Source organism: Semicossyphus pulcher, unplaced genomic scaffold (genome assembly GCF_022749685.1).
Source record: "Semicossyphus pulcher isolate SPU_LCO1_2020_fin unplaced genomic scaffold, fSemPul1.0.p SCAF_5, whole genome shotgun sequence".
In the NCBI taxonomy this organism is placed as follows: domain Eukaryota; kingdom Metazoa; phylum Chordata; class Actinopteri; order Labriformes; family Labridae; genus Semicossyphus; species Semicossyphus pulcher.
Genome location: NW_027211726.1, coordinates 3,243,493 through 3,315,581, shown reverse-complemented (window position 1 = coordinate 3,315,581; position 72,089 = coordinate 3,243,493). Strand labels below are relative to the sequence as shown.

At 42.5% G+C, this 72,089-nt stretch overlaps 2 gene segments (V, D, J or C); both read right to left on the bottom strand.

The window, feature by feature from the left end:
* Window positions 1–20,193: 20,193 nt before the first annotated feature.
* Window positions 20,194–23,057, bottom strand: LOC138608638 (Ig kappa-b4 chain C region-like). The segment is given in 3 exon segments: window positions 20,194–20,519; window positions 21,334–21,411; window positions 22,838–23,057. Coding segments are annotated over 3 exon segments (624 nt in total).
* Window positions 23,058–37,837: 14,780 nt separating this feature from the next.
* LOC138608424 (Ig kappa chain V-III region MOPC 63-like) lies at window positions 37,838–55,151 on the bottom strand. The segment is given in 4 exon segments: window positions 37,838–38,213; window positions 39,027–39,072; window positions 54,694–54,992; window positions 55,100–55,151. Coding segments are annotated over 4 exon segments (723 nt in total).
* Between the last annotated feature and the right edge of the window lie 16,938 nt (window positions 55,152–72,089).

The following is a 72,089-nucleotide window of genomic DNA, read 5'->3' as shown; positions in this document are numbered from 1 at the left end:
GTGGAGTCCAGGCTGAAGATGCAGCAGTTTACTACTGTCAGAGTCTTCACGAGATCAACAGTCAGTATGTGTTCACACAGTGAAAAAGCGTCGTACAAAAACCTCCAACAGTCAGACTGAACAGAAACTGAACTGACTGCTGCAGCTGGAAGCTACTGCAGAGACTGATACACTTCACTGAGGACACACACACACACACACACACACACACACACACACACAGAAGTTTGTCAAGTTGAAAGAACAGCTTTTATCTATTTGATACAATTATAATCATATTATCTTATCCTGTTCTGTCAGAAAATCAGTGTAGGACGAGACAATGTTGGTCATGACCTTTGACCTTACACCTGTTTAAAGATATTTCAACTACATTTGGCTGAAAGAAAATATGAACATAAATAAATAAAATTCAACAAATTAATCAGAACCTAGAATAGACAGTGGAAAGGCTGTCCGGAGAGCCAGGTCTCCTCTGATCCTGTGAAAAAGGGGCACACAGTTAGAGAGGGAGTGGGGGATACGTAAACCCAAGTCCATAAAAGCTGACACGCACCTAAAATGTTAATGGAGACCAAGAGAAAATAGAGGTCCAGGGCATTGCCCACACACACACACACACACACACACGCGCGCGCACGCACGCACGCACGCACGCACGCACGCACACACACACACACACACACACACACACATACACACTACAAAAATAAAGGCAAACTGGGACAGTTAATGAGAAAAGTCGTGGTAATGACCTTTGACCCCCCCCTGCACACTGACTCACTACTATTTCAACCTTCCAGGTAAAAGAAAATACAAAGACAAAAAACACCAAGCACTCCTCACTCACACTAAAAACTCTGAAAGTCATCAAGAAACGCTTACAGGCACACAGATGTCATGGAGGAGGGACTGGGACAAAGACATAGATGAGCATCTGAAAACGTATATATCAAAGGTCCAAACAAATCTTTACATCCATTAAATTATATGTTTTCTACATTAGCTCACATATATTTGGCTCCTCATTAAAGTTAAATGTTCAAAGGTAAAAAAACAGTTGCAATTACCTTCCTTTAGTAGTTCAGACACTAGTTCTTTAAAGGCATCATATGGTACCAAAGAGGGCAGCTGAGCTGTCATTTGAAAAGTATTCCACTTGATTGGTGCAGCAGCTCTAAAAGCAATGTTCCCCCATTCTGTTCTATACCTTGGCTTTTTTAAAGTGACCCTATTTTGGGATCTGGTTGTATGGCTTGAAATGTTTGTAGACAAAAGATCAATCAGGTAAGGAGGGAGTTTACCCATGAGTGCCCCATAAATAAACACAATGCTGTGTTGCTTTGCCCGCTGACCCACGGAGAGCCAGCCAACAGACCGATCTCACAATGGTGAGTTCAAAATCTTTGACCTGTGCTAAAACGAAGAGCGCTGTGAAAAATGGCATCCAACTGCTTCAGGACATAAGCAGTCGCATTTGTATACAGCGTGTCTCCAAAACTGGCAGTACTGTAACCTGCACAATCTGTTTCCTATGTCTTATTGTTCGGCAGGACTTATTTCTATCAAGAAAAGCAAGCCTTAGTTTTCTAGTTAAGTTAAAAATGTGTGATCTAAAAGATAGATCCTGATCAAGCCAGATACCCAAGTACTTGTAGACATGTTCAATGTCTATGTCAATGTAGATAGAAGTGGCCCCAGGATAGATCCCTGGGGTACTCCTTTTCTGACTGCCGTGAACGGTGACATCACATTAACTGCAACTATAGCTTGAGTTCTGTTAGTTAAATAGTTGTGGAACCAGTTACATGCCATCTCATGGAGACCATTGAAGACAACCTACTTAATGAAATGGAGTTGTCGACCATATCAAAAGCCTTTGATTGGTCAATAAAAAAGGCAACACATTGTTTTTTTTACCTTTATTAAGTGAATTAACAATGTCACTAGGGATGCTGCAGAGACTGAAACGTGGCAATGTCTGAACCCTGACTGATGGAGTGAAAGAATGCTATCTGAGGATGAGAAACTGCACAATTGCACATGTACGTGTGAATTCAACACTTTTGCCAGACAGGAAAGTTTTAGAAAGCTTTAGATGTTTTTTATTTCCTTTGCTGTGATTTATATATTTCTAAAAATTAAGGAGATAAAACTCTCAGAATGGAGTTACAGCTGTTAGTTTTTTATATGAACAATTGTTTTCCCTTTTTTATTACAGGACACAAATAACTCACAAACACCAAAAGTTATTTATAGATTTGATGAAACATAACAAACAAATATTTACAAAAACACTGTCAAAAAAATCCATAATGTATTGCTAAAATGTCGACAAATCACCAGATCAGTGTACTATAAGATTATTTATGTTTATCAATATGTCAATTTGTAGTGACAGTTTTTGAGCTCTGAGGGGGAAACAGCATGATATGTTGATGTCAGCTACAGTTCACTGACTGTTTGTTTGCATATGTGTCCTGCCTCTCTGCTCCCAGACGTTAAGAGGCCGCTGTTGATCAGTGGCTGTCCAGGTCTTTCAGAGACACTGACACGCCGGCAGCACAATGATGATGTCACTGATTCTACTTGTGACCACCCTGGGGCTCCTTGTTCAGGGTGAGACTCTCTGCTGAAAACTTTGCTTCAGGATGAAGCCAGGTTCACCTCAACGATGTTCTGCTGTGATGAAACAACAATGAAACAAGCAGCATCTACTGTCTTACATCTATTCTCCATGTTAAAGAAAGTTCACTTCTTTGTTCAAATGTTAATCATCTTTCTCCAAGCTGGATTTGTCTCAATAACTCTTCTCCTGTTTTTCATGTTTTCCAGGTTCTTCAGGTGATATCATCCTGACTCAGTCTCCTGGAGCTCAGTCTGTTGTTCCAGGACAGACTGTTTCTATCAGATGTAAAGCCAGTTCAGGCATCGGTACCAACCTTCACTGGTATCTTCAGAAACCTGGAGAATCTCCCAAACTCTTGATTAGCTTTGCTGAAACTCGTCAATCTGGAGTTTCAGATCGTTTCAGTGGGAGTGGATCTGGAACTGACTTCACTTTAACCATCAGAGGAGTCCAGACTGAAGATGCAGGAGATTATTACTGTCAGCAGGGTAACAGCTTCCCGCTCACACAGTGATACAACGTCGTACAAAAACCTCCCTCAGCTTAGAGGAACTGATCTGAGTCAACAGCTGCACAGAGACTGAAAGACAACAACAGAACTAAACAAACCTCATTATAAACATGTCATTCAAACAATTTACACTAATAACACTAACTTTATTCAATCAGGAGAGACTTCATTAAGATTGAACAATTATTTATTTACAAGTTTGGAAAGAATGAAGATGTCGAGAGGCCGAGAGCAGGATAGGATACCCCCCAAACAATAATGTGAAGAAAAGACAGGAGAGCCATACGACCACTCTCAGTGATGCAGGCCTTACCTTACAGGCAGCAACAGGATTCTAACAAGAGTTAAAAGAACATAACACAGTAACATGAATAATTGATTGCCTTATTAAAACAATTAGACATTCACATTCACCTTGATAGCCAGCGATTGACCGTGCATGAGTGAGGTCAGGATAGACCTTTGACCAGCGATTGCTGAATGAGGTACGATGACCTTCACTAGCTTGAAGAGGTCGTGATGACTAAATGTAAAAATGCTATTGATCTTTACAAGAGTGTGGGATTACACATTCCATAAATAATAACCTTAGATTGATGAAGCTACCGTGAGAACTTCATACAGAGTAGGATCTGTATTTAACATGAGAACGAGGCAAACAGAATTAGATGACAGCCCGTGCTGGATTGTTTAGGGACCAGGCAACTTGAGAAGTGGCCGTGTGTTCAGATAAAATGAAGCGAATTTCACACCAGATATATCAGCGAAATAAACTGTGTCATTCTTGGTTCATAACATCCCCTTGTATCTGTAGTCATTGAACTTTTATTTACTCGGCCGTAGTAGATTACTGTTTACTCGAGACACTTGCAGAGATGGAAAAGCAGCCACTAGCTCCGCCTACCCTCTCTGGCAGACCAACCACTGCTGGGTGATGGAAGACGCGTTACAAACACCCAGTCCATAATAATACTATATACTGCGGAAAGGAAGGCTTTCATCAGTGGGCCATAGGCTCAAACACATTGTGTCACCTCATTCGGCATTTGCAGACTTAAAGGACATTTATTTACATGAGAATCTTTGAGAATGTTACTTTAACTTAGCTGAATAATACCATCATGATGCAGATTAGTAAAATTAACACGTTAAGTCCATTCTTACATCAAGAGAAGAACAGCTTTTAAGGTGCTCGTTTGTTGAAGAGGTCGGATCCATCATTCTGATGCCTTCGAGAAAGTTGGAAATCTAAGCACTGAACGGCTTGGGCGACATGGTCATCAGAGATGTCTCATATTCTAGATGAATTGTTTGCTTACTGACATGCAGGTGTATGTTGATAGCGATAAATGAGAGCTCAATCTGAAGCGAATTGTCAGATGATCACAGATGGGAGCTGGATGCAATAGGCGGATTGCGATCTGCTGCTTTTGCATTCGCACAGAGGGCATTCCTGCAGACGAACCCGCTGATAGGTGATTGTTCAAGGAACTCGGACTACAAACAAACCATGACGAGATAAGACCATGCCCTACTAAAATCATGCTGGAAAGAAACTAGCCTGATGACATATTGTTACGCATCTTCCTGCAGCACAAACTTCTAGTAATGCCTGACCCAAGGTATGAGTTAAACTGCTGACACAATATGATATTAATGTGACTTGTGCATATATTTCTCTGATCGTATAGAGACATGCATGCAAAATACTGCTTGCCATTTTATGAATGTAGAATCTAAAAAGATGAGATGATGATTAAACCAATGAACATGAAGGTGATGAATGCATAGATGAATTAATATACCATATACATGTGAATAGTCATGCTGATATTTTTTAATTCTTTATTTTTATATAACTAAGGAATGCACATTTACTTTATTAGTTAATGCACGCGTATTTATATCACTGTCAGACTTGTACTCGAGACAGATTTTATGTACTGAGTATTACCACTCAGTTTGACAGTGCTTCTCACTCCTCTGCTTAAATAAATTCTTATAGCTTACTTAAACAGAACTGACCAAATACAGAGGCTATTTGATTGTTATATGTTTCCCCGTCAGACAGGGGAACGCTGTGTGATGACACCCTAAATGAGCACCTCTGACTAAAACTGTGATAAATACACGCCCGAATGCATGAAATGAGTTTTTAACACTGAGCCAGGTGATACGACTGTTGATGGAACTTTTAAAGAGAAAGGCCACAGGAAATAACCGCGTCAATTTAATGCTGTGAAATTTAGTGCCTGAAACTTGCGCTGAGCGGCTGGAGCTCTTGTGACCGGGATTAACCTCGCAGGCGGAGGACGTGTGGATCCGATGCACGCCACACTCGCGCCTGCCCAGCCTCACTGTCACATTGGCGTTAACTGGAGACTTATAATTAAACCACGGCGACCCCCACGAGTTCATTTCACCTACTAAATAATGAATCCTGTAATTAAATAATGACGAGAAAGCTGATAGAAAGTGTCGCTGCATGCAACACTGAATGAGGCAGATAAAGAGAAAAACGATAGAATGATTATCCGATTATTTTTCCTGAAGCACAAAGTCCCTGAATTATTATAAGGGAACCAGTCAATGGCAAAAACATACATAAATAAATATATTGTTACCTTTCTGGATGTGAGCGATCATAACACATCAGATGAGAAGGTTAGCAGGACGTTTCCTGTTACCTGAGTAGAGCAGAATCTGCTGCCAACAAACTTGCCCACCTGTGAGAGGCTGAAGCGACAGAAGCCAGTGTTGCTCGTGCTGTATGGCGTGGCTGTGAAACGGACGTGAAGGCATGCTGCGGCCGGCCTGCAGCCATGAAGACGCTGGAGATGACACAGATATTTTACGTGACAGATGCTTGCCACAGATGAATTACCAGACACAGCATTATTTGTGATCGGGCGTTTTCTGCAGCGCAGAGCCGTGGAATACACGAGGTTGAGAGCAAACATAGGCTAGCCTACTACCGCTTCCGATATGAACTTAAAAGGTGAGCGTTCGCAATGATCGAGCTGAAACGACAAACTGTCTGAGGAAGAGAGGAGAACAGATTTAAAATTTGACAGCATGGGGATGATTGGTCGACAGACGTTGAGACTGAATCTGGTTGGTTTAGTACTTTAATAGTATACGCCCATAATCAGCTGATCACCAGACAGGAAGGACAAGAGAGAGAGAACGTGACGTGAATGAATGATGCTAATGAATGAATGAGTAGGAACAGTCTTCCTGGTTGAACTTACGCGCAGCTACATTAAAACACGTTTATACTGTTTTGACCAATTCTCTCTCTGATAAATCTATCATCATCAGTTTTATGTAAACTCTTTCGACAAGCAGGTTAATACAGATGATCATATATAATTTCACTTAATAATGTTTTCTTAAAGTTATGTAAGATTATTTCTCTAATTAATCTGAATCTATCAACATTTGTTGAACATGATGATTAAATTAATATTCAATGTAAATAATTAAAAAAATTAAGAAATAAGATTGTGATATTTTCTTGAAGCATGTTGAGAGTCTTCCTCTTTATGTAAATAAATTCAAACTCATTCCAAGTCTGACTTCACAATATGAACTAGTTATTCTTTGAATCACACACAGGGACACTGTGTTTTTATTCTTTTATCTTTCTGTGATTAAACTCTCTTTATTTAAATATTCATCACACCTAAATGTCAGATCTCAGTCATTTTGTATCACTTGATGCTGATGATATCCTGCTTTATATTTCTAATACATTTTCTGACCTGTTTAAATTTATTCAAAGAATTCATTATTTCTTCTTACAAGTTAAGGACTTACAACATCTGAAGCATCAACAGCAGACTTCAGTGATGTGACTCGTTGGTTTTCTGTTGCTATGATTTTATCATTATGAGGAGATTATATACCAAATATGACCAATTTTAATCGTAACAGACAAACATGCAAAACAGAGAGAGACAGCTCAACACAGTGCAGACTGAGAGCAGCAGCAGGGTGAAACCAGAAGCAGAGTCCCTGTTGGAGTCGGTCAGAGCATTTCCATAGAGAGCCACTTTGCATCAGCAGCACCATGCTCCAGTGCTCTGGGAGAGTTTATAGTCCTGACAGTTGAACACTGGATGACTGACAGCTGTCCTTCATGACAACAGAAGCCACAGAAATCCTCCTCATCAAAAACATGACTTTGACCTCCGTCCTCATCTGGACTCTCCTCTGCTGCTGCTTCACAGGTAAAGTCCAGAGAATCAAACTCCTCTCCTCTATGAACATCCGTCCCTCTGAAATGAAGCTGACAAAACCATGACGCTGCTTTATGTGTTTGTCTCTGTATCCTCAGAGTCCAGAGGCCAGGTCACAGTGACTCAGCCTGCAGCAGTGAGCTCTGCTCTGGGAGGCTCCGTCAGGATCACGTGTAGGACCAGTCAGAATGTTTATACTTGGGGCAGCAGCCCTATTAAACATGCCTTACACTGGTACCAACAGAAAAATGGAGGAACTCCTAAACTGCTCATTTATATTACTAGCAGTCGAGCATCAGGGATTCCAGGTCGTTTTACAGGCAGTGGATCAAACTCTGACTTCACTCTGACCATCAGTGGAGTCCAGGCTGAAGATGCAGCAGTTTACTACTGTCAGAGTTTTCACAGCATCAACAGTCAGAATGTGTTCACACAGTGAAAAAGCGTCGTACAAAAACCTCCCTCAGTCAGACTGAACAGAAACTGAACTGACTGCTGCAGCTGGAAGCTACTGCAGAGACTGATACACTTCACTGAGGACACACACACGCACGCACGCACGCACGCACGCACGCACGCACGCACGCACGCACGCACGCACACACACACACACACACACACACACACACAGTTTTTTAAAGTACAAACAACAGCTTTCATCTATTTTATTCAGTTATAATCATATTATCTTATCTGTTTTGTCAAACAAACAGTGTAGGATGAGAAAGGGTTGGTCATGACCTTTGACCTCAAACCTTCCTGCACACTGACTCAGTACCATTTCAACCTCATAATTCAAAGAAAACACAAAGACAGATGATCATCTGAGATCTTATAAGGTCCAAACAAAGCTTTACATCCTTTAAATGATATGTTTTTATATGTTAGCTCACATATATTTGGCTCCTCACTGAAGTTAAATGTCCAAAGATGAAGCTGTGAGAACTCTGTTATCACTTCAGCCAGTTGGTAACATCTGTCAGTCGTCTGTTTCTGCAGTAAAACCATCAAACAAGATAAAACAGTGGAGCTAAAGGGCTAATTGTTGTGCACAAAGTACATCAAACTGAAACTCTATTATTCCACAAGGAGACTGGACACGTTCCAAGATGATCCATTATTCCAATGAAAGTGTGATTAATGGATCAGGTACTTTGACTCAGGTGATGAGTGAAAGAACAAAGAGTCTCATTCATTTCTAGGTCCATGCTCAACACAAAGTTACTACCATCTTATTCTGTGAAGCGTCTCCCTCGTACCTACTGTGGCACACAGTTAATGTTGTTATTATGAGTTGATCAGAGTCTCTTCAGAAAACATGAAGCGTTTGATTTCTTAAAATGCTTTTTCTTTGCTGTGATTTTTATATGACTAAAAATGAAGGAGATAAAGGTCTCAGACTGGAGTCACAGTTTTTATATGAAGAGTTGTTCCCTTTTTTATTACAGGACACAAATAACTCACAAACACCTGTTTATTGAAAATTCATCTCAGTTATACATTTTATGAAAACATGAAAAAGAACCAACACAGAAAAAATACCAAACATGTGACTAACATGTCCACAAATCAGCAGGGGCCTCATGTACAAAGGGTGCATACGCACAAAAACGTGGCGTACGCTCTCTTTCACGGCAAAGTTCAGATGTATCGAGAGTGAAATGATCGTGGAAATGTGCGGTGCCTCACACCAACTTCATGGCTGGCGTATGCACATTTCTACAGTTGTTGATCCTTTGGCGACATTTAGAGGTGATGCTGGGAAATGTGAAAACAAGTAGTCCTCAGACTGAGTGATGTGCACATCAGAGACATATGAACAATTAACATTGATGAACAATTAACACCCCCACGTGTCTGCAATTACATGAGCGGATATAAAAGCGTGCGCAAAGTGGTGCAAAAAATACCGTTAAAAACAACGGCTGCTTTAGCAGTATTAGAAGACATTGTAAATGGTGCAATACGAAGAGAGCGTGTGTTCAGAGACAGAGGGGATTTACTGGCACATGATGACAACTGGCTCACAGAGCTGCGGCCAGCCTTGGAGCGCAACACAGCGGGGAGCCATGCGCTGCCTGTGCCCATACAGGTGCTGACCACACTGGGGTTCCTAGCAACCGGGACATTCCAGAGGGAGCTGGCTGACCAATCGGGACTGTGCCAGTCGACCCTGAGTGGAGCCATGCCGGCCGTGTGGGACGGAATTATCCGCATGTCAGCCAGGTATATCAAACTCCCATACAATGCAGCTGAACAGGCCAACATTAAAGCGCAATTTGCAGCGAGAGCCGGTTTTCCAAATGCAATCGGAGCAATCGACTGCACACACATTGCTATAGAAGCGCCATCACATGATGAATTTGTATATGTCAACAGGAAACATTTTCATTCGATCAATGTAAAGATCATATGTGATGCGCAAATGCAATTAACCAACATTGTGGCGAGGTGGCCTGGTTCAACGCACGACTCATACATTCTGAGTAACAGCATGGTTGGGAACAGACTACAAGCTGGCACTGTGCGCGATGGGTGGCTTCTTGGTGAGTACATTTATTCATGTAATTGTCCTCATATTAATCCCTGTGATGCGCATTGAGCATGTGCCCCCAAATTCTATCCCGTCTTCACAGCATCATTACTAGTCAGTGGTTAAAGTTAGTGACTTGTTGTTTTTTGCTGGTTAAACTACAGCTTAAGATCTTTCTAACAAACCCTGATTGTCTCTGTGTGCAAAGTACTCATGTCAATAACCCTGTGCGTGAAGTGTGCAATGTCTTAATCAGCCTCACCTTTTCCGCATTTTCCGCATGAACCTCTATCTCATAGGGCTGTGAGCAGGCTACTGTATGAACACATTTGTTGTGAGTTACACAAATACATAGGTATTTACCTTGGGGGTAATCAGAGTCACCCACATGTGCTCCCACCACCCCTGAGAGAGCAGTGTCACCCACAATTGCGGCGACTCTCTGTTCAAACGGGGTGGGCCCCTCTTCTCCTGTCCCCCCACCTGTTTTGGCCACACTTTGGCGGTGGGCAGCCATCCTCGCTTCACATCCACCTTGATGTCGGACCACTTCTTTTTCACTTCTGCTTGTGTGCGCTTCTCTTACCCCACAGCATTGACAGCCTCACACACACTCTCCCACTCACTCCTCTTGCGTTTGTTGCTTAAGCCGGAGGACAGCGTGCCAAAGAGCACATTTTTGCGCGCCTCCACTTCAGCGAGTAGCGCTTCCAGTTCGCTTTCCGTGAAATTCCTTTTTTCCCCGTCTTACTCATTCTTTTTTAATTTTCTGATTTGTGCAGAGAGGGGAATCTCAGGGGCAGGGCTAATTTAAATATGATTTGCGTATTTAAATGGGGGCGTGAACAGGTTTTATATTTTCTGCACTTCAAGCTTCAAGTTGAACTTTCAGTCTGACACTAATTTGTAAAGAACTGTTTAGTGAACTGTCCTGAGTGAACCTCCATGGTAAAGGAGGACAAATAAAAACATTCATAGTTAAAGTGTCACATTTAAATTTTTCTGCATCAAACATGAACAAACTGAATTGAAACATTACTTTACACATTAGATTTAGTATTTGTGCAGAAACTTACTTCCAACATGCAGTCTGGTTCCTCCACCGAACGTGTCCCACAGTGATACAAACTCATTGAGCCGCCGTACAAAAACCTCTCACTGTAGAGAGACACGGCTCTCTGACTTTGACACAAACAAACTCACCAAAATGAGTCTCTGTGTGCAACATTTTTACACATTCAATCAAAACTGACAATAATACAATGCTACAAAGTTTAAGACAGCAAGTTTTTATTGATCATGTTTTAATGTTGGAACTATTTTGTTTCTGTAGTGTTTAATTTGTTAGAACCAAAGACATTTTTTCTACATCAATTTGTCCAGAAGCATGAACCTAAAATCAGATTGGATTGGTGTTAAAAGATGTTTAATCAATAGTCAGATTCATTGATTGATCCATTATTAAACAGCATCATCAGGGTAATAAAAGTCCCTGTTGGAGTGGGTCAGAGCATTTCCATAGAGAGCCACTTTGCATCAGCAGCACCATGCTCCAGTGCTCTGGGAGAGTTTATAGTCCTGACAGTTGAACACTGGATGACTGACAGCTGTCCTTCATGACAACAGAAGCCACAGAAATCCTCCTCATCAAAAACATGACTTTGACCTCCGTCCTCATCTGGACTCTCCTCTGCTGCTGCTTCACAGGTAAAGTCCAGAGAATCAAACTCCTCTCCTCTATGAACATCCGTCCCTCTGAAATGAAGCCGACAAAACCATGACGCTGCTTTATGTGTTTGTCTCTGTATCCTCAGAGTCCAGAGGCCAGGTCACAGTGACTCAGCCTGCAGCAGTGAGCTCCGCTCTGGGAGGCTCCGTCACCATCACATGTAGGACCAGTCAGGATGTTGCTAGTTCGGGCAGCAGCCACTATTTAAACTGGTACCAACAGAAAGATGGAGGAACTCCTAAACTGCTCATATATGTTGCTAGCTATGGAGCATCAGGGATTCCAGGTCGTTTTACAGGCAGTGGATCAAACTCTGACTTCACTCTGACCATCAGTGGAGTCCAGGCTGAAGATGCAGCAGTTTACTACTGTCAGAGTTTTCACGTCATCAACAGTCAGAATGTGTTCACACAGTGAAAAAGCATCGTACAAAAACCTCCCTCAGTCAGACTGAACAGAAACTGAACTGACTGCTGCAGCTGGAAGCTACTGCAGAGACTGATACACTTCACTGAGGAAACACACACACACACACACACACACACACACACACACACACACACACACACACACACACACACACACACACACACAGACGTCTGTCAAGTAGAAAGAACAGCTTTTATCTGTTTGATACAATTATAATCATATTATCTTATCCTGTTCTGTCAGAAAATCAGTGTAGGACGAGAAAATGTTGGTCATGACCTTTGACCTTACACCTGTTTAAAGATATTTCAACTACATTTGGCTGAAAGAAAATATGAACATAAATAAATAAAATTCAACAAATTAATCAGAACCTAGAATAGACAGTGGAAAGGCTGTCCGGAGAGCCAGGTCTCCTCTGATCCTGTGAAAAAGGGGCACACAGTTAGAGAGGGAGTGGGGGATACGTAAACCCAAGTCCATAAAAGCTGACACGCACCTAAAATGTTAATGGAGACCAAGAGAAAATAGAGGTCCAGGGCATTGCCTTGGAGTAATTAATATGGTATGATCATAATTTCGACCCAGTTGACCACAACATACGTCTCCAAAAACTGGAAAGGTGGTTTCCTGGCGCTGTGCTGAGTTGGTTCTAATCATACTTAGATGACAGGGACTATTTTATGTCATATATATAGTATACTATTATGAATCTGAGCCTATAAATATGTGGCGTCCCACAAGGATCCATTTCCTTCTAAACAAGACACAGAGAAACTTGTTCATGCTTTTATTTTCAGCAGGCTACATTACTGTAACGGTGTCTTTACAGGTCTGACTAAAGAAATTGATCAGACAGCTGCAGCTCATCCAGAATGCTGCTGCCAGAGTCCTCACCAACACCAGGAAAGTAGAACACATTACACCAGCCCTCAGATCCCTACACTGGCTTCCTGTGTGTCAGAATTTAAAATCCTACTCCTCACATGTATAAAGCACTAAATGGTCTGGGCCCAAATACCTATCAGACCTGCTAGTTCACTACGAGGCCTCCAGACCCCTCAGGCCCTCTGGGACAGGTTTACTCATTGTCCCCAGAATCAGAACCAAGCAGGGTGAGGCAGCTTTAGTTTCTACTCTCCTCGACTGTGGAACAAGCTACCAGAGCACCTGAGGCTTCCTCCATCTGTTAGCTCTTTTAAAACAGGTCTGAAACACTTTTATTCACTGCTGCCTTCACATAAGTTCAATCACTTCTGATCTACGTTCGCTTAATTCTTTTAATTTATTTGATATTTAATTCCTTTTAATTGATCTTATATTTCAATCTATTTTGTATTGGAAGCATTTTAAAATAAAAAGGGAGATTGAACATTGCAGCATTAGGAGTCTGGGACTCTAACGTCTGGGACTCAAGAGACAAAGAATGATATGAATTCTGAACTTGCCTTACCAAATGATCTAATCATCTTGACTGCTCTTCCATCAGAACCTTCAGGTTTGACTCAAAATAGCAGAACATCATCTGCGTATGGACAGATTTTATGCAGCATGAGACCCTCCTCTATACCTGTTACTAATGGATCACTTCTTATGGGCCTGCCAAGGGGTCTATGGTGAGGGCAAACAGAAGGAGGGAGGCCTGACAACCCTGTCTGGTGCCACGCTCCACATTGAATGTGAAAACTTAACCATGTTACCAAACTGTCAACTAATTAATCAATAACTTCTCTACATGTAAACATGTAAATGTGTAGGATCATTCTGTCAGCTCTGAGGGGGAAACAGCATGATATGTTGATGTCAGCTACAGTTCACTGACTCTGTGTGTTTGCATATGTGTCCTGCCTCTCTGCTCCCAGACGTTAAGAGGCCGCTGTTGATCAGTGGCTGTCCAGGTCTTTCAGAGACACTGACACGCCGGCAGCACAATGATGATGTCACTGATTCTACTTGTGACCACCCTGGGGCTCCTTGTTCAGGGTGAGACTCTCTTCTGAAAACTGTTTTGAAATCTTCTATGAACTGTTCCATGTTAAAGGAATGATTCTTCTTCTTCTGTTTAGTTGATGATCATCTTTCTCCAAGCTGGATTTGTCTCAATAACTCTTCTCCTGTTCTTAATGTTTTCCAGGTTCTTCAGGTGATATCATCCTGACTCAGTCTCCTGGAGCTCAGTCTGTTGTTCCAGGACAGACTGTTTCTATCAGGTGTAAAGCCAGTACAAGCATCAGTAGCTACCTTCATTGGTATCTTCAGAAACCTGGAGAATCTCCCAAACTCTTGATTAGATATGCTACAACTCGTCAGTCTGGAGTTTCAGATCGTTTCAGTGGGAGTGGATCTGGAACTGACTTCACTTTAACCATCAGAGGAGTCCAGACTGAAGATGCAGGAGATTATTACTGTCAGCAGGGTAACAGCTTCCCGCTCACACAGTGAACGTCGTACAAAAACCTCCCTCAGCTTAGAGGAACTGATCTGAGTCAACAGCTGCACAGAGACTGAAAGACAACAACAGAACTAAACAAACCTCATTACAAACATGTCATTCAAACAATTTACACTAATAACACTAACTTTATTAGAACATTTTTATCATCATCAGTTTTATGTAAACTCTTTCAACAAGCAGGTTAATACAGATGATCATATATAATTTCACTTAATAATGTTTTCTAAAGTTCATGCTGACTAGGATTTTCATGATGATGATGACTATACTCATCTTGTTGATGTTGCTGATGATGATTATTATTAAAAGAAAAAAAAAAACTTCCTCTACACTGCCTGTTGGCACCAGTGTCCGATCGCACTTGAAGCTGTTTGTTGGCTCTTACTGACTTTGTTCCCTCCTGTCTTGATCGTTGCTTGTGTTGGATTAACTCTCAGATGTACGTCGCTTTGGACAAAAGCCTCTGTTAACTGAAATTGTAACATTGTAACGTTGTAATTGAAACATAATTAATGTAGGAATTCTTGAGTTATAACCAGAAACATGTTTGCGCAGATCCCAGTGACCTTGACCTTTGACCACCAAAATGTCATCAGTTTATCATTTACTCCAAGTGAACAGTTGTGCAAAACTTTCCCTCAAGGCGTTCCTAAGATATAGCATTCACAAGAATAGAATGGACATGAGGTCACAGTGACCTTGACCTTTGACCATTGACCACCAAAAACTAATCAGATCACTCTTTAGTCCAAGACGACGTTTGTGCCAAATTTGAAGAAATTCCCTCAAGGTGTTTCTGTGAAATCCTGTTCACAAAAATGGGACAGACGTATGTACGGACTCCTGGAAAACATAATGTCTCCAGCCACGGCTGTCGACGGTGTGAAGGCATAACAAGCTTGAAGCGGTTTGAATATCAGTATGCAGAAATGTGTGAAGACGTGTTTAATGAAATGGCTCTGAACCAAGATATTATGACTTTAAAAAAAGACAACTTCAAACAGAGTGCTCGACTTAAAAATGCCTTTACACATTAAATTTAGTATTTGTGCAGAAACTCATGTCCAACATGCCGTCTGGTTCCTCCACCAAAAGTCCACCACAGTGACACAAACTCATCGAGCCGCCGTACAAAAAACTCTCACTGCAGAAACACGGCTCTCTGACTTTGGGAATGTGTTTGTGTCAGTTTGCTCAGTATATGTAATATTAGTTACATAACCAAAACATACATAAGCCAATCAGGGGTCCCTGTTGGAGTCGGTCAGAGCATTTCCATAGAGACTTTGCATCAGCAGCACCATGCTCCAGTGCTCTGGGAGAGTTTATAGTCCTGACAGTTGAACACTGGATGACTGACAGCTGTCCTTCATGACAACAGAAGCCACAGAAATCCTCCTCATCAAAAACATGACTTTGACCTCCGTCCTCATCTGGACTCTCCTCTGCTGCTGCTTCACAGGTAAAGTCCAGAGAATCAAACTCCTCTCCTCTATGAACATCCGTCCCTCTGAAATGAAGCCGACAAAACCATGACGCTGCTTTATGTGTTTGTCTCTGTATCCTCAGAGTCCAGAGGCCAGGTCACAGTGACTCAGCCTGCAGCAGTGAGCTCTGCTCTGGGAGGCTCCGTCACCATCACATGTAGGACCAGTCAGAATGTTTATTATACGGGCATCTACCTTACTTACCATGCCTTACACTGGTACCAACAGAAAGATGGAGAATCTCCGAAACTGCTCATATATGTTGCTAGCAGTCGAGAATCAGGGATTCCAGATCGTTTTACAGGCAGTGGATCAAACTCTGACTTCACTCTGACCATCAGTGGAGTCCAGGCTGAAGATGCAGCAGTTTACTACTGTCAGAGTCTTCACTACATCAACAGTCAGTATGTGTTCACACAGTGAAAAAGCGTCGTACAAAAACCTCCAACAGTCAGACTGAACAGAAACTGAACTGACTGCTGCAGCTGGAAGCTACTGCAGAGACTGATACACTTCACTGAGGACACACACACACACACACACACACACACACACACACACACACACACACTTTCATTAAGCAGAATGAACCCTCCAACAGTTGCTTTACCTACTCACCAACATGTATTCAAAGTTTCGTAATAAAACTTTCTTGTCTTATAATTATAATCATATCATCAGGGACGCTGCACTTTGTTGGTTTCTTTCTTACCTTTTAGAACGAACCTTTGCGGTCACCACAGGTAATTATCCCTCCTCTACCACTAACATTACCTGTGGCGTACCGCAAGGTTCAGTGTTAGGTCCATTTTTTATTCTCGATTTACTTGCTTCCACTCGGCCAAATAATCCAGCGACACACAGATATACCTTCCACTGAGACCTGGGGACTCTAGAAGCCGAGCTGCTGTCAAAGACTGTCTCAGTGACATCAACTGTTGGATGGCTGAAAACTTTCTTCAACTTAATAACTCAAGAACAGAAATAAGACTGATCAATCCACATAACTCCACCCATCATATCGAGAGTGGCCTTGGTGCCTTATCTGCCAACGTGCCAGAAATCTTGGTGTAATATTTGACCTTGACCTGACATTTGAAACCCACATAAAGAAAGTCGTACCATCCTGCTTCCACCAATTACGTACCATCTCCAGAACCAAACTAATACTTTCTCAACCGGACCTCTAAGAAGTAATTCAGTCACTCATCTTCTCCAGATTGGACGACTGTAACTCCCTCCTCTCCAGAATCAACCACAAATCACTCTCTCGCCTCCAACTAGTCCAGAATGCAGCAGCTCGGCTTCTTACTGGTTTTAACAGACGGCATCACATGATCCCAGTCCTGGCTTCACTACATTGGCTTCCTGTTACTTTTAGACTTGATTAAAGAATTTACTGATCACTGTTATAGCACATATGGGTCTGGCTCCAAGCTACAATTTTTGACACCCCATGAGCCAGCCCACAGCCTTAGATCCTCAGGTGGGGGCCTTCAGGTCGTTCCAAAGTCGTGGCTTAAAACAAAGTGATCGTGCTTCTGCCATCACAGCACAATGACTTTGGAACGGACGACAAGCGGAGATAAGACAGAATCAGTGACATCTTTTAAACCGCTTCTTAAAACTCACTTTTACAGACTTGCTGTTATGTGATGTCGTCTTCTTATTTGCTTACAGTTCACTGACTCTGTGTGTTTGCATATGTGTCCTGCCTCTCTGCTCCCAGACGTTAAGAGGCCGCTGTTGATCAGTGGCTGTCCAGGTCTTTCAGAGACACCGACACGCCAGCAGCACAATGATGATGTCCCTGATTCTACTTCTGACCACCCTGGGGCTCCTTGTTCAGGGTGAGACTCTCTTCTGAAAACTTTGCTTCAGGATGAAGCCAGGTTCACCTCAATGATGTTCTGCTGTGATGAAAGAACAATGAAACGAGCAGCATCTACTGTCTTACATCTATTCTCCATGTTAAAGAAAGTTCACTTCTTTGTTCAAATGTTAATCATCTCTCTCCAAGCTGGATTTGTCTCAATAACTCTTCTCCTGTTCTTAATGTTTTCCAGGTTCTTCAGGTGATATCATCCTGACTCAACAAAACAATAAAGTTCAGTGTTTGATGCTTTGTAATAGAAATTTGCATCATCATGACAAAGTGTGCGTGACACTGCAAAAGAATGCTCCACATAAAGATGTTTTATCCCATTTCAAAACAAGGGTCTGTAGAAATCTGATATTAAGAATGGTTGTTATTATTACGGCCTCACCTGCCTCCATCGTGTTAAAGAAATGAACAGTAACAATGTGTTTGTCTCACTTTATGCAGATGATACTCTGCTTTTTATTTCTAATCCTGAAAATGCTTCAAAACTTCTGAACAGTTTCATGTAGTAATTAGAAACACAAAGCTAAAAGATGGATCTTCTAAACACGAGGCATGAGGGATGACATGAGACCTTTGTGACTTACAGGTGAAATGGTCTTCCCTTGTGTACTGTGACTTCTGTTCATTCATACAGATAGAAGTGGAAAGACAGAGAAGAATATCTACAGTCTTAAAACCATTAAAATTAGTACTGTGGAAAAAATGGTCTCGTAACTGTTGTTAGTTTTGTGCATTTATGTGACTAAGGTTTCTGATATGTGGATGGACAATGGACAATTAATGGATGGACAATCGATGACCTCACCAACAGACCACAGTATGTGAGGCTTCAGGACTGTGTGTCTGACATGGTGGTCTGCAGCACAGGGGCTCCACAGGGTACAGTGCTCTCCCCCTTTGTCTTCACCCTGTACACTTCAGACTACAGTAACGACTCTGGGAGCTGTCACCTCCAGAAGCTCTGCGATGATACAGCCATCATCGGATGTGTATCTGAGGGGAATGAACAGGAGTACAGGGAGGTCATCACGGAGTTTGTCGAGTGGTGTGAGCTCAACCATCTTCAGCTCAACGCCAGCAAGACGAAGGAGGTGGTGATTGACTTCTGCAGGAGGACACCCCGGACTGCACCGGTGAACATCCAGGGATTGGATATTGAGAGGGTGGAGACCTACAAGTACCTGGGAGTTCACCTCAGTAACAAACTGGACTGGTCACACAACACAGACGTCTTGCACCTGCTGAGGAGACTGAGGTCCTCTGGAGTATGCAGGGCTCTGTTACGGACATTTTACGGCACTGTGGTGACGTCTGCACTTTTCTATGCAGTGGTCTGCTGGGGAGGAGGGAGCACAGAGAGGGACAGGAAGAGACTAAACAGACTGGTCAGGAGGGCCGGTTCTGTCCTGGACTGTCCTCTGGACTCCATAGAGGAGGTGGGTGAGAGGAGGATGTTAGCAAAGCTGACATCTATCATGGACAACCCCTCCCACCCCCTGCATGAGACTGTGGGGACCTTAAGCAGCTCCTTCAGCAGCAGACTGAGACACCCACCCTGCAAAAAAGAGCGCTACCGCAGATCCTTCAGCCCATCTGCAGTCAGACTTTATAACATCAGCATCACTGTCTGATCACAATACTCTGTCACTCATCCACCAGTCACTACATGGCAGCTGCTTTGCACTGTTTTTCTATGTGTGCATATCTACTGTAACATATTATTAAAGTATACTTTGGTACATGTACTGATGCATTTTTATTACCTCATCCATACCGTGCAATTATGTCTGTGCTAATACCTCTCATGTGCAATTGTTATTTATTCTGCAATATTTCACTTTACTTATCATCAACCATATCACCATGATACACACCGTGTGTGTTTTTGGTGCAGTTTTTTTGCACAAAAACGTAACCATCCACAATAAGTGAAAGGTGTACATAGTGTATATATTTATGATTATTTTTATATTATTGTATTTTATTGTCTTTTTGTCTTGCCTCTTTTATCCATCACTTGTTTTACCCTGTCCTTTACTTTGAGCTGATCAATAAAGTGTATCTTATCTAATCTTATCTTTAATGATACAGTCTGTATCAAAGAAAGAAAGTCTCAGGACAATTCACTGTTAGAATATACATGATCAAATCTTTATTGTTTGAAATGGTGAAACCATTAACACAAGCAGAAACACGTTCATGTTGAAACAGAGAGAAAAAGAGTTTAAGAGACAGGGGGTCGGACTGAGAGCAGGAGCAGAGGAAAACCAGGAGCAGAGTCCCAGTGAGTCAGATCAGTACTGGGAACACTGGTCTCTCCTCAGAGTCTCTGAGAGAGGAGTCTGGGAGCCCTGGGAGGCCTCACAGGTCACAGAGCCCACCTTCCTCCACTGGTCTGCAGTGAGCCTCAGGGTGCTGCTCCAGCTGTAGCGGCCGTCCTTCTCCAGCACCGCAGGGCTGCTGCTGTCCTCCCAGATGCTGCTGCTGCCGCCGTCCACCTTCCAGGCCAGACTCCAGTCTGAGGGGAAGCCCTTGTTGGCCAGGCACATGAGCGTGGCCTTCCCCTGATCCAGCTCCTCACTGGAGGGGGGCAGCACCATCAGGGTGGGACGGACATCACCTAGGAGACACCATTCAGGTTAGAGGAGAGGGAGCACACAGCTGTCAATCAAACAGCAGACACTTGGACACCTTTACTGTGTGAGAGTTGATTTTGTGCTTTAAGGAGTTTCTGTCAGATGTTTTTTCTGCTCCATCAGTCACTCACTCACACATTGTTTCACTTCCCTTTAAGAAGCCTCTCATGCACATCAGCACAGAGACAATCATCACACAGAATGACCTGAAATACACAGAACTAAGCTTGAATTGAAATATGAAATTTGGCCTGATTTTAAAACTTCTTCTGCATAATTATAACAAGCGTTAACAAACAGTATTATAAACTTTTGAGTCAAAACAGAAGCAAAGTGAAAATATGAAGTAACAATCAAATGACCATCCTAATCAAACAGGTCAATAGATTTTCAAAATGTCAAACAGTTTTTGAAAATATCTGAGATAGTGTTCATTTTTAAATGGAATGATTTATCTTTACATCGTTCATTTGACTTCAATCAATGACACTTAATTCATGTCCAAACGGTTATCATTGATTTGTAAAATGAAATGTAATATTGACAAAACATTTGAAAAACAGGTTTTATATTTTCTGCACTTCAAGCTTCAAGTTGAACTTTCAGTCTGACACTAATTTGTAAAGAACTGTTTAGTGAACTGTCCTGAGTGAACCTCCATGGTAAAGGAGGACAAATAAAAACATTCATAGTTAAAGTGTCACATTTAAAAAAGACATATTTTCTGCATCAAACATGAACAACCTGAATTGAAACATTACTTTACACATTAGATTTAGTATTTGTGCAGAAACTTACTTCCAACATGCAGTCTGGTTCCTCCACCAAAAGTCCACCACAGTGATACAAACTCATTGAGCCGCCGTACAAAAACCTCTCACTGTAGAGAGACACGGCTCTCTGACTTTGACACAAACAAACTCACCAAAATGAGTCTCTGTGTGCAACATTTTTACACATTCAATCAAAACTGACAATAATACAATGCTACAAAGTTTAAGACAGCATGTTTTTATTGATCATGTTTTAATGTTGGAACTATTTTGTTTCTGTAGTGTTTAATTTGTTAGAACCAAAGACATTTTTTCTCCATCAATTTGTCCAGAAGCATGAACCTAAAATCAGATTGGATTGGTGTTAAAAGATGTTTAATCAATAGTCAGATTCATTGATTGATCCATTATTAAACAGTATCATCAGGGTAATAAAAGGACACACACACACACACACACACACACACACACACACACACACACACACACACACAGACACACACACACACAGACACACACACACAGACACACACTACAAACATATAGTATCGCAGATTCAACTTCACATCATTGTTGCTGTAACCTCCAATGAACATGAATTACAAAAATCTTAAATATGAAAAGAATAATTTAGTTGACATTAAATGACCATAATCATCACAGCTTCTTTTATCAATCTGTCTCCATTATAACCTCCTCCCCGAGGGACACGATCATAGGCCTTCTCCAAGTCTACAAAACACATGTAGGCTGGATGAGCAAACTCCCATACCCCCACAAGCAGCCCTGCAGGGGTAAAGAGTTGGTCCACTGTTCCATGTCCAGGAAGAAATCTGCATTGTTCCTCCTGTACCTGAGGATCGACGATCAGCCGAGGTCTCCTTTCCAGCATCCTTGAATAAACTTTATTTGGGAGGCTGAGAAGTGTGTTACCCCGACACACCCTCTGGTGCCCCTTTTTGAAAATGGGAACCACCACCCTGGTCTGCCTTTCCACAGGCACCGTCCCAGACCTCAACTGGACATTGAAGAGGCGTGTCAGCCATGTCAAGAGCCTTTAGCATCTCACGGTGAATCTCACCTACACCTGTTGCCCTGCCACTGAGGAGCTTCTTGACCACCTCAGTGACTTCTGCCAAGGATATAGATCAGGCTTCCCAAGGATCTTCAGACTCTGCCTCCTCATCAGAGACGTTTTGGTTGGGATCAAGAGTTCCTCAAAGTGTTCTTTCCACCGTCTGACGATATCCCCAGTCTGGTTCAGCAGTACTCCACGTCTGCTGAAGACAGCCTGAGCAATCCCTTTTTCCCCCTCCTGAGTCATCTGATAGTTTGCCAGTACTTCCTTGAGGCCAACCGTAAGTCCTTCTCTATAGCCACTCTGAACGTCTTCCACAGCCGGGTTTTGCTTCCGCAACCACTGAAGCCACAGCCCTTCTGGCCACCCGGTACATGTCTGCTGCTTCTGTAGACCCCTGGGCTAACCAAGCCCGAAAGGCCTCCTCATTAAGCCTGATGACTTCCTTCACCTCTGCTGTCCACCAGTGGATTCTTTGGTTCCCGCCACGACAGGCCCCGATGGCCTTGTGGCGACAACTCCCGCAACAGCCGCTTCCACATGGAAGCTTTGAACATAACCCACGAACATTTCATGTCCTCAACATCCCCCAGGATGCACCAGATATTCTTCTGGAGGAGAGAGTTGAAGACCTCGTGCAGAAGGTCCTCCGTCAAATATTCCCGGTTCATCCTCACTACATGTTTAGGTTTACTAAGTCTGTGTGGCAGCCCCTCCTCCGCTATCTGATCCAACTCACCACCAATTATTCTTTTTGATTCATCAAATATCAAGACAAGGCAAACTAAACAATTTCAAAAATCTAAAGTCTTTGTGAAGACCTTTGACCCCTGACAATCAAAGACTCACATAATTCTTGATTTAGATGAGCATTTTTAATCATCTCTGTGTGTAATAAACATTTTCTTATTATAAGTTGTGTTCTTCAATATGAATAACAGAGAAGGATTAAAGGACAAGAGAAGAGTCACTGTGAACGTGTCTTTAGAGTTCATCCTGATTTTTCATATCCATGAACTCAAAGGTCCTTTAACCTTCACTTTGTAGCCTGTAGTCATGTTAAAGCAACATGTTACATTGCTATGATTTTATCATTATGGCTAAATTACACATAAATATTACCAATTTGAATAGCAACAGACAAACATGCAAAACAGATAGAGACAGCACCACAAAGCTGTGTGGTGACAGGAGGTCTGCACAAGACTGGCTGCTGCTCTGGCTTAAATACATGAGGCACACCGGGCCCAGGTGTGTCCCATTCTCCTGATTAGCCTGCCACCAGGTCTGCAGCCCTGGAGACAGAGAGCAACACAACAGAAGAGTGAACCAACTAGAGAGGCCGTGACAACAGTGCAGACTGAGAGCAGCAGCAGGGTGAAACCAGAAGCAGAGTCCCTGTTGGAGTCGGTCAGAGCATTTCCATAGAGAGCCACTTTGCATCAGCAGCACCATGCTCCAGTGCTCTGGGAGAGTTTATAGTCCTGACAGTTGAACACTGGATGACTGACAGCTGTCCTTCATGACAACAGAAGCCACAGAAATCCTCCTCATCAAAAACATGACTTTGACCTCCGTCCTCATCTGGACTCTCCTCTGCTGCTGCTTCACAGGTAAAGTCCAGAGAATCAAACTCCTCTCCTCTATGAACATCCGTCCCTCTGAAATGAAGCCGACAAAACCATGACGCTGCTTTATGTGTTTGTCTCTGTATCCTCAGAGTCCAGAGGCCAGGTCACAGTGACTCAGCCTGCAGCAGTGAGCTCTGCTGTGGGAGGCTCCGTCAGGATCACATGTAGGACCAGTCAGAATATTCACTCTGATGATTTAGCCTGGTACCAACAGAAAGATGGAGGAACTCCTAAACTTCTCATTCACGATACTAGCAGTCGAGAATCAGGGATTCCAGATCGTTTTACAGGCAGTGGATCAAACTCTGACTTCACTCTGACCATCAGTGGAGTCCAGGCTGAAGATGCAGCAGTTTACTACTGTCAGAGTGGACACTACATCAACAGTCAGTGGGTGTTCACACAGTGAAAAAGCGTCGTACAAAAACCTCCCTCAGTCAGACTGAACAGAAACTGAACTAACTGCTGCAGCTGGAAGCTACTGCAGAGACTGATACACTTCACTGAGGACACACACACACACACACACACACACACACACACACACACACACACACACGCACACACAGACGTCTGTCAAGTAGAAAGAACAGCTTTTATCTGTTTGATACAATTATAATCATATTATCTTATCCTGTTCTGTCAGAAAATCAGTGTAGGACGAGAAAATGTTGGTCATTACCTTTGACCTTACACCTGTTTAAAGATATTTCAAATACATTTGGCTGAAAGAAAATATGAACATAAATAAATAAAATTCAACAAATTAATCAGAACCTAGAATAGACAGTGGAAAGGCTGTCCGGAGAGCCAGGTCTCCTCTGATCCTGTGAAAAAGGGGCACACAGTTAGAGAGGGAGTGGGGGATACGTAAACCCAAGTCCATAAAAGCTGACACGCACCTAAAATGTTAATGGAGACCAAGAGAAAATAGAGGTCCAGGGCATTGCCTTGGAGTAATTAATATGGTATAATCATAATTTCGACCCAGTTGACCACAACATTACACACAACACAACTTAGCTGACAGGGACTATTTTATGTCATATATATAGTATACTATTATGAATCTGAGCCTATAAATATGTGGCGTCCCACAAGGATCCATTTCCGTCTAAACAAGACACAGAGAAACTTGTTCATGCTTTTATTTTCAGCAGGCTACATTACTGTAACGGTGTCTTTACAGGTCTGACTAAAGAAATCGATCAGACAGCTGCAGCTCATCCAGAATGCTGCTGCCAGAGTCCTCATCAACACCAGGAAAGTAGAACACATTACACCAGCCCTCAGATCCCTACACTGGCTTCCTGTGTGTCAGAATTTAAAATCCTACTCCTCACATATATAAAGCACTAAATGGTCTGGGCCCAAATACCTATCAGACCTGCTAGTTCACTACGAAGCCTCCAGACCCCTCAGGTCCTCTGGGACAGGTTTACTCATTGTCCCCAGAATCAGAACCAAGCAGGGTGAGGCAGCTTTAGTTTCTACTCTCCTCGACTGTGGAACAAGCTACCAGAGCACCTGAGGCTTCCTCCATCTGTTAGCTCTTTTAAAACAGGTCTGAAACACTTTTATTCACTGCTGCCTTCACATAAGTTCAATCACTTCTGATCTACGTTCGCTTAATTCTTTTAATTTATTTGATATTTAATTCATTTTAATTGATCTTATATTTCAATCTATTTTGTATTGGAAGCATTTTAAAATAAAAAGGGAGATTGAACATTGCAGCATTAGGAGTCTGGGACTCCAACGTCTGGGACTCAAGAGACAAAGAATGATGTGAATTCTAAAAACTGAGGAAAATTATAACTACGAGTTATAATGTAAGAGGAAGTAGACTTAAGCCTACGCATATACTGTTGCATTGTTTGGCCCAGACCTGATCTTATATCTAGTTTAATTTGAACTGCTCTATGCATGAATGGTGCTTCATAAATGAACTTGCCTTACCAAATGATCTAATCATCTTGACTGCTATTTTATCAGAACCTTCAGGTTTGTCTGAAAATAGCAGAACATCATCTGCGTATGGACAGATTTTATGCTGCATGAGACCCTCCTCTATACCTGCTACTAATGGATCACTTCTTATGGGCCTGCCAAGGGGTCTATGTTGAGGGCAAACAGAAGGAGGGAGGCCTGACAACCCTGTCTGGTGCCACGCTCCACACTGAACGTGAAAACTTAACCATGTTATCAAACTGTCCACTAATTAGTCGAGTAACTTCTTTGAAATTCTCTACATGTAAATATATGAATGTGTAGGATCATTCTGTCAGCTCTGAGGGGGAAACAGCATGATATGTTGATGTCAGCTACAATTCACTGACTCTGTGTGTTTGCATATGTGTCCTGCCTCTCTGCTCCCAGACGTTAAGAGGCCGCTGTTGATCAGTGGCTGTCCAGGGCTGCTTCCCAAGTCTCTTATTTGATAGCTCCTCGCTCCTCGCTCCTCGCCCGAACCGGAAGTAGTTCCGGAGCCGCCATATTGAGGACCTTCTCAAAGCTCTTATCGCTGCTCGGAGGAGCAAGGAGCGAGGAGCGAGGAGGGAGTTCCGAGGAGCGATAAGCGAGGATACACGACAGCAGCCTCCACGGAAGTCTGTCGGCTGAACGGTATAAAAGCTCCGCCCCCACATCTGGCACGTTTGAACGAGATGGTGGAAAAGCTGTTCAAGTGTAAGTGGCTGTTTTTTGTTCTTTGCAGTGACTCTATTTAATAAACATGTCCACATTTGACTCCAAACAGCAAAGTTAGGTAATGGAAGAAGGGGGTCCCTGAACATTGTATTTTATTTTGTACCAAACATCTTTTGTTATGTCATTAATGTCACTTACAACACATATCTTGTGTAAAGTGAACCTTTGAGTTTTTATAATTGTAAAGCATTGTTTTCTTCACACTGTCACGCTGCACTGTCCCGTTTCTCAAATGTATCTTAAATCTTGTCTGTGATACTGTGGTGACTTGACGACGGTAACACTAAAGCCTTCAAGTGGCTGCTACACTTTATGTGTAGCTGCGTATTTGTAAACCAAAATGTAATTGTTGTAAAACACACACACTCGGGTCTTTCATGGATTTTTCTGCATGTTATGAGAGTGAAATAATGTGTTTGTTGGCTTGTACGGTGTCGTATACTGTTACATTGAACTAAGTCTTCTTTAACAGGGCAAGATTCGGATACGAAGATGCTCATAAAGCTTCGTTCCGAAAATGACAATCTGTTTACTGGCAGAAGAAATACTGCTAAGAAAGCGTGGGGGTGAGTTCATTTTCACATCAGTTTTGTCGTGTTATTCTGCTGTCCAGAGCACCCAACCTCCCTCTGTGATCACGCTATCACAGTTGTTCATGTGTTTAAGAAATGTTGTGTTTGCTGGAATTATAATGTGTCTTGCTCAGTGTTACTGTTCACAGCTCAGGCTTTGTCCCTAACTTAGTAGATCAGAGAGAACAGCCCTGCTTATAACTTTGACTCACTTAAAATGTGTGTTTCATAGCTGAATAGATTCAGGCATATTTACCCGACTGAACTAAAGACAAAATATGCATTATTTTTTAACTACAATGATTCAAATATATGTTTGATGACAGTACAGGAGATGAAATAAGTTGACATGATTTCTGCTCCACAGACAAGTGATAAGGCTCATGCAGTTGGAAGGCAAGGTGACTACGTCCCAGGTCACCAAAAAGTGGGACAACCTGAAAAGGAAATACAAGGTACGATTCTATGTGTATGCTCTCACTGCAGGTTTTAAGCATTAGTGAAGCTTGTGGTTTCACATAATGCAACATATTGTAGTGGTTTCAGTTTGTGAGCATCTCACTGATAAATCCTGTTTTCTGTCTTCCAGGAGCTCAGAAATCCCCCAACAGGGACGGGGACAGACGGGGGGGAGGCCACGGCAGCAACTTGGCCGTGGTTTTCCCTCATGCATGAGGCCATCGGGGATCGGCCCTCTATTGACCCACCCACCCTGATGGACTCGTGTGGGGGACAGTCATGAGCCCCATGCTGCTGTGGCCTCCGGAGGTGATGGCCCATCATCTGCTGTTGCCACATGTAGTGGCCAGGCTTGTGTGGAGGAGGAGGAGGAGGAGGGGTGCACACAGCCTGGCACAATTTGTGGCGGCACCACAGATGATGGGCCATCCACCTCTGCCTGCCCCCCCCCCCCCAAAAAGGAGGACCTCCAGGGCTGCACTTTTACAGTTCTTGCAAGAACAGGCAACAAAAGAAGATCAGCGCTTTGCTGTGATGCAGGCAAACACGGAGAAGTTGTTGGGGATGGTTGAGAATATGAGTAAACGGGATTAATACGATTATTTTGAACATTCTTTGTTAAAATGTCATTTGATTTTCCTGTTGTGTATTTATAGTTTATTTATTTTGTATTATTTGTTATTCATATTTCTTTGTTACATTTGTTTAATAAATTCAGAGATGACATGTCTTTCATTTGTGTTCTTCAAATTGTGGGTGTGAAACTTTACAGTGCACATCTCTACAAAGGTTATTGTACAGTAACAGTGTTATATATTTGGAGACATAAGTACTTTATTGATACAATTTCACATCCCAATGAAGAGTTGGTGATATCCCTTGTTTCTGTCTCTTCCCCTTTTTGAAAGGTGCTTCAGTTCACCTGGTCACTCATTTGTCCTGTGAGTATAAAGGTAGGGCGTCAAGTTTTTACTGCCTGCATTGGACAGTTAAAATTCAACACAAACATGCACAAAACAGTGCTTCATGGTTATGGACTTTAAGAGTTGGAATAAAGGAAGAGATGGCAGAATAGTGCCTTCAATTTGGACACTTCATCTATGAATGTTGAAAGGACAAACCAGCCTGTTTAAGTGCAACTTGGCAGTAATATCAAACAAATAACACACCTACAATGAAGTGAAGCTGACACTCAAAATGTACTACAATAAGCACACATGGTTAAGAAAGGTGAACCTCACACAGACGGCTGTAGTAGCAGTTACTCAGGACATTTATTAAAGTGTTTCCTTCATGTAGTACAGGGCAGTTTATTCCATTATGGTTGTCATTTCAGTATTGTGTACAGGACATAGTTAGACAGTCTGCTGTGTAAACATACATTTAAATGGCCTTCAAGGCTTTGAGCCACATGTGAGTATTTATTTTTTTCAGCTTTCCAAAGTAATGTTTAAAACACAGGAATGTGGCTCACTAAAATGACAACATATAAATATACATAACTGAAAAGAAAAGCTTACAGGCACACGGCTTATCATACAGTGTGGTGTCCCAGGCCTTCTTGTCCCCAAAGTCTACAAATAATCATGGTCCTCTAACTCCACAGGGTGCACAAGTGGAGCAGAGAGCCGCCCTGCCAGTTGGTCTCGCTGGCCATGTCCGCTTCTTACCCCCCTCACTGGACGTGGTGGATCCACACCAATGTCCCCAACATCCTCCACAGGCTCGAGGATGTCCCCCGCTGTGAGGCAGGTGTTATGCAGCACTGCACAGGCGGTGATGACTGAGGGGACAAAGGTGTGGTCGACCTCCAGAGCCTTGAAGAACAGCGATCTCCACCGGGTCTTCAACATGCCAAAGGCCCGCTCAATAATACAACGGGCCTTGGCATGATGGTGGTTGAAACGGCTCTGCACCCTCCCCTGCAGTGGTTCTCTGTATGGGGTGATGATGGCCACAGGTGCAGGGGTAGCCACCATCACCCACAATAAAGTACCCTACGGAGAGAAAGAAAACAAAATGTAAGAGGTTTTTGATTAACATGGGAGTATGACAAAGATATGACTCTTACCTGGGGGAGGATACAGAGCCTCTCTGTAGATCCTGCTGCTCTTCAAGACTCTGGTGTCATGGACGGAGCCAGGAAACCCCACATAAGTGTTAATGAAGAGGCCCTTCCCATCACATACTGCCTGCAGTTGTATGGATGGGAAGAGCTTTCTATTGAGGTAATCCTGGCCACCGGGTCCTGGGGGGGTCTTGATATGGACATGGCAGCCATCAATGGAGCCCACACATCTGGAGAACACTGGACTGTTGGCCAGACGTGCAAATGCTTGGCCAACCTCATCCAGGTCTCCAGCAGTGGGCAACCTGATGACCTCCTGGCGAAGGGCGGCAATCTTCTCCACTCCACTGTGCACCAGTCTGCAGACTGTGGACTTGGGAACATGAAAGGCCCGGGACACCACACTGTACGATAGGCCGTGTGCCAGCCAGTACACGGTAATCAGGACATGCACCTCATGTGACCAGCCTTGTGTGTGCTTTGATGGCAGGATCCTCATTAAGGCCTCCACAGACTGCCGGGCAAGCCTGTAGTCAGCCATGAGGTCCTGACCATCAAAGTACACAGCAAGGACTGGCACATGGGGATTCATCATACCGTGTACTGGCTCTCTGTCCATCTACAACAATAAGGATACTGGGTTACTTTCCACACTTTAATTAAAACAATTTGTCTGAAGCACCTGGACCATAAAATGTTTTGTGTCAAATAGAAACTCTGAGTCTCTGGTGTATGCTTCATTTAATCCACCTGGCTGAAATTTTCTGAATTATGTGTGTAGCTTGTGCATGCGCTGTTAAGGTTGGCCAAATGCCATGATGTCTTAATGCACAGGCTACCGATCACATCAATGTGTGTGTTGGATTTGGGTGATGTTTTTGAAAATTAACAAGTGCAATTGTTGAAACTTACCTCTTCAAAACACAGGACTGCATGTCGCAGTAGCTCCCTTCTGCGTCTACAGTGCTCACTCTGCTGTTTTAGAAGGTCTACAGTTGCAATAACTAATCCTCTCACACTGGGGTCCATATTACCGCCAGCAGTTGACAATAGTTGAGTAAAGCATTATATGAGCTTTATATAGGCATGGTACCAGACATTCTTAATTAAGTAAATGAGTTGACAGAACTCAGCTGGCATGAAAACACATGTTTAGATTCAGCAGCTGAAACAATGACAGTGATTGAATAAAATGATTCCCCTCATACCTGTTAGTAAATGGTTGCATGAAGTGTGGCTTTTCACTTTTCTTTCTTTTCCAATAATGATTAGGGAGCCGATCAGAGTGTAAATAACTATGACAAATTACATCGTATGTAAACACTACTGAACAGGAGCCTACAGAAACGGAGTCACAAATACTTAAGTTGAGGGATGATATTTGCGGCTGTGTGAATAGATCGGTTAAAACACACATATGCCACTTGACAACGATTCCTAAATGGAATCGATGCGAGCGTGCGAACATCATTAAGTGTTGATTTTTATTTTAGGATATCTTAATCTGCTCCTTGTGCCAGCAGGCTTCTGAACATGTTGCTGGTTATGGAAAAAACGCTCTCACTGGTTCTACTTCGCATTTTCGCACACCCGCACTTTACTTCACTGGCAGGGGAAACCACCAGTAACACCGAACAATAATTCCATCAACCCAAACTCTGCAGCATCGCTCGTAGTTCATTTTGACACTTGAGCTCTCATACGCTCGTTGTATGTTGTGAAGCGGTGACAGCTCGTCCAGCTGTGCTTCCGTCATCACAAACGGACGTCGCTGCACGTGACGCTTCATCGGAAAGGACGTCTCATGTCTCTTAAAAAACATTCCCTCGTTTCCTTTCTCCTCTCTTGGTTTCCTCGCGTCTCTCCATGCATCTCTGGTGGGAGGGATTAAGACGCAAGTGAACGACGCAAGTGAAGGGAACATGGATGCAATTTAAGAGACTTGGGAAGCAGCCCAGGTCTTTCAGAGACACTGACACGCCGGCAGCACAATGATGATGTCACTGATTCTACTTGTGACCACCCTGGGGCTCCTTGTTCAGGGTGAGACTCTTTTCTGAAAACTGTTCTGAGATCTACAAACTGTTGAATCTTATATTAATGATTCTTCTTCTTCTGTTTGGTTGATGATCATCTTTCTCCAAGCTGGATTTGTCTCAATAACTCTTCTCCTGTTTTTCATGTTTTCCAGGTTCTTCAGGTGATATCATCCTGACTCAGTCTCCTGGAGCTCAGTCTGTTGTTCCAGGACAGACTGTTCCATCACATGTAAATCCAGTACAAGTGTTGGTAGCTGGCTCCACTGGTACCTTCAGAAACCTGGAGAATCTCCCAAACTCTTGATTTATGATGCTACAACACGTCAGTCTGGAGTTTCAGATCGTTTCAGTGGGAGTGGATCTGGAACTGACTTCACTTTAACCATCAGAGGAGTCCAGACTGAAGATGCAGGAGATTATTACTGTCAGCAGAGTTACAGCTTCCCGTTCACACAGTGATACAACGTCGTACAAAAACCTCCCTCAGCTTAGAGGAACTGATCTGAGTCAACAGCTGCACAGAGACTGAAAGACAACAACAGAACTAAACAAACCTCATTATAAACATGTCATTCAAACAATTTACACTAATAACTAGGGATGGGTACCATATTCGGTACTTTTATAGGTACCGACCGAATTCCGTTGGTACTACCGAGTACCGATTCACGTAAAATCAAACGGTACCATGTTTCGGTACCTAAACGCATCCTCTTGACTGTGAGGGAGTGGAAGAGTAGGCGATTTTCCATGCCGGACTTGAACACAGCATTGCATGCACAAGAGCGTAATGACGTCAGTAGCCGCAGGTTCAGTCAACAAAGCAAGCATGGCTGATAGAAAGCGCTCGAAAGTATGGCTCCACTTTTCAAAATGCGATGCAGATTACGCTCGCTGCAATATTTGCTGCGCGAAGTGCAGGCCAGCGGCGGGAATACTTCCAATCTGAGGAAGCACCTGGTTAAGCACAAGATTTTTATCAAGGCTAAAGAGTGCACAATTTTCGACAGCCTCAGATCTACGGCTACAACTCCTGCATTCGGCACCGTTTGCACGCCTGCATCCGTTAGCGACTCGTCGCCTGCAGCCTGTAACATGGGAGAAGAAATGGCCTTAACATTTGGTGATGGCAACAGCGACAATGAAGATGCAAGTGAGGCATCATCATCTTCGTCTGCTCCAGGTAAATAAGCCCAGTGTTTAAGATGACGTTAGCTTGGCATTTTCACTTAGCATTAGTTATCATTATCAGCTCGGTTCCTCGTACTTTGTAACGTAAATGTAAATGCTTGTTTTCATTTACAGGTCCGTCGGACCCATTGTCAACCCGCCCTAAAGTTAAAGTGAGAGCTGCAACGGTGACTCCCTTTACAAAAGCCAAGGAGACAGCCTTTTCCCGTCAGAGGGCAGATGAGTGTCACAGGGCTGTGACTGCTGTGGAGCTGCGTTTTAATTTGTGCATTATTAAGAAAAAACACTGCGTAGTTGTAGTTAAGGCTTCATGTTGAAGAAATTTGTGAAACAACTGCGATGTTACAATACAAACAGTTGGATGTTGTTTTGATATATTTGTCGAAGTTTATATAATGAGAAATAAATATGTTAAATACAAAAAAATTGAGATTTTATTATTAAACAAATTAACATTTATTACCACATGAACACACAAAAGTACCGAAAATTGGTACCGTTGAGTACCGATATCGATTCCCAGGTACCGGGTATCGGTACCGTATCGGTTCAAATGTGAAAGGTACCCATCCCTACTAATAACACTAACTTTATTAAAACATGTTTATACTCTTTGATCAATTCTCTCTCTGATAAATCTATCATCATCAGTTTTATGTAAACTCTTTCATAAAGCAGGTTAATACAGATGATCATATATAATTTCACTTAATAATGTTTTCTAATGTTTTGTGAGATTATTTCTCTAATTAATGAGAATCTATCAACATTTGTTGAACCTGCAATTGTAAAAGTGCAATGATATGCTGATGACACAGTAGTATCTGCACATGCGAGAACAGAACAAGAAGCTGCTGTCATACTATCTGCTGCTATGGTACCGGTGTCTCATTGGCTTCAAAACTAATGCTTACATCTCAGTACAAAAATAAACTGTATGCATGTTCTTCTCCCGCCAGCCAGCAGAGGGCCAACAACCATGTGTACTGGTCAGTGGAGAGACACTTGATGAGGTCGAACAGTTATCTCGTCATCATCGGCACCGATTTAGCGACGACGGGCACACACAGATTAAATATACTATATCCTCATGCCCTGTGAACATACAAGGAGCCTCATTCACCTCATTAGACCTTAAAAAACATTATAAAACACAAACTGCGCTGCAGAGGCACAGAGGGAGGGAGCAGGTGATCACGGACTGAAGCGATGACGTGATATACAACTTAGTTTGATGGTGAAGCCTGATGCTCCTCCACAGCTCTGTGTGAAACACAGTACATGAGATACACAGCAGACTGGAGTCTCTGTTAACAGTGACAGACAGACAGAGAGATCAACACAGATCCACATTATTAAACGTCTTTGTCCTCCCCACGCTGCATTATTATATCCAAATGGTTTATGCTTATGTTTATTGCGTTGCTATGTGTTTCTATGCGTATCATTATGACTATATCAGGGGTACTAAATCCTGCTCCTGGAGAGCTACCTTCCAGCATGTTTTAGGTTTCTCTGTGTACTCTAACACACCTGATTTGAATGATCTGCTCGTTATCAGTCGGTCAGAGCATTTCCATAGAGAGCCACTTTGCATCAGCAGCACCATGCTCCAGTGCTCTGGGAGAGTTTATAGTCCTGACAGTTGAACACTGGATGACTGACAGCTGTCCTTCATGTCAACAGAAGCCACAGAAATCCTCCTCATCAAAAACATGACTTTGACCTCCGTCCTCATCTGGACTCTCCTCTGCTGCTGCTTCACAGGTAAAGTCCAGAGAATCAAACTCCTCTCCTCTATGAACATCCGTCCCTCTGAAATGAAGCCGACAAAACCATGACGCTGCTTTATGTGTTTGTCTCTGTATCCTCAGAGTCCAGAGGCCAGGTCACAGTGACTCAGCCTGCAGCAGTGAGCTCTGCTCTGGGAGGCTCCGTCAGGATCACATGTAGGACCAGTCAGAATGTTTACATTTCGGGCAGCAGCCACTGTTTAGCCTGGTACCAACAGAAAGATGGAGGAACACTTAAACTCCTTATTAAGTATGCTAACCAGCGAGCATCAGGGATTCCAGATCGTTTTACAGGCAGTGGATCAAACTCTGACTTCACTCTGACCATCAGTGGAGTCCAGGCTGAAGATGCAGCAGTTTACTACTGTCAGAGTTATCATTACATCAACAGTCAGAATGTGTTCACACAGTGAAAAAGCGTCGTACAAAAACCTCCCTCAGTCAGACTGAACAGAAACTGAACTGACTGCTGCAGCTGGAAGCTACTGCAGAGACTGATACACTTCACTGAGGACACACACACACACACACACACACACACACACAGCACACACACGCACGCACGCACACAGACACGCACACACACACACACACACACACACACACACACACACACACACACACACCATACATAAAGGCAAAATGGGACAATTAAAGAGAAGACTCATGACCTTTGACCCCTCCTGCACACTGACTCAGTACCATTTCAACCTCATAATTCAAAGAAAACACAAAGACAGATGATCATCTGAGAACTTATAAGGTCCACACAAAGCTTTACATCCTTTAAATGATATGTTTTTATATGTTAGCTCACATATATTTGGCTCCTCACTGAAGTTAAATGTCCAAAGATGAAGCTGTGAGAACTCTGTTATCACTTCAGCCAGTTGGTAACATCTGTCAGTCGTCTGTTTCTGCAGTAAAACCATCAAACAAGATAAAACAGTGGAGCTAAAGGGCTAATTGTTGTGCACAAAGTACATCAAACTGAAACTCTATTATTCCACAAGGAGACTGGACACGTTCCAAGATGATCCATTATTCCAATGAAAGTGTAATTAATGGATCAGGTACTTTGACTCAGGTGATGAGTAAAAGAACAAAGAGTCTCATTCATTTCTAGGTCCATGCTCAACACAAAGTTACTACCATCTTATTCTGTGAAGCGTCTCCCTCGTACCTACTGTGGCACACAGTTAATGTTGTTATTATGAGTTGATCAGAGTCTCTTCAGAAAACATGAAGCGTTTGATTTCTTAAAATGCTTTTTCTTTGCTGTGATTTTTATATGACTAAAAATGAAGGAGATAAAGGTCTCAGACTGGAGTCACAGTTTTTATATGAAGAGTTGTTCCCTTTTTTATTACAGGACACAAATAACTCACAAACACCTGTTTATTGAAAATTCATCTCAGTTATACATTTTATGAAAAGAATTAAAAAGAACCAACACAGAAAAAATACCAAACATGTGACTAACATGTCCACAAATCACCAGATCAGTGTTCTATAAGATTATTCAAGTTTTTGAGCTCTGAGGGGGAAACAGCATGATATGTTGATGTCAGCTACAGTTCACTGACTCGGACATGGTGGTCTGCAGCACAGGGGCTCCACAGGGTACAGTGCTCTCCCCCTTTGTCTTCACCCTGTACACTTCGGACTACAGTTACGACTCTGGGAGCTGTCACCTCCAGAAGTTCTGCGATGATACAGCCATCATCGGGTGTGTATCTGAGGGGAACGAACAGGAGTACAGGGAGGTCATCACAGAGTTTGTCGACTGGTGTGAGCTCAACCATCTTCAGCTCAACGCCAGCAAGACTAAGGAGGTGGTGATTGACTTCTGCAGGAGGACACCCCGGACTGCACCGGTGAACATCCAGGGATTGGATATTGAGAGGGTGGAGACCTACAAGTACCTGGGAGTTCACCTCAGTAACAAACTGGACTGGTCACACAACACAGACGTCTTGCACCTGCTGAGGAGACTGAGGTCCTCTGGAGTATGCGGGGCTCTGTTACGGACATTTTACGGCACTGTGGTGACGTCTGCACTTTTCTATGCAGTGGTCTGCTGGGGAGGAGGGAGCACAGAGAGGGACAGGAAGAGACTAAACAGACTGGTCAGGAGGGCCGGTTCTGTCCTGGACTGTCCTCTGGACTCCATAGAGGAGGTGGGTGAGAGGAGGATGTTAGCCAAGCTGACATCTATCATGGACAACCCCTCCCACCCCCTGCATGAGACTGTGGGGACCTTAAGCAGCTCCTTCAGCAGCAGACTGAGACACCCACCCTGCGAGAAGGAGCGCTACCGCAGATCCTTCAGCCCATCTGCAGTCAGACTTTATAACATCAGCATCACTGTCTGATCACAATACTCTGTCACTCATCCACCAGTCACTACATGGCAGCTGCTTTGCACTGTTTTTCTATGTATGCATATCTACTGTAACATATTATTAAAGTATACTTTGGTACATGTACTGATGCATTTTTATTACCTCATCCATACCGTGCAATTATGTCTGTGCTAATACCTCTCATGTGCAATTGTTATTTATTCTGCAATATTTCACTTTACTCATCATCAACCATATCACCATGATACACACCGTGTGTGTTTTTGGTGCAGTTTTTTTTGCACAAAAACGTAACCATCCACAATAAGTGAAAGGTGTACATAGTGTATATATTTATGATTATTTTTATATTATTGTATTTTATTGTCTTTTTGTCTTGCCTCTTTTATCCATCACTTGTTTTACCCTGTCCTTTACTTTGAGCTGATCAATAAAGTGTATCTTATCTAATCTTATCTTTAATGATACAGTCTGTATCAAAGAAAGAAAGTCTCAGGACAATTCACTGTTAGAATATACATGATCAAATCTTTATTGTTTGAAATGGTGAAACCATTAACACAAGCAGAAACACGTTCATGTTGAAACAGAGAGAAAAAGAGTTTAAGAGACAGGGGGTCGGACTGAGAGCAGGAGCAGAGGAAAACCAGGAGCAGAGTCCCAGTGAGTCAGATCAGTACTGGGAACACTGGTCTCTCCTCAGAGTCTCTGAGAGAGGAGTCTGGGAGCCCTGGGAGGCCTCACAGGTCACAGAGCCCACCTTCCTCCACTGGTCTGCAGTGAGCCTCAGGGTGCTGCTCCAGCTGTAGCGGCCGTCCTTCTCCAGCACCGCGGGGCTGCTGCTGTCCTCCCAGCTGCTGCTGCTGCCGCCGTCCACCTTCCAGGCCAGACTCCAGTCTGAGGGGAAGCCCTTGTTGGCCAGGCACATGAGCGTGGCCTTCCCCTGCTCCAGCTCCTCACTGGAGGGGGGCAGCACCGTCAGGGTGGGACGGACATCACCTAGGAGACACCATTCAGGTTAGAGGAGAGGGAGCACACAGCTGTCAATCAAACAGCAGACACTTGGACACCTTTACTGTGTGAGAGTTGATTTTGTGCTTTAAGGAGTTTCTGTCAGATGTTTTTTCTGCTCCATCAGTCACTCACTCACACATTGTTTCACTTCCCTTTAAGAAGCCTCTCATGCACATCAGCACAGAGACAATCATCACACAGAATGACCTGAAATACACAGAACTAAGCTTGAATTGAAATATGAAATTTGGCCTGATTTTAAAACTTCTTCTGCATAATTATAACAAGCGTTAACAAACAGTATTATAAACTTTTGAGTCAAAACAGAAGCAAAGTGAAAATATGAAGTAACAATCAAATGACCATCCTAATCAAACAGGTCAATAGATTTTCAAAATGTCAAACAGTTTTTGAAAATATCTGAGATAGTGTTCATTTTTAAATGGAATGATTTATCTTTACATCGTTCATTTACTTCAATCAATGACACTTAATTCATGTCCAAACGGTTATCATTGATTTGTAAAATGAAATGTAATATTGACAAAACATTTGAAAAACAGGTTTTATATTTTCTGCACTTCAAGCTCCAAGTTGAACTTTCAGTCTGACACTAATTTGTAAAGAACTGTTTAGTGAACTGTCCTGAGTGAACCTCCATGGTAAAGGAGGACAAATAAAAACATTCATAGTTAAAGTGTCACATTTAAAAAAGAAATATTTTCTGCATCAAACATGAACAAACTGAATTGAAACATTACTTTACACATTAGATTTAGTATTTGTGCAGAAACTTACTTCCAAACTCCAGTCTGGTTCCTCCACCGAACGTGTACCACAGTGATACAAACTCATTGAGCCGCCGTACAAAAACCTCTCACTGTAGAGAGACACGGCTCTCTGACTTTGACACACTGAACTAAACTTTCAAACTACCAAGATGCAATTTTACAATGAAAGTGAGAAACTATAAATAACCCAGCTTTATATTTTCCATTACAATGATTTTTTGTATTTCTATTGCTGGGCTGAATTTTGTCTATATCCCTGTAAAAACATTCAATTAAAAAGTGAAAGGAAACTTTTGTCCTACAGTTTGAATAGAAAGAAACAATAAAGAAAAGAAGCTCCTGAAATCATTTCAAGTGTAAATATTTGACTTACTTCCAACATGCAGTCTGGTTCCTCCACCGAACGTGTACCACAGTGATACAAACTCATTGAGCCGCCGTACAAAAACCTCTCACTGTAGAGAGACACGGCTCTCTGACTTTGACACAAACAAACTCACCAAAATGAGTCTCTGTGTGCAAGATTTTTACACATTCAATCAAAACTGACAATAATACAATGCTACAAAGTTTAAGACAGCATGTTTTTATTGATCATGTTTTAATGTTGGAACTATTTTGTTTCTGTAGTGTTTAATTTGTTAGAACCAAAGACATTTTTTCTCCATCAATTTGTCCAGAAGCATGAACCTAAAATCAGATTGGATTGGTGTTAAAAGATGTTTAATCAATAGTCAGATTCATTGATTGATCCATTATTAAACAGCATCATCAGGGTAATAAAAGTCCCTGTTGGAGTCGGTCAGAGCATTTCCATAGAGAGCCACTTTGCATCAGCAGCACCATGCTCCAGTGCTCTGGGAGAGTTTATAGTCCTGACAGTTGAACACTGGATGACTGACAGCTGTCCTTCATGACAACAGAAGCCACAGAAATCCTCCTCATCAAAAACATGACTTTGACCTCCGTCCTCATCTGGACTCTCCTCTGCTGCTGCTTCACAGGTAAAGTCCAGAGAATCAAACTCCTCTCCTCTATGAACATCCGTCCCTCTGAAATGAAGCCGACAAAACCATGACGCTGCTTTATGTGTTTGTCTCTGTATCCTCAGAGTCCAGAGGCCAGGTCACAGTGACTCAGCCTGCAGCAGTGAGCTCTGCTCTGGGAGGCTCCGTCACCATCACATGTAGGACCAGTCAGAATGTTTATAATAATAACTACTTATCCTGGTACCAACAGAAAGATGGAGGAACTCCTAAACTGCTCATTTATTCTGCTAGCAGTCGAGCATCAGGGATTCCAGGTCGTTTTACAGGCAGTGGATCAAACTCTGACTTCACTCTGACCATCAGTGGAGTTCAGGCTGAAGATGCAGCAATTTACTACTGTCAGAGTTATCACTACATCAACAGTCAGTGGGTGTTCACACAGTGAAAAAGCGTCATACAAAAACCTCCCTCAGTCAGACTGAACAGAAACTGAACTGACTGCTGCAGCTGGAAGCTACTGCAGAGACTGATACACTTCACTGAGGGCACACACACACACACACACACACACACACACACACACACACACACACACACACACACACACACAAAGAAATTAACCAATATTTGAAAAGATGCTCTTTTATACACCATAAAAACAACACATACACAACATAGACACAATATAATATTCTAAAAGTATTAAACTAAACAACTCTTAACTGATACCTGCCTTTGAAAAGTTCCTCAGGGTCCTCAGTGTCTCACTGGAGTGACTCCTAAAGGTTAAAGGTCCTCATGTCAAAGGCACTGTTACCTTCACTTCTGTGTCGCCACATGTAACTTAGATGTGATTCTCAATTCAAGGGGAGCCAGTGGGAACAAGAAATCTAGACAGGTGTGATGAGGTCGTTTAATGAACTGAAATCATGAGTCATACAACAGCCCTCTCGACCACTTGTTAGTGTTATGGTGAGGCTAAAGAAAGTTACAACAAGTGTGTATATGATGAGCTTCACCTCAGCTTGAGATAAATGGGCCTAAGTTTAAAAACGAATCTCAACAGGACAAAACAGAAGTGAATCAAACATGTCCCCTTCTGCTCAAGAGTCAATGCCTGGTCAGAAGTCACACAGACATTTTTGCACACGTAATTAAGACATGATGAAATAGAAACATCTGAAAACTTTCATATTTAAACTTTTATAAGACAGAAACGTTTCAGCATTTCTTCTCAGAGTAACACAAAGTGAAGATTCTCTTGTACGCTGATGATATCCAGTTATACATCCCAAAACCCCTGATCTATTGTTCAAGTCCATAATGTCACCAGGAATTAAAACCTATTCTCTCTCCTTTATATTATGAAGTGACTTTTTAAATAGATAAAGCTGTCATGGGGAAATCCACACAGAGATAAAAGCCTTTAAAAAAAAGAATATTTTAAGAAGAGATTTGAAAGCAGAGACAGATTTGACAAACCGGATTTCAGCAGGTAGGTCATTCCAGAGTTTAGGAGCTCGGACTGCAGAAGCCCGATTGCCCTTAGTCTTTGATCGTGCTCTGGGTAGAACCATGAAACACCTATGAGCTGATCTGAGGGGGCGCCCAGGCTCATAGTAGGTTAGTAACTCAATGATGTACTTAGGGGCCTGGTCATGTGCAGCTTTCAAAGTCAGTAGTAAAATTTTAAAATCAATATGGAAATGGACAGGAAGCCAATGCAGGGAGGCCAGGATCAGAGTTTTATGATCATGTTTTCTTGAACCAGTGATCAGTCTAGCTGCAGGATTTTGGACCAATTGAAGGCGGTGAACGGAGGTCTGAGATAATCCAGTATAAAGAGCATTACAGAAGTCCAAATGGGACAAAACAAAAGCCTGAACAACCCTGTGTATGTCATTAAAGGATAAAAAGGATTTAATTTTAGAGATGAAAAAAATAACATGCCTTAACAACCATCTCTACCTGAATACCAAAACAGTTTGGAATCAACAACAACACCTAAATTCCTTGCAGTTGGCGTAACGTTTTGTGACATTGGTCAGAGATTGCCAATTATGATGTTTGAAGAATTGGATGTGGCAAACACGATCATTTCTGCTTTGTCGTCACTTAGTTTAAGGAAGTTTTGGGATGTCCAGCAATTGATGTCAGAAAGGCAGGTGGTAAGTTGATTTAGACTGTTGTGATTAGTGGAATGCAAATGTACATATAGCTGGGTGTCATCTGCATAACTGAGGTATTGTACATTATGGTTACTGGTGATTTGACCCAGAGGAAGCATATAAACATATATAATTTATATTTGACTTACACATGCTTTCTAAAGTTTTGTGAGATTATTTTCTACCAACATTGGTTTAACCTAAAGACTAAATTTAGATGCAATTATTGTAACTTCAGTAAAAAGTTAAGAAATAAGATTCTGATATTTTCTTGAAGCATGTTGAGAGACTTCTTCTTTATGTGTAAATAAATTCAAACTCATTCCAAGCCTGACTTCACAACATTAACTAGTTATTGTCTGTGAAGGTTCTCAGTCATCCAGGTCATGGTAATTATAAGCTTAATGCAAAAGGCAACTGGACTTGGTTGAAGCCTTCAAAGAAGTCCGAGTCCATGCTGATGATATCCTGCTTTATATTTCTAATCAATTTTCTGACCTGTTTAAATTTATTCAAAGAATTCATTATTTCTTCTTACAAGTGAAGGACTTACAACATCTGAAGCGTCAACAGCAGACTTCAGTGATGTGACTCGTTGGTTTTCTGTTGTTATGCTTTTATCATTATGAGTAGATTATATACCAAATATGACCAATTTTAATGGTAACAGACAAACATGCAAAACAGAGAGAGACAGCTCAACACAGTGCAGACTGAGAGCAGCAGCAGGGTGAAACCAGAAGCAGAGTCCCTGTTGGAGTCGGTCAGAGCATTTCCATGGAGAGCCACTTTGCATCAGCAGCACCATGCTCCAGTGCTCTGGGAGAGTTTATAGTCCTGACAGTTGAACACTGGATGACTGACAGCTGTCCTTCATGACAACAGAAGCCACAGAAATCCTCCTCATCAAAAACATGACTTTGACCTCCGTCCTCATCTGGACTCTCCTCTGCTGCTGTTTCACAGGTAAAGTCCAGAGAATCAAACTCCTCTCCTCTATGAACATCCGTCCCTCTGAAATGAAGCCGACAAAACCATGACGCTGCTTTATGTGTTTGTCTCTGTATCCTCAGAGTCCAGAGGCCAGGTCACAGTGACTCAGCCTGCAGCAGTGAGCTCTGCTCTGGGAGGCTCCGTCACCATCACATGTAGGACCAGTCAGAATGTTGTTAGTTGGGGCAGCAACCCTACTAACCATGCTTTACACTGGTACCAACAGAAAGATGGAGGAACTCCTAAATTGCTCATATATCGTGCTAGCAGTCGAGCATCAGGGATTCCAGGTCGTTTTACAGGCAGTGGATCAAACTCTGACTTCACTCTGACCATCAGTGGAGTCCAGGCTGAAGATGCAGCAGTTTACTACTGTCAGAGTTATCACAGCATCAATAGTCAAGCTGTGTTCACACAGTGAAAAAGCGTCGTACAAAAACCTCCCTCAGTCAGACTGAACAGAAACTGAACTGACTGCTGCAGCTGGAAGCTACTGCAGAGACTGATACACTTCACTGAGGACACACACACACACACACACACACACTTTCATTAAGCAGAATGAACCCTCCAAGAGTTGCTTTACCTACTCACCAACATGTATTCAAAGTTTCGTAATAAAACTTTCTTGTCTTATAATTATAATCATCTCATCAGGGACGCTGCACTTTGTTGGTTTCTTTCTTAGCTTTTAGAACGAACCTTTGCGGTCACCACAGGTAATTATCCCTCCTCTACCACTAACATTACCTGTGGCGTACCGCAAGGTTCAGTGTTAGGTCCATTTTTTATTCTCGATTTACTTGCTTCCACTCGGCCAAATAATCCAGCGACACACAGATATTCCTTCCACTGAGACCTGGGGACTCTAGAAGCCGAGCTGCTGTCAAAGATTGTCTCAGTGACATCAACTGTTGGATGGCTGAAAAGTTTCTTCAACTTAATAACTCAAGAACAGAAATAAGACTGATCAATCCACATAACTCCACCCATCATATCGAGAGTGGCCTTGGTGCCTTATCTGCCAACGTGAAGCCGACTGCCAGAAATCTTGGTGTAATATTTGACCTTGACCTGACATTTGAAACCCACATAAAGAAAGTCGTACCATCCTGCTTCCACCAATTACGTACCATCTCCAGAACCAAACTAATACTTTCTCAACCGGACCTCTAAGAAGTAATTCAGTCACTCATCTTCTCCAGATTGGACGACTGTAACTCCCTCCTCTCCAGAATCAACCACAAATCACTCTCTCGCCTCCAACTAGTCCAGAATGCAGCAGCTCGGCTTCTTACTGGTTTTAACAGACGGCATCACATGATCCCAGTCCTGGCTTCACTACATTGGCTTCCTGTTACTTTTAGAATTGATTTAAGAATTTACTGATCACTGTTATAGCACATATGGGTCTGGCTCCAAGCTACAATTTTTGACACCCCATGAGCCAGCCCACAGCCTTAGATCCTCAGGTGGGGGCCTTCAGGTCGCTCCAAAGTCGTGGCTTAAAACAAAAGTGATCGTGCTTCTGCCATCACAGCACAATGACTTTGGAACGGACGACAAGCGGAGATAAGACAGAATCAGTGACATCTTTTAAACCGCTTCTTAAAACTCACTTTTACAGACTTGCTGTTATGTGATGTCGTCTTCTTATTTGCTTACAGTTCACTGACTCTGTGTGTTTGCATATGTGTCCTGCCTCTCTGCTCCCAGACGTTAAGAGGCCGCTGTTGATCAGTGGCTGTCCAGGTCTTTCAGAGACACTGACACGCCGGCAGCACAATGATGATGTCACTGATTCTACTTGTGACCACCCTGGGGCTCCTTGTTCAGGGTGAGACTCTCTGCTGAAAACTTTGTTTAAGGATGAAGCCAGGTTCACCTCAATGATGTTCTGCTGTGATGAAAGAACAATGAAACAAGCAGCATCTACTGTCTTATATCTATTCTCCATGTTAAAGAAAGTTCACTTCTTTGTTCAAATGTTAATCGTCTTTCTCCAAACTGGATTTGTCTCAATAACTCTTCTCCTGTTTTTCATGTTTTCCAGGTTCTTCAGGTGATATCATCCTGACTCAGTCTCCTGTAACTCAGTCTGTTGTTCCAGGACAGACTGTTTCTATCAGATGTAAAGCCAGTTCAAGCATCAGTACCAACCTTCACTGGTATCTTCAGAAACCTGGAGAATCTCCCAAACTCTTGATTTATACGGCTACAACTCGTCAGTCTGGAGTTTCAGATCGTTTCAGTGGGAGTGGATCTGGAACTGACTTCACTTTAACCATCAGAGGAGTCCAGACTGAAGACGCAGGAGATTATTACTGTCAGCAGGGTTACAGCTTCCCGCTCACACAGTGATACAACGTCGTACAAAAACCTCCCTCAGGTTAGAGGAACTGATCTGAGTCAACAGCTGCACAGAGACTGAAAGACAACAACAGAACTAAACAAAACTCATTATAAACATGTCATTTAAATAATTTATACTAATAACACTAACTTTATTTCAATCAGGAGAGACTTCATTAAGATTGAACAATTATTTATTTACAAGTTTGGAAAGAATGAAGATGTCGAGAGGCCGAGAGCAGGATAGGATACCCCCCAAACAATAATGTGAAGAAAAGACAGGAGAGCCATACGACCACTCTCAGTGATGCAGGCCTTACCTTACAGGCAGCAACAGGATTCTAACAAGAGTTAAAAGAACATAACACAGTAACATGAATAATTGATTGCCTTATTAAAACAATTAGACATTCACATTCACCTTGATAGCCAGCAATTGACCGTGCATGAGTGAGGTCAGGATAGACCTTTGACCAGCGATTGCTGAATGAGGTACGATGACCTTCACTAGCTTGAAGAGGTCGTGATGACTAAATGTAAAAATGCTATTGATCTTTACAAGAGTGTGGGATTACACATTCCATAAATAATAACCTTAGATTGATGAAGCACTGTGAGAACTTCATACAGAGTAGGATCTGTATTTAACATGAGAACAAGGCAAACAGAATTAGATGACAACCTGTGCTGGATTGTTTAGGGACCAGGCAACTTGAGAAGTGACTGTGTGTTCAGATAAAATGAAGCGAATTTCACACCAGATATATCAGCGAAATAAACTGCGTCATTCTTGGTTCATAACATCCCCTTGTATCTGTAGTCATTGAACTTTTATTTACTCGGCCGTAGTAGATTACTGTTTACTCGAGACACTTGCAGAGATGGAAAAGCAGCCACTAGCTCCGCCTACCCTCTCTGGCAGACCAACCACTGCTGGTTGATGGAAGACGCGTTACAAACACCCAGTCCATAATAATACTATATACTGCGGAAACGAAGGCTTTCATCAGTGGGCCATAGGCTCAAACACATTGTGTTACCTCATTCGGCATTTGCAGACTTAAAGGACATTTATTTACATGAGAATCTTTGAGAATGTTACTTTAACTTAGCTGAATAATACCATCATGATGCAGATTAGTAAAATTAACACGTTAAGTCCATTCTTACATCAAGAGAAGAACAGCTTTTAAGGTGCTTGTTTGTTGAAGAGGTCGGATCCATCATTCTGATGCCTTTGAGAAAGTTGGAAATCTAAGCACTGAACGGCTTGGGCGACATGGTCATCAGAGATGTCTCATATTCTAGATGAATTGTTTGCTTACTGACATGCATGTTGATAGCGATAAATGAGAGCTCAATCTGAAGCGAATTGTCAGATGATCACAGATGGGAGCTGGATGCAATAGGCGGATTGCGATCTGCTGCTTTTGCATTCGCACAGAGTGCATTCCTGCAGACGAACCTGCTGATAGGTGATCCCAGTAAAGTTAATCGTTCCAGTACTCGTGGGAGGGTCACATCTAACCTGATTAGTATAAAAACAGTTCCTGTCCCTCCAGCTCTTCCCCCTGTCGACCTCAGTTGTGCTTTACTTAACATTAGGTCACTCTCCAGCAAGACATTTTATATTAATGATTTTATTACTCACTATGGTTTGCATTTATTTTTCCTCACTGAGTGTTGGCTTTCCTCCACTGCCAGTGCTGTTCTTATTGAGGCGTCTCCCCCTGACTATAGCTTCTTATTCTCCGCTAGGAAAGACAAAACGGGTGGGGGAATTGCGGTTATCTTCTCTAATCAACTTCCCTGTACAGTATGTTCACTCGGTGACTTCACATCTTTTGAGTACCTGGCCATGCTTATTGGAAACCGCCAACATATCCTGGCATAACTCATTTATAGACCACCCAGGTTTAATCCCATTTTTTTAACAGAGTTCTCTGAATTTTTATCTACCGCTTTGATTAAATATGACAAAATAGTTCGGCTCGGTGACCTGAATTTTCACATTAATGATGTTTTGGATTCCAAAGCAACCGAATTTCTGGATCTTCTTTTTAGTCTCAACTTCATCCAACATGTCACTGGCCCCACTCATAATCTCGGTAATACTTTGGATCTAGTCTGTACAAAGGATATTACTGCTGGCCTCCCTTCTATTCTTCAGGTCCCGGTCTCGGATCACTCTTGTGTCTTTTTTAACCTTCTCACGCATGCACAGACTATTCGCTCTGAATCTAACACTCATTTTTTTCGTTTTATTAACAACCATGTTAAGTCCCTTCTAGCTGATCATTTGCCCGATAAACTTGAGTCATTTTCCAACACGTCTATGTCTGTCAACAACCTTACAGATGGCCTAAACAGTGCACTGTCAGAATCGCTCGAGTCCTTTGCTCCTCTTAGAACTAGTAGAGGCACTCGAATTAAATCTGTACCTTGGTTCTCCGACCTCACTCGCTCTTTAAAACGGGCTTGTCGTAAACTTGAAGACAGATGGCGCACCCGTAAATCTGAGTCCTCACGCCTCGCCTGGACTCTTAGCTTTAAACATTATAAACATGCACTTTCTGCTGCCAGATCTTCTTATTTCTCCAATTTGATCGAAACCAATAAGAACAATCATCGGGTCCTGTTTAATACTGTGGCCAGGCTTACACACTCTTCACCGGTTCTGAGCTCTTCTTTCACAGCTAATGATTTTCTAGAGTTTTTCACTGATAAAATCTCCCAAATAAGGAACAATATCATTAGCCAGCAGCTCTCTAGCACCATGTCCAGCCAGTGCTCTGTGTCCTGGTCCACGAGTTCACTCTCTCAGTTCAAACCCATTTCTGCTGAGGCCTTGGCCTCAATGGTTGCCGCCTCAAAGCCAACAACGTGTTCACTAGATCCCATCCCTTCTGACCTCCTTAAGGAACTCTTTCCTATTCTGAATGCCCCCATACGTGCCATCTTGAACACTTCCCTCTCTGAGGGGTGTGTCCCCTTAACCTATAAATCTGCTATCATTAAACCACTCCTCAAGAAACCCAATAGCGATCCACTGGTTCTTGCCAATTATCGACCTGTCTCCACTCTCCCTTTCTTATCTAAAATACTTGAGAGAATTGTTGCTGATCAACTGACTGTCCACCTTTCTGCCAATAATCTCTTTGACAATTTTCAGTCTGGTTTCCGCTCCTGCCACTCTACTGAGACTGCCCTAACTAGAGTAGTTAATGACCTACTTGTCACTGCTGACTCTGGATCAGCCTCCTTACTTTTAATTCTTGATTTAAGTTCGGCCTTCGATACCGTAGATCATTGTGTGCTTCTACACCGACTGGAGCATTACGTTGGTATTCACGGGCTGGCGCTCTCATGGTTCCAGTCCTACTTATCTAGTAGAACCCAATGTGTTAGTTTCAATAACTCTTTGTCAGAATGCTCTACGGTTACCGCTGGTGTGCCCCAGGGGTCTGTCCTGGGGCCTCTGCTGTTTTGTATTTACATGCTCCCTCTGGGTAGGATAATTGCCGAATATGGTATACAGTTCCATTTCTATGCTGATGACACACAGCTATACATCCCACTACAGCCTAATGACCCCTCTCAAATACAAAATCTGGAAACATGTGTAAGCCGAATCAAGATCCGGATGAGTCAAAACTTTCTCATGCTTAATACTGCAAAGACTGATTTGCTGGTGATTAAGCCTAATAACTATAAGTACTTCTCTGAGAGTCTTTGTCTTAATATTGATGGTTGTTCAATCTCTGAAAGCATCTCTGGTTGCAGGGGATACTTTTTATTTGGCAGCATGAGGAGTGAGATTTAAAGCTGTCAGGGATTTGGCAGGAAACTGTTTTATCTGCAGTTTTTCAGCCAGGAGGGTCAGCTGTAAAAACACAGACCGGAAGGAAGAACTCTTCTTCTGTCGCAGCGTGCTTCTGAGAAACATCTCTGCTCAGAGCCGCGTGAGGCGGCCGTGTTTCCAATCGTTCCCTTTCAATACCTGATCGGCTGTTTGCAGACAGATGTTGGACTGAAGTCTGAGCAGATGGAGTTTGCAGAAGCTGTGGTTTGCAGGGAAAAGTAAAATGATCGTTCACGACGACAACGTTCTGAGCTGGATGAAAGAGAAGGAACAGAAGCGAGCTGTGTTAATAGATGAGGAGCGTCTTTAGTCCATCACAGAGATTTAGGCTTCAGGCAAATGAGATTCTGTGATCAGATCTGTAAGAGCGACTGTCCAAACACTGATTAGGAAGTAATCAGATAAGGCTGCTGTCCGCGCACACACATTAGGTTCTGTTCTGGTTTCTGTCAGCACGTCGTGTTGGGATCCAAGAGAAGCTGGCTGCACCCCAAACATGAGACAGATAAGAGGGGGGTGTCTGCCCCCTCTCAGGTCAGGGATTAAGGGCAGCAGGGATTATCTGCTCTCAGAGACGCCCCGCTGAACCTCCACAGATACACGACAACACCAGGGAGCAGGTCCAAAGACACACTCACCTGTGACACGTTCACAGGTGTGACTCACAGAGTGGCCTTTTCAAACATGTCATGTCACTGAAGCTCAGAGCACTGGCTCATTGCTTCTCATTATTGACCTTTCATCAGTTTATTATCCAGTTAGCCAGAGACTTCTTTTTGCTGTTCAGAGACCTGATTTATCCTCCTGTTGGAGTCCACACAGGTGGAGAGGCACACGTCTGCATCTCTGCTGAGATAGTCACCTGTGATTCGTCCGCTCAGTAGCTTTGAAGCTGCTGGCCTCCATCGAAGCTCCACGCTGACACAAGAAGATTGAAATGAATCTGCCGGCTGTAGATTGGAGCACGTGCTGATGCCCCGCTCTAAGGCTGTGTGAGGCCCGTCTGAAGCTAGTGTGCTATGGATCAGTCTTTAGGTGCTGTTATTGCCAAGAAGACACAGTCCTGTATCGATTGCATTGAGTTTATTAACACGTCAGGGTCAGAGGTCAAGGCTTTGCTCATGTTTTCACCGAGTCACAGATATCGGAGACGCCAGGACGTCCTGATAACTCAGGATGACAGCGTGCAGTGAAGAAGGAGCGGTGTTCATCTGGAGCTGATGGACCTCAGGACACTGCTCAGAGGGTCATGACATCACACACTCGCAGCTCCGTGTGTTTAAAGCCTCCTCTTAGCATTAGCATTAGCATTAGCATTTGTGAAATTCCTTCACACGGCAGCCGGCATCATGTGCTGCTGTTTGGCTGGAGAGGAGGGGAGGAAGCATTATATCACTGATGCACACACACACACACACACACACACACACACACACACACACACACACATTAGAAACCTAGGTGTTATTTTTGATCCAACCCTGACTTTCCAGACTCACATCAAGGAAATCACCAGGAAGGCTTTCTTTCACCTGCGTAACATTGCTAAAATCCGCCCTGCTCTGTCCCGGCGTAGCGCCGAGGTGGTTCTCCTTGCCCTTGTGTCTTCCCGTTTAGATTACTGTAATGTCCTTTTTTCTGGCCTCCCCATCTGTACTACTAGGAGCCTTCAGCTTGTGCAAAATTCAGCCGCCAGACTTTTAACAAAAACAAGTAGGTTCTGTCACATAACTCCTGTCCTGGCATCATTACATTGGCTGCCCATTCAGGCTAGAGCCGATTTTAAAGTTCTTCTCTTAACTTATAAGGCATTAAATGGACTTGCACCATCTTATTTAACTGATCTACTTTCTCCCTATGTTCCGCCACGTCCTCTTCGTTCTCTTAGTTCGAACCTCCTTGTCATCCCACCAATCAATAAAAAGTCAGCTGGTGGCAGGGCCTTCTCCTACCGTGCTCCTTTTCTATGGAATGGCCTCCCACTAGGTATCAAAGAAGCTACATCCACTCCAACTTTTAAGTCCCGTCTTAAAACATACCTCTTTACTCAATATTTTGGTTTAAACTAATTCTTAACTGTTTTATCATATTCCTGTGGTGTTTTAATATTGTTTTATTGTTTGTTATTATTGTACTTGATTTTATTGTAAAGTGTATTGAGACCATGTACCATGGTGATTTTGCACTTTAAATAATAAATTGATTGATTGATTGATTGATTGATTCCCAGTCAGACAGGGGAACGCTGTGCGATGACACCCTAAATGAGCACCTCTGACTAAAACTGTGATAAATACACGCCCGAATGCATGAAATGAGTTTTTAATACTGAGCCAGGTGATACGACTGTTGATGGAACTTTTAAAGAGATAGGCCACAGGAAATAACCGCGTCAATTTAATGCTGTGAAATTTAGTGCCTGAAACTTGCGCTGAGCGGCTGGAGCTCTTGTGACCGGGATTAACCTCGCAGGCGGAGGACGTGTGGATCCGATGCACGCCACACTCGCGCCTGCCCAGCCTCACTGTCACATTGGCGTTAACTGGAGACTTATAATTAAACCACGGCGACCCCCACGAGTTTATTTCACCTACTAAATAATGAATCCTGTAATTAAATAATGACGAGAAAGCTGATAGAAAGTGTCGCTGCATGCAACACTGAATGAGGCAGATAAAGAGAAAAACGATAGAATGATTAACCGATTATTTTTCCTGAAGCACAAAGTCCCTGAATTATTATAAGGGAACCAGTCAATGGCAAAAACATACATAAATACATATATTGTTACCTTTCTGGATGTGAGCGATCATAACACATCAGATGAGAAGGTTAGCAGGACGTTTCCTGTTACCTGAGTAAAGCAGAATCTGCTGCCAACAAACTTGCCCACCTGTGAGAGGCTGAAGCGACAGAAGCCAGTGTTGCTCGTGCTGTATGGCGTGGCTGTGAAACGGACGTGAAGGCATGCTGCGGCCGGCCTGCAGCCATGAAGACGCTGAAGATGACACAGATATTATAGTGACAGATGCTTGCCACAGATGAATTACCAGTCACAGCATTATTTGTGATCGGGCGTTTTCTGCAGCGCAGAGTCGTGGAATACACATGAGGTTGAGAGCAAACATAGGCTAGCCTACTACCGCTTCCGACATGAACTGAAAAGGTGAGCGTTCGCAATGATCACGCTGAAACGACAAACTGTCTGCGGAAGAGAGGAGAACAGATTTAAAATTTGACAGCATGGGGATGATTGGTCGACAGACGTTGAGACTGAATCTGGTTGGTTTAGTACTTTAATAGTATACGCCCATAATCAGCTGATCACCAGACAGGAAGGACAAGAGAGAGAGAATGTGACGTGAATGAATGATGCTAATGAATGTATGAGTAGGAACAGTCTTCCTGGTTGAACTTACGCGCAGCTACATTAAAACATGTTTATACTGTTTTGACCAATTCTCTCTCTGATAAATCTATCATCATCAGTTTTATGTAAACTCTTTCAACAAGCAGGTTAATACAGATGATCATATATAATTTCACTTAATAATGTTTTCTAAAGTTTTGTAAGATTATTTCTCTAATTAATCTGAATCTATCAACATTTTTTGAACATGATGATTAAATTAATATTCAATTTAAATAATTTAAAGAGTTAAGAAATAAGATTGTGATATTTTCTTGAAGCATGTTGAGAGTCTTCTTCTTTATGTAAATAAATTCAAACTCATTCCAAGTCTGACTTCACAACATGAACTAGTTATTCTTTGAATCACACACAGGGACACTGTGTTTTTATTCTTTTATCTTTCTGTGATTAAACTCTCTTTATTCAAATATTCATCACACTTAAATGTCATATATCAGTCATTTTGTATCACTTGATGCTGATGATATCCTGCTTTATATTTCTAATCAATTTTCTGACCTGTTTAAATTTATTCAAAGAATTAATTATTTCTTCTTACAAGTTAAGGACTTACAACATCTGAAGCATCAACAGCAGACTTCAGTGATGTGACTCATTGGTTTTCTGTTGCTATGCTTTTATCATTATGAGTAGATTATATACCAAATATGACCAATTTTAATGGTAACAGACAAACATGCAAAACAGAGACAGACAGCTCAACACAGTGCAGACTGAGAGCAGCAGCAGGGTGAAACCAGAAGCAGAGTCCCTGTTGGAGTTGGTCAGAGCATTTCCATAGAGAGCCACTTTGCATCAGCAGCACCATGCTCCAGTGCTCTGGGAGAGTTTATAGTCCTGACAGTTGAACACTGGATGACTGACAGCTGTCCTTCATGACAACAGAAGCCACAGAAATCCTCCTCATCAAAAACATGACTTTGACCTCCGTCCTCATCTGGACTCTCCTCTGCTGCTGCTTCACAGGTAAAGTCCAGAGAATCAAACTCCTCTCCTCTATGAACATCCGTCCCTCTGAAATGAAGCCGACAAAACCATGACGCTGCTTTATGTGTTTGTCTCTGTATCCTCAGAGTCCAGAGGCCAGGTCACAGTGACTCAGCCTGCAGCAGTGAGCTCTGCTGTGGGAGGCTATGTCAGGATCACATGTAGGACCAGTCAGGATGTTTATTATAGTGACCCATACCACCTTTTAGCCTGGTACCAACAGAAAGATGGAGGAACTCCTAAACTGCTCATTTACTTTGCTAGCACTCGACAATCAGGGATTCCAGGTCGTTTTACAGGCAGTGGATCAAACTCTGACTTCACTCTGACCATCAGTGGAGTCCAGCCTGAAGATGCAGCAGTTTACTATTGTCAGAGTGCACACTACATCAATAGTAAGGATGTGTACACACAGTGAAAAAGCGTCGTACAAAAACCTCCCTCAGTCAGACTGGACAGAAACTGAACTGACTGCTGCAGCTGGAAGCTACTGCAGAGACTGATACACTTCACTGAGGACACACACACAGACACACACACACACACATGCACACACACATTTTCATCAAGCAGAATGAACCTTCCGACAGTTTTGCTTTAACCATTCACCAACATGTATCCAAAGAAGTTTAATGAATTAATTTTCTTGGCACACAATTAACCCTTCACTGAGCCCAACGGCAACCATCCCCCCCTCCAAATCTGCTTTTTAACAATTTGATAATTGAACTTCTTTGGATTCATGTTTTAGGGTGGTTTAAGGATCCACTTTTAAGATGTTCATTCTGCTTCAGTAGCTTCCAGCTGTAGCAGTCAGTTCAGTTTCTGTTCAGTCTGACTGAGGGAGGTTTTTGTACGACGCTTTTTCACCGTGTGAGCAACAATTGACTGTTGATGACGTGTGAACTCTGACAGTAGTAAACTGCTGCATCTTCAGCCTGGACTCCACTGATGGTCAGAGTGAAGTCAGAGTTTGATCCACTGCCTGTAAAACGACCTGGAATCCCTGATTCTCGAGTGCTAGCAATATAAATGAGCACTTTAGGAGTTTCTCCATTTATTTGTTTGTACCAGGCTAAGTTGTTAGAGCTATAAACATCCTGACTGGTCCTACATGTGATGGTGACGGAGCCTCCCAGAGCAGAGCTCACTGCTGCAGGCTGAGTCACTGTGACCTGGCCTCTGGACTCTGAGGATACAGAGACAAACACATAAAGCAGCGTCATGGTTTTGTCGGCTTCATTTCAGAGGGACGGATGTTCATAGAGGAGAGGAGTTTGATTCTCTGGACTTTACCTGTGAAGCAGCAGCAGAGGAGAGTCCAGATGAGGACGGAGGTCAAAGTCATGTTTTTGATGAGGAGGATTTCTGTGGCTTCTGTTGTCATGAAGGACAGCTGTCAGTCATCCAGTGTTCAACTGTCAGGACTATAAAGTCTCCCAGAGCACTGGAGCATGGTGCTGCTGATGCAAAGTGGCTCTCTATGGAAATGCTCTGACCGACTCCAACAGGGACTTTTATTACCCTGATGATGCTGTTTAATAATGGATCAATCAATGAATCTGTCTATTGATGAGACACCTTTTAGTTCCACATATTTATAATTAGGGTTCATTCTTCCAGATAAATTCTTCTGTATTATTGAATTTGAATTCTGATTTGTTTTAATATATATGCATTTTTTAATTGATAGATTTAAAATAAAAACATACTTTCTAGAAAGCTGTGGCTCTTTGCTTGTGTCACCTTTTTAAGGTTTCTTTTTGTGAACAATTGTTTTTTATTGAAGAAAAGTTAACAAGCATGTCACATTACATCTGTATTTTCATCCCTCCTCCTCACCCCCATCCCCCTGCCATCCCACCTTGCCACCCTGTACCCCCTCCTGATCTTGGTTCAGAGCTAGCCATTCAATACATACATATATTCAAGTATTATCTTTTAAGTAGTTCTGAAAGTACAGAGGAAGCCCCTTTCCACATATCCAACGTAGTGGCGTTGGCCTTGTTCACCCGTACTGTAGACAGTTCCAACCACTTTCTGCTGTACAATTTGTGCGGTGGCAGCCAGCGTTGTACTACAAGTTTTTTGGCAGCAGTTAGTCCAGCCAGCCATAACTTGCGCTGCTTCCCACTGAGTTCCATGAGTGAATCATCATTGAGTAAAAGAGGGATTGGTTCATGAGGTATAGTATTGCCAATTATATCCCCTAGCGTGTTTACCCCTTTTGAGGACCATGTTGCTGATTCAAATGGTTTATTCCCTGACATAATGTTGTTATTCCTCCACAAGGGGGTGTTAATGTCCCATTTCCAGCTGTCGCCTAAATATTTTACCACCTTTCCAAAATTCCTGATTGTGTTTGAGATAATAGGTCCAAAACGTAGCATGCACTGCTTATCCTTTATACCAGAGAATAACACCTCTTCAAGTTTATATGGAGATACTATTGTAACTTCAATGGCTCTCCAGGCAGCTGAGAAAGAGTGGTCGAACCATAACCAGAGTGGTCGTAACTGGAAAGACTGGTGATACAACAAGAAGTTCGGCAAGGCAAGCCCCCCCCTGCATTTTGGTCTCTGTAGGGTAGACAGCGGGATTTTATGATGGTGCCATTCCAAATATATTTACGTAATATTGTGTCAACCCTTTTCCAGTATCCCACTGGAGGGGGGAGCGGAATCATCATGCTCACAAAATTAATACGTGGCAGTATATTCATTTTAATGGAAGCGGCTCTAGTTTGTAAAGACGCAGGTAATTTTGACCATACAGCGATATCTCTTTCAAAGTCTTTTAGAATCTTTTCATAATTGCATTTTGCTATTTTGTGAAGGGAAGAGTGAATCTGAATGCCAAGATACGTGATCTCTGTTTTCACGGGGATGTTGTGGGGTAACGATGCCTTTTTCTCTGCTTCATTTAATGGCATCAGCGCTGATTTCATCCAGTTGATCTTGTAGCCGGACAATGTCTTAAAGTCCTCAAAGGCAGTCAGTAAGGATGCTATCGAATTTTCCATATCTGTTAAGTAGATAAGCACGTCGTCCGTAAAGGCTGATATGGTATGTGACGATGACTTAATCTGAATGGGGGCAACGATTTGGTTTTGCCTCAGATGTTGGGCTAGTGGTTCTAGTGAGAGGATGAAAAGGCTCGGTGAGAGACCACACCCCTGCCGGGTCCCGCGAAAGATGGGGAAGGGGCTAGAATGTATACCATTGTTAGAGACCATGGCAGTGGGGTTTGCATATAGAACACGTATCATATCAATAAAGTTTTTGCCCAATTTAAACCTCTCAAGAACCGCCCACAGGTACTGCCATTCAAGCCTGTCAAAGGCCTTCTCGGCGTCGAGTGACAGGATAGCACATGGGGTCATCTAGCTGTTGAGTTTCGTTTATTATATGTATTAGTCGCCGGATGTTGTCGGCCGCAACGCGTTCTTTCATAAAACCAGTCTGATCTCTGTGTATCAGTTTGCCCATGTATCTCTCTAAGCGTACTGCCAGTACTTTAGAATAAAGCTTCTTATCTGAATCAATTAAAAATACGGGGCTAAAGTTGGCACAGTCGGTGTGATCCTTTCCCTTTTTGGGGATCAGAGAAATAAGGGCAGTGTTAGTGTGTTCATGAAAAAAAACCTTTTTTGATAGCAGATCAGATTGAATTGAGTAAAACTGGTCCCAGGAGATCCCAGAAATGTAACAATAGCTCTGGTGGAATGCCATCTGGGCCTGGTGATTTGCCTTTGGTAGTTAGCTTTAATGCTGCCTCCAGTTCTATTAAGGATATGGGGCGACCCAGCTCATCTAGGGATGGCAAATCCAGGTTATTTAAGAAATTGTTACATTTCTCCGGGTCATGGTCAAGAGTTGACGTGTATAAGTCTTGGTAGAAAGAGTGAAATGTTATGTTTATCTCCTCTGGCTTATAGACAAGTCCTTTAGTGGGCGATCTGATCATATCTATTGTCGCTTGAGATTCGCTGTGTTTTAATTTAAGTGCAAGTAACTTGCTTGGTTTGCTTCCAATAAGGTAATAATTCTGTCTGACTCAATGCATGATGAATTCTGCTCGTCTCCTGAAAAGATCATTAAGCTCCACCCTGGCCGCTTTTAACTCCTTGTTCACTGACTCTGAGTATTTGTTCTTTAATATCTGCTCTAATGACTGGCATTTTCCTTCCAGCTCACATATTCTACGATTCCTTGCCTTTTTAAGGTGAGATGTATAGGAGGATCCCTGACAAACCCCTTGGTGGCCATCCAAGTAAAGGTGGCGTCCTCCACAGAGTTTCTATTGTTTTCTATGAATTCGGTGACTTTTTCCCTAAACTGTGCTACAAATACTTGTTCCTGTAAGAGTGTTGTGTTAATACGCCATCTAGGAGTCCTGTTAATTTTATAGCTTGGACCTATCTCCATTATTTATGGGTTATGGTTGGATAATGTCGCTGGCATCGAATTTATAGGACCTGCACATTCCTTTAAACTACGAGAGCGCAGAAAGTGGTTTATTCTCGAGTGGGTTTTATGGTAAGCAGAGAAGCATGCAAAGTCCTTAATGCCAGGGTTTTGAACGCGCCATATATCAAGCAGGTTTAGGTTTTTGATCATCATATTCAGAGCATCTGATGCTGTTGTGCATGGGAGACTGATATGTTGGACCTGTCTGAACTGGGGTCGCAGACCGCATTCATGTCCCCTCCTACAATCAGCTCATATTCAGACAGAGATAGCAGTTCCTTGGTCACCTCAGGAAAAAAGTTGGAATCAAAGACTGCAGGTGCATAAATCGACACGAAGGCTACTTTCTAACCATATATGGATATATGGATGGACATGTATGCTAAGCGGCCTGATGACCCATTACCCGTCTTCTTAACCTCTAGGGCCAAACTCCTTCTGATCAAGATAACAGTCCCTCTAGAGTTGGAGCTACTACTAGCTGAGGTTGCTAATCTGTACATTCTGTCCTGAAAACGAGAAACATCTTCTTCTTGCAAATGAGTTTCTTGTATGAATGCGATGTCTACCTCCCTACTTCCATCACTCTACTTAACAAACAGCCTGCACTAACATAATGTTTTAGTAGGAGGGTTGTTCCACTCTTGCATACATTTCAACATGAAATTGCGTTCTTTATCTTATCTTATTAAAGTTTATCTTATCTTATCTTATTCTTACGACGCAGTAAATCTAGGCACTTAACTCTTTTAATTTTAGCATTCAGCCCCCGAACATTATGGCAAAAAATGGATAGCTTAACCATTATCGAAGGTGGTCCATGTTACTTTGAGTGTGACTGAAAAAGGTCCATCTCTGGCATAAACGGCCCAACCAAGATCCCCCCCCTCTACCCTAATATCTACTATTGCGTATACACAGATGAACATTTGGCAACAGCCGATAACTTTGTCTCTCAACTTTCTATTTAGCCGGCTTAACAGTACCTCAGGGCGGCTTCCTCCAGTCAGTGAACATATAGCACAAATCTTCCTTTCTCAAAGTGTCCAGACAAATACCTTATAGTCCAGAGCAGTTCGTCAGATCTGTGCTCAGTGCCTGTCACTGCGGTCCGCTGCCTCGTTCTGATCCATGTCCTCCATCTCTCGCTGAGTTGTGTCCCCCGAGGCCAGTGAGAAGAGCGAGCGGTGTGTTGCATATGTTGACTTATCGTCGGCCTCTCTCAGAAACTGCTCGGCTTCTCGTGCTGAGGTGAATGTGCGCTGTTCACCGTTAAGCGTCACCCTCAGAGTGGCCAGGTAGATAAGGAAAGCCGGGGTGCCTCTCTCATATAGCTCATTCATCACGTCTGCAAAAGCTTTCCTCCTTTCATTCGTGTAGGCGCTGTAATCCACCTAGAACCGAATAGTCTTCACTGTATCTTGTATGGGTGCCTTCTTCCTCGCCTCACGGGCACCTTGTAGAATGGCGTTACGATGTTGGTATCTGAGCACCTTGAAGATCATGGTGGATTGGCCGTCCTTCTTGGGGTTGTAGATCCTGCGAGCGCGTTCTATTTGGATCTTTGAGGTGCCGAGTGATGGGATCCACTTTGGTAGCATGTCTTGCAAAAAGGCGATGGCATCGCCCCCTTCTCTGTTAGCATTGATCCCCATGATTCTCACATTGTTCCTCTGTTCTTGGTCTTCCAGGGCTGCCACCTTTAGCCTCATCTTTTCCATTTCAGACGTGTTGCTAGTCGCTTCCCGTTTCAGGGCTCTTGTCTCGGCTTGGACGCGGTCCACCCTTGCTGTCAGTCCCTTGACCGTTTCCATATGAGCGTTCATATTTTTCTGTAGGTTGTCCACAGAGGTTTTCATCTCCTCAATGGCAACTTGAACGGCCCGTGTGACTACCGCCGCTAGATCCTCTTGCTGCCTCACTAGCGCTAGCTCGATGGCTATGTTAACGTCATTAGCCCCCGCGGTGACATTCTCCAACGATTTGCGCTTGGCCGGTAGGTTTTTTGCCGGTGAGGCACCGTGTTTCCTATTCAGTGACATTGTAACTGATTTTACTGACTTGCGGAATAAAGGTGTTTATTTGTCAACCTGACTAAATTGCCAAATTGAGGGATAGTTGGCGGGAGCTTCAGAGTCCTCCGACCATTGCGCTTGCAGGTCACTTCCGCTCCCCCCTTTTTAAGGTTTCTAAAAGAAAAACAAATATGGGTGATTTTGTTTTAGCCAAAGTCAGAGAGACCAGTGTTCCCAGTACTGAGCTGACTCACTTCCTTCTCCTCAGCCTGCACTCAGTCAAACAATATCTTTCTGTCTGTTTAACGTGACATCATTCAACTTTACAAAGCATTTTAATGGTTGTATTAACGGTTCTGCTTTTAACGCTGTAAGACAATAAAAATGTTTCAAAAGTTTCATTACTACAACAGTTTTCTTTTACAGTCTCTCTCATTATCAGTGGTATCATGAAGCTGGCACACACAGAGTTTGAATGAAGGATGAATGAGGGCCCGACTTTAGGTTGTTTGAAACATAACTTGGAGAATCGTCAGCATACGATGACACCACATTGTACCCATCTGATTTTTACATGGCACTTCAGTGTGACACGTGTGTTAAAGAACAGCAAAAGAAAATGTAATGTAATACACACTCCACGGGTCACTGGTATTTGAGATATAAGATTATTTAAACATGTTTTTATGTCATAAAGGGTTTTGTCCATTTATGGGAAAAAGACATTATTCTCTGTTACAGCTGTTAAAACAAATGGAGGGGTGAATTTACTGATAAGTGTTTCAACGTGGTTTGACCTTTTTAAGGAACATTCCTCAGGTGACCTTTGTCTCTGAGATAAATATTGTTAAAGTTTTATTTCCATCAATACAATGAACATAATCTGGCAATAAATCTACAAACAATTTCAGGTTTGACATGAACATAACCGAAAATATTGCATGAATATGATTTATTATTTTATAAATCAACATAAAGGGACAATGAATGTTTGCAAATTATGACAAATTAAAAATATAGGCTATGATTAATGTCGTCTATTATTACATTATGAGTAAATAGTCACACACGTGGAGAGGATTTGGCAACACGTGGGGTAGCCATCAAACATCCACCATGCGATCCAGTCCTCTCCACGTGTGTGACTATTTACTCAGGTCATACCCACAGCCAATCCCCCCTCTCGCTTCTCGCCCCAGACCGTCATTCCACACATCTGCTGTCTCTCTCCTTCTCCCTACCCTCCATCCGCCATAAACAGTCATACGCCCTCTGCTGTCACTGACTCCACCTATCGGAAAGATCATAAAACTGCACTCTCTATTCCCGTTCATATCACCAGTAGACAGCCAAGATATCCCTTTCATTTGCCACGCTTCCAGGCCTGTCATCAGTCCAATCTAATTCAAATCTGCCTGCAACCTCCGCCACCCCATTTTTAACTGCAACCCAACACACTTTGGTTTTTTCAACATCAGGTCCTTAAATAATAAATCCTTTTTATGTCATGATTTTATAATTGATAACAAATTGGACTTTTTTTATAATCACAGAGACATGTGATGTCGTCTGTTAAAACCAGTAAGAAGCCTAGCTGCTGCATTCTGGACTAGCTGGAGGCGAGAGAGGGATTTCTGGCTGATTCCGGAGAGCAGGGAGTTGCAGTAGTTTAATCTGGAGAAGAAGAGTGCATGGATTATTTTTTCAAGGGTAATTATTGCTTTCGTTTTTGAGATGGTGGGTAAATGGTGGAAGCAGGATTTCTTTATGTGTTTGTCGAAGGTAAGATCACAGTCGAATATTACACCAAGGTTTCTGGCAGTAGGTTTTACATTAGTAGACAGGGCGCCAAGGCCACTGTCGATATGGAGGGTGGAGTTGTTTGCATTGATTAGTATTATTTCTGTTTTGGAGTTATTTAATTGAAGAAAGTTCTCTGCCATTCAACAGTTGGTGTCACCGAGACAGTCTTTGACAGCAGCTAGGCTTCTAGGGTCCCCAGGTCTCAGTGGAAGGTATATCTGTGTGTCGTCTGCATAGCAATGAAAGGAGACATTGTGGCGCTGAATTATTTGGCCAAGAGGAATCATATAGATTGAAAATAAAATTTGACCTAAAACTGAACCCTGCGGACCACCACAGGTAATTTTAGTGGTAGAGGAGGAGTAGTTACCTATGGTGACCACAAAAGATTGTTCTAAAAGGTAAGAATAAAACCAACTAAGTGCAGTGTCCCTGATACCAACCCAATTACCAACACGACAACGGACAGGTGCATTGTCAGTAAAAGGTGGCTGGGATAAAACCATTCTGAATAAAACAGCCTTATGATCAGACACACAGATATCCTCTGTCTCAAAGTTGTCAGGGCTGAGACCACTGTATAAAACTAAATCTAAAATATGGCCCTTTGAGTGTGTGGGTTCCCCTATTGCCTGAATGAAGTTAAAAGATTCCAGAGTGTCCATAAAATCACCAACAAAACTTTGCCCAGGGCAACAGACATGTATGTTAAAATCGCCTAAAATAAGGATTCTGTCAGATTTATGGATGGGACAAAAACTCTGAAAACTCTTGGATGAAAACATTGTTGGGTCTGGGTGGTCTGTAGATGTTTAAAATTAGCACAGGATCCTTTAAGTGAACCATAAAACCAAGATGCTCAAATGATAAAACCATTATATAAAATCGGGGTGCATTTAAAATCCTTTCTGTAAATGGCGGCAACCCCCCCTCCCCTGCCTGACAGTCGGGGTAGGTGGAGGTGAGTAAAACTGGGGGGGTTGCTTCAATAAGAGCAGTACAGTCTTCTGTGGAGAGCCATGTCTCTGTGATTATAAAAAAAGTCCAATTTGTTATCAATTATAAAATCATGACATAAAAAGGATTTATTATTTAAGGACCTGATGTTGAAAAAACCAAAGTGTGTTGGGTTGCAGTTAAAAACGGGGTGGCGGAGGTTGCAGGCAGATTTGAATTAGATTGGACTGATGACAGGCCTGGAAGCGTGGCAAATGAAAGGGATATCTTGGCTGTCTACTGGTGATATGAACGGGAATAGAGAGTGCAGTTTTATGATCTTTGATATTCGACTGTGATCTTACCTTCGACAAACACATAAAGAAATCCTGCTTCCACCATTTACCCACCATCTCAAAAACGAAAGCCATAATTACCCTTGAAAAAATAATCCATGCACTCTTCTTCTCCAGATTAAACTACTGCAACTCCCTGCTCTCCGGAATCAGCCAGAAATCCCTCTCTCGCCTCCAGCTAGTCCAGAATGCAGCAGCTAGGCTTCTTATTGGTTTTAACAGACGACATCACATCACCCAAGTCCTGGCTTCTCTGCACTGGCTTTCTGTTACTTTGAGAATTGATTTTAAGATTTTACTGATCACTTTTAAAGCACGCATGGGTCTGGCTCCAAGCTACATCACAGAGCTGTTAACACCATATGAGCCAGACGGCAGCCTTAGATCCTCAGGCGGGGGCCTTCTGGTCGTTCCAAAGTCGAGGCTTAAAACCAAAGGGGATCGTACCTTTGCCATCAGGGCCCTTCGGCTTTGGAACAACCTGCCTGAGGAGATAAGGCTCGCAAAATCAGTGACATCTTTTAAATCTCTTCTTAAAACTCACTTTTATGGACTTGCTTTTATGTGATGTCGCCTCCTTATTGGCTTTTATCTATCTTTTCAAAATTTTTATTTCACTTTATTCTTCCTTTATCATCTTTTTATTTGCTTTTAGTTCTTTTATGTCCTTTTATTGTTTTAACATTATTTTGTTTTTACAGCCCTTATTTCTCTTTTTGCTTCATTTTCTCTCTTTTATCTTGTTTAGCTATTTTATTTCTATTTATTGCTTCTACTTCATCTTGCTTTGTCCCCTCGGTCTCAGGCCTGGCCATGTTGTGTGGGTTCTCCTGTTGTCGGGTTCTGTGCTTTGCCTGTTTTTGTGATCTGCTGGTTTTATGATTTGCTTGTTTTCCTGTTTTGCTTTGCTTCGTTGTCAAAGCACTTTGTAAACTCTTGTTTTTAAAGGTGCTATATAAATAAAGTTATTATTATTATTATTATTATTATTTGTTACTATATTATTGGAATCAATCCTAGTTTCTTGCATTTTATTAAAATATCAATTTTAAACAGTTCTAACTATCAAACTATCTATTTATATTATATTTTGTGTTTTAATTAAGTATGATTTCATTTGATGTAATCCTTGATATAACTGCTGAATTTATTTAGAAAGTAATCTTTCAAACCATAAACAAGACAAATAATTTGTTAAAGAAATCAAAATGATTTTGTGTAAATATTTCAACACTTGTATTACCCTGTTTTATTAGTTTAATAAACTCTAATATACATAAAACAGGTATTAGTACTGACTTTGAATACACTGTTGCCTCAACTGTGTCGTACTTTTGTTTGTCACATAATAAACAGCTTATGAGAAGTCAAGTGTTCAAGTCTCTGTGCAGCTGTTGACTCAGATCAGTTCCTCTAAGCTGAGGGAGGTTTATGTACGACGTTGTTTCACTGTGTGAACGGGAAGCTGTAATCATGCTGACAGTAATAATCTCCTGCATCTTCAATCTGGACTCCTCTGATGGTTAAAGTGTAATCAGCCCCAGATCGACTCCCACTGAAACGATCTGAAACTCCAGACTGACGAGTTGTAGCACCATAAATCAAGAGTTTGGGAGATTCTCTAGGTTTCTGAAGATACCAGCTCAACTCACTACCTACAGTTGAACTGGCTTTACATCTGATAGAAACAGTCTGTCCTGGAACAACAGACTGAGCTCCAGGAGACTGAGTCAGGATGATATCACCTGATGAACCTGTAAAACATTTAAAACCGGAAAAGAGTTATTGAGACAAATCCAGCTTAGAGAAAGATGATCATCAACCAAATAGAAGAAGAAGAATCATTCCTTTTACATGAACAGATTGTAGAAGATCTCAGGACTGATTTCAGAAGAGAGTCTCACCCTGAACAAGGAGCCCCAGGGTGGTCACAAGTAGAATCAGTGACATCATCATTGTGCTGCCGGCGTGTCAGTGTCTCTGAAAGACCTGGACAGCCACTGATCAACAGCGGCCTCTTAACGTCTGGGAGCAGAGAGGCAGGACACATATGCAAACACACAGAGTCAGTGAACTGTAGCTGACATCAACATATCATGCTGTTTCCCCCTCAGAGCTGACAGAATGATCCTACACATTTACATATTTACATGTAGAGAATTTTGGATTAATTTTGGATAAATGAATCCATTAATTTGTGGATTAGTTGTCAGGCCTCCCTCCTTTTGTTTGCCCTCACCATAGACCCCTTGGCAGGCCCATAAGAAGTGATCCATTAGTAACAGGTATAGAGGAGGGTCTCATGCAGCATAAAATCTGTCCATACGCAGATGATGTTCTATTTCGAGTCAAACCTGAAGGTTCTGATGGAAGAGCAGTCAAGATGATTCGATCCTTTGGCCAAAATCAGGTTACAATATTAATAAATGTTACTCTGAATGCCCCAGACCTCCAGTGTAACCTGGTCTCCATCAACATTGTTGGTCTCCATCAGGTTTTATCTACCAGTGTACAATTATACAGGTCAAAGGTCAAGAACAAGTCTTTCTCCCCCTACATTGATTATCTCACAAAACAGACACATTTCACCTGTAAGTCACAAAGGTCTCATGTCAGCCCTCATGCCTCGTGTTTAGAAGATCCATGTTTTAGCTTTGTGTGTCTAATTACTACATGAAACCGTTCAGAAGTTTGGAAGTATTTTCAGGATTAGAAATATAAAGCAGAGTATCGTCTGCATAAAGTGGGACAAACACATTGTTACCGTTCATTTCTTTAACACGATGGAGCCAGGTGAGGACGTAATAATAACAACCATTCTTACATCTCATACTGACCCTTGTTTTGAAATGGGATAAAACATCTTTATGTGGAGCATTATTTTGCAGTGTCACGCACACTTTGACTTGATGATGCAAATTTCTATTACAAAGCATCAAACCCTGAACTTTATTGTTTCTATGTTTTCGTGTGTAAAGATTTGATTAAAGACGTGTTTAAGTGAGCAAGTTGTTTAGAGCTGAAAGCGTTTCATTGATTATGTTTCACTTGGACAACAGTGATCTGAAATTAAACTGTTGGAGTCGTGAATTTGAGCAATCTTTTGTAATTACTAAAAACTAAACCAAAAATGATCCTAATGGTGTTTTTATTTTTTAAAAAAGTGTAACTGTATCTATAATAATAGTGTTACTGTGATAGGACATAGAATTCACGTTACTCTAACCTCTACAGTTTCAGTCTCTGTGCAGCTGTTGACTCAGATCAGTTCCTCTAAGCTGAGGGAGGTTTTTGTACGATGTTGTATCACTGTGTGAACGGGAAGCTCTGACGCTGCTGACAGTAATAATCTCCTGCATCTTCAGTCTGGACTCCTCTGATGGTTAAAGTGAAGTCAGTTCCAGATCCACTCCCACTGAAACGATCTGGAACTCCAGGCTGACGAGTTGTCGCATCATAAATGAAGAATTTGGGAGATTCTCCAGGTTTCTGAAAATACCATTGAATGAAGTAACTGATGCCTGTACTGGCTTTACATCCGATAGAAACAGAGTTACAGGAGACTGAGTCAGGATGATATCACCTGAAGAACCTGGAAAACATGAAAAACAGGAGAAGAGTTATTGAGACAAATCCAGCTTAGAGAAAGATGATTAACATTTGAACAAAGAAGTGAACTTTCTTTAACATGGAGAATAGATGTAAGACAGTAGATGCTGCTTGTTTCATTGTTCTTTCATCACAGCAGAACATCATTGAGGTGAACCTGGCTTCATCCTGAAGCAAAGTTTTCAGAAGAGAGTCTCACCCTGAACAAGGAGCCCCAGGGTGGTAACAAGTAGAATCAGTGACATCATCATTGTGCTGCCGGCGTGTCAGTGTCTCTGAAAGACCTGGACAGCCACTGATCAACAGCGGCCTCTTAACATCTGGGAGCAGAGAGGCAGGACACATATGCAAACACACAGAGTCAATGAACTGTAGCTGACATCAACATATCATGCTGTTTCCCCCTCAGAGCTGACAGAATGATCCTACACATTTACATATTTACATGTAGAGAATTTTGGATAAATGAATCCAATAATTAGTGGACAGTTTGGTAACATGTTTAAGATTTCACGTTCAATGTGGAGCGTGGCACTAGACAGGGTTGTCAGGCCTCCCTCCTTCTGTTTGCCCTCACCATAGACCCCTTGGCAGGAGAGTGAGAGTAAGAAGTGATCCATTAGTAGCAGGTATAGAGGAGGGTCTCATGCAGCATAAAATCTGTCCATACGCAGATGATGTTCTGCTTTTTCAAGTCAAACCTGAAGGTTCTGATGGAAGAGCAGTCAAGATGATTCGATCCTTTGGCCAAAATTCAGGTTACAATATTAATAACTCTTACTCTGAATGCCTCAGACCTCCAGTGTATCCTGGTCTCCATCAGGTTTTATCTACCTGGGTATACATACCCTCTAGTATCTCTCTAGTATAAACCAAGCTAAATGTGTGCCCCTGATTCACAAGATCAGAGTGGACGTGCCTTTCCACTGTCCCAGGTTCTGATTCATTCATTTCATTTTGTTTATTTCTGATTCATATTTTCTTTCAACCAAATATAGTGGAAATATGTTTAATCAAGTGTACGGTCAAAGGTCATGAACAACTCTTTCTTGTCCTACACTGATTGTCTGACAAAACAGATTAGATAATATTACTATAATTGACCCTTCGCTAAGTCCTGCCCCCCTTGCTTACTGTTGCTACACCTGTGAAGCTTACACACCAGCATGTAAATATTATGTCGTTTCCAACTACAACAGTGAGAGGTGCTCCAAGGGAAATAAGAGCAAATGTCTGGAAAAATAGAGCGTTGAGAATGAAGAGGACGTAAAAATGGAGGCAACAGCTCACAGGTCCGAATGTGAGCGACAGTCACCCCGCATCTTGACAATTCATGTTAAGGACAATCACACAGGATCAACAACGTTCTTGCACAGCAGGGTAAGTCAATATATTGTTTTATTTTAAGCTAATGTTCAGTTATGACTCCCTATAACTTTCACTATCTGATATGTTTTAGCACATTGCTAGCAAAACTAAATTATCCCACTTTTTCCTTATGTTTAAATCGTGTCAGGATATTACTCGCATAGTGTGGGCTTGAGCTGGAAACAGGAAAGCTCAGCAAAATCCTGCACAAGTTTGCCTCAACAATGGCACAAACCAAGGGCTGGTAAAATAAAGGATGTGCCGATATCGACGATGGTGGGATTGAAGGCCAGACAGGATTGCTAGCGGAGACCAGCTGACTGTCTTCCACAGTTTTTGATCCATGTCCGACGTGTCTCCTCTCCAGTTTTTAGCTTCGGAAAAGATGACACCCCCTCTAAACTTTGTAGATATCTGCTGTCGGATTTGCAGATTCTATATGCACGCTGTTTCGGCATTTCTCCTTGTTCTGAAAGCTTGACAGGCCTCCCGTGCCCAGATAAGGTTGCTATTGAAGGATTGGAAAGTTGCAGTTTAAGGGAGGGGCTTAGTGAAGGGTTGATTGTGTGCCAAGAAAAGTTTAATCATTAAACTTCTTTGGATACATGTTAGTGAGTGATTAAAGCAAAACTGTTCAAGTGGTTCACTCTGCTTGATGAAAATGTGTGTGTGTGTGTGTGTGTGTGTGCTCAGTGAAGTGTATCAATCTCTGCAGTAGCTTCCAGCTGCAGCAGTCAGTTCAGTTTCTGTTCAGTCTGACTGAGGGAGGTTTTTGTACGACGCTTTTTCACTGTGTGAACACAGCTTGACTGTTGATGCTGTGAACACTCTGACAGTAGTAAACTGCTGCATCTTCAGCCTGAACTCCACTGATGGTCAGAGTGAAGTCAGAGTTTGATCCACTGCCTGTAAAACGACCTGGAATCCCTGATGCTCGAGTGCTAGCAAAGTAAATGAGCCATTTAGGAGGTCTTCCATCTTTCTGTTGGTACCAGGCTAAAAGGTGGTTTGAATTATAAGTACCAACATTCCGACTGGTCCTACATGTGATCCTGACGGAGCCTCCCAGAGCAGAGCTCACTGCTGCAGGCTGAGTCACTGTGACCTGGCCTCTGGACTCTGAGGATACAGAGACAAACACATAAAGCAGAGTCATGGTTTTGTCGGCTTCATTTCAGAGGGACGGATGTTCATAGAGGAGAGGAGTTTGATTCTCTGGACTTTACCTGTGAAGCAGCAGCAGAGGAGAGTCCAGATGAGGACGGAGGTCAAAGTCATGTTTTTGATGAGGAGGATTTCTGTGGCTTCTGTTGTCATGAAGGACAGCTGTCAGTCATCCAGTGTTCAAGTGTCAGGACTATAAACTCTCCCAGAGCACTGGAGCATGGTGCTGCTGATGCAAAGTGGCTCTCTATGGAAATGCTCTGACTGACTCCAACAGGGACCCCTGATTGGGTTATGTATGTTTTGGTTATGTAACTAATATTATATATACTGAGCAAACTGACACAAACACATTCCCAAAGTCAGAGAGCCGTGTTTCTGCAGTGAGAGTTTTTTGTACGGCGGCTCGATGAGTTTGTGTCACTGTGGTGGACTTTTGGTGGAAGAACCAGACGGCATGTTGGACATAAGTAAACTGTAAACTTAGTATAACTAATGAGATTTTGGAGGTCAAAGGTCAAAGGTCCAGGTCAATGTGACCTCACAAACCACCTCTCCGGTTATAACTCAAGAATTCCTACGCTAATTATGTTTCAATTACAACGTTACAATGTTACAATTTCATTTAACAGATGCTTTTGTCCAAAGCGACGTACATCTGAGAGTTAATCCAACACAAGCAACGATCAAGACAGGAGGGAACAAAGTCAGTAAGAGCCAACAAACAGCTTCAAGTGCGATCGGACACTGGTGCCAACAGGCAGTGTAGAGGACGTTTTTTTTTCCTTTATTAATAATCTTCATCAGCAACATCAACAAGTTGAGTATAGTCATCATCATCATGAAAATCCTAGTCAGCATAAACTTTAGAAAACATTATTAAGTGAAATTATATATGATCATCTGTATTAACCTGCTTGTTGAAAGAGTTTACATAAAACTGATGATGATAAAAATGTTTTAATAAAGTTAGTGTTATTAGTGTAAATTGTTTGAATGACATGTTTATAATGAGGTTTGTTTAGTTCTGTTGTTGTCTTTCAGTCTCTGTGCAGCTGTTGACTCAGATCAGTTCCTCTAAGCTGAGGGAGGTTTTTGTACGACGTTGTATCACTGTGTGCACGGCCAGCTGTAACCACATTGATGACAGTAATAATCTCCTGCATCTTCAGTCTGGACTCCTCTGATGGTTAAAGTGAAGTCAGTCCCAGATCCACTCCCACTGAAACGATCTGAAACTCCAGACTGACGAGATGTAGCATAATAAATCAAGAGTTTGGGAGATTCTCCAGGTTTCTGAAGGTACCAGTGAAGGTTGTTACCGATGCCTGAACTGGCTTTACATCTGATAGAAACAGTCTGTCCTGGAACAACAGACTGAGCTCCAGGAGACTGAGTCAGGATGATATCACCTGAAGAACCTGGAAAACATGAAAAACAGGAGAAGAGTTATTGAGACAAATCCAGCTTGGAGAAAGATGATCATCAACTAAACAGAAGAAGAAGAATCATTCCTTTAACATAAACAGTTTGTAGATTTCAGAACAGTTTTCAGAAGAGAGTCTCACCCTGAACAAGGAGCCCCAGGGTGGTCGCAAGTAGAATCAGTGACATCATCATTGTGCTGCCGGCGTGTCAGTGTCTCTGAAAGACCTGGACAGCCACTGATCAACAGCGGCCTCTTAACGTCTGGGAGCAGAGAGGCAGGACACATATGCAAACACACAGAGTCAGTGAACTGTAGCTGACATCAACATATCATGCTGTTTCCCCCTCAGAGCTGACAGAATGATCCTACACATTTACATATTTACATGTAGAGAATTTATTGATTAATGAGGGGACAGTTTGGTAACATGGTTAAGTTTTCATTGTGTTCAATGTGGAGCGTGGCACTAGACAGGGTTGTCAGGCCTCCCTCCTTCTGTTTGCCCTCACCATAGACCCCTTGGCAGGCCCATAAGAAGTGATTGAACTTATGTGAAGGCAGCAGTGAATAAAAGTGTTTCAGACCTGTTTTAAAAGAGCTAACAGATGGAGGAAGCCTCAGGTGCTCTGGTAGCTTGTTCCACAGTCAAGGAGAGTAGAAACTAAAGCTGCCTCACCCTGCTTGGTTCTGATTCTGGGGACAATGAGTAAACCTGTCCCAGAGGACCTGAGGGGTCTGGAGGCCTCGTAGTGAACTAGCAGGTCTGATAGGTATTTGGGCCCAGACCATTTAGTGCTTTATATATGTGAGGAGTAGGATATTAAATTCTGACACACAGGAAGCCAGTGTAGGGATCTGAGGGCTGGTGTAATGTGTTCTACTTTCCTGGTGTTGGTGAGGACTCTGGCAGCAGCATTCTGGATGAGCTGCAGCTGTCTGATCGATTTCTTTAGTCAGACCTGTAAAGACACCGTTACAGTAATGTAGCCTGCTGAAAATAAAAGCATGAACAAGTTTCTCTGTGTCTTGTTTAGATGGAAATGGATCCTTGTGGGACGCCACATATTTATAGGCTCAGATTCATAATAGTATACTATATATATGACATAAAATAGTCCCTGTCATCTAAGTTGTGTT